The 72,089-nt window shown below is 47.2% G+C and overlaps 1 protein-coding gene across 1 annotated transcript; it reads left to right on the top strand.

Annotated features, from left to right (window-relative positions):
• Positions 1-19,149: 19,149 nt before the first annotated feature.
• On the top strand, positions 19,150-41,697 carry Fam240b (family with sequence similarity 240 member B). Its single transcript, XM_026380556.1, has 3 exons — positions 19,150-19,229; positions 33,026-33,170; positions 41,604-41,697. The coding sequence occupies exons 2-3, from the start codon at positions 33,028-33,030 to the stop codon at positions 41,695-41,697; spliced, it is 237 nt and encodes a 78-aa protein (XP_026236341.1). The 5' UTR covers positions 19,150-19,229; positions 33,026-33,027.
• The last annotated feature ends 30,392 nt before the right edge of the window (positions 41,698-72,089 follow it).

The following is a 72,089-nucleotide window of genomic DNA, read 5'->3' as shown; positions in this document are numbered from 1 at the left end:
TAGGAGGAAGGGAGGAGAGAAAGGGGGGTAAGAGAGGAGAAGGAAGACCCCCAGCCATAGGATTCAGAATATCCCCCATAGGGTTGATTTGGGTTCACTTGGTAACCAGCCAGATTCCCTAGTAACTTGTCTTCAATCTCTAAAGTTTTTAAAAATGCAATTTAACGGAGCAACCTGCACCCTCCAAGTTCCAGGCCTAGCACCTGTGCTTCCACATGCCTATGATGGCCTGTCACGACCTGACAAACTCCTGCCATGGTCACATGTCACAGTTACTTCCGGGAAGACCCTACCCCCGCGGAGCCTTCACTAGTGAATGGATTGTTCTTATCTGTGCAGTTCTTACTTACCATGATGATTGTCCCTGAGACTTCCTCACTTGGGAATGTTGGCATCAACTCTCTGAGCGACACACTCACGTGTCATTCTAGTACAGTTAGAGTGCCAGGCGCCCAGGCTCCCCTGTGTGTAGGACTCAGCCTCAGAGACCCAGGTCGTCACCATCCACACACACAGTGGTCTCCTTCTCTGTCACCTGGGGAGATGGCGCCACTCAGGGGCACACGGGTTTCCCTGCACTTTGATTGACAACGGAGGCCCCCAGGCTGTATGAAAGAGCAGCTTGGGTGCCACATACAGCCCTGTGGTCCCATGTGTCTTGGACCCTGTAGGACAGGATGATCTCAGAGGATCTCTCAGATGCCGGCTTCTGTGCTTCTGAGAGTGACGTGTCACACGTCAGGCAGAAACACTGGAAGTGAAAATCAGCACAGAATCCACGGGATTGGAAACATGACCATCAGTTGTAGGATGCGGACCAGGGATAGAAGTTCATTCATCGTCTCCATGAATGTGGCAGCCCTCCGGGCAGTCCCTCCCCCAGAGAAGAAGACATGGGTAGCATTAGAAAGGAGGCAGAGACCTCCCTACTCCAGCTCCAGTCAGGGCCAAGAACCCACAGGACAGGCAGCCCCCTAGTGGGCTGGTCAGCAGGGTTCTCCCACCAAAGCCCACCCGCCTGCCCTACCCGGGAAGAGCAGGGGAGGCCTTCGATGTGCACCTCGTCAATCCCTCGCTCCTCCCCTCCTGCCGACAGGACCCAAGCCTTCTCCTACAGGGGTGGCCCTTGGGGTTGACCAGCTGAACTTCACACTCACTAGCCCCTGCTGTTATTTTCCCTCAAACTATAGTAAAGAAATCAGAAAAGGAGAAGCCATTCTTGGCAGCCCGGTTCTCCCCAACAGCAAGAAGCAGCCAGATTTCAGGAACCAAGAGATGGTGGTTTGGCCCTAAGAAATGTGTGAACAAACTGCAAGTCTTCCACCTCTCAGCAAGATCCAGGCATGGGACTGATGGGCCCCAGGATTCCTGAAGTCAGCCACCCTGTTAACAGCTGCTCTAGAACCCCGGGGCAGTGAGGCTGTCCTCAAAGCAGTCCATCCCCCTCAGCTGGCGGGGCGTGGACGGTATCCAAACACAAAGCATTTCAGTGTGCATCAAGAGCAACTGTGCTCCTAAGACCCTTGTCCCACTGGTCACTCTTGAGAGGTGTGGGAGGTCAGTGTAGACGGTGCCCTGGAGAAGATGACTGGCGCTTCCTGGTTCTTGCCACATGTCAAGACTTCATGCACCCAGATGCTGCCTGGCTTCTTACTCAGGGCCTTGCCAAGGTTCATTTATTTGAAACCAACGTCTAGTGTATCATGGACTAAGAGGTCCCAGGCTGTAGGGTGTGCATTAGAATCTTCAAGAAGCTTTTTCAGGCTGTTCTCTGGTCTTAGGTGCTTCTCACAAAGGGAAGTTGACCTCAAGCACCAGATACTAACCAGCCCCACCAGGGAGGGCTCTCCGGATCCAGTTGGAGCCAGTCAGAACCAGCCTGCTCAAGAATGGGTAGCCTTCAGCACCAGGAGCCACACCCAGGGAATGCCCCAGCAGCTCTGAGTGGACTGGGACCCCAACAGGGATTGTGGTGTGAACTGATAAGTACAGTCAATAAAAATGTAAGTTATAAGTTATAGATTAGTAAAAAATGTAGATTATAGATATAAGATTTTGATAAGTGAGATAGACAGGCCTAAGACTCCATTTTGCTGCCTTCTATTAAAAAAACTTTTACAAGAGCTGTTTCTGAGAAACTGAAATGAAAGCTGTTTTCTTATCATATACTGTTTTCTGTACTTTGTACCCAACAAAATGAACTCAACCCAGGATATGGTGGTCTTGGTGACCCAGGACTTTGAAGTAGATTCTTGCCCCCACTAGCCACCTGCTCGAACTCAGGATACGGTTGTCTAACACCTGCTCAAACCCACGATGCGATTATCTGAGCTGCTGTGCTAGTTGCTGCCTTAGCTTCTATGACTGGCTTGCTTGCATGACACTAAGGAAAGCTGTGGTTTTCATCTCTAAGTCCCCAGGATACAGGCCAGGAAGTTGCTGCTCTCCCAGAGATTCAGTCTCTGTGGGTGGGTGACAGTCCCTGGCCAGGTAAATAGAGCTCTCTTTGATTTGAATTCAGACTTAGAGTGTTTTTTAAAGAGGCTCCTTACAATATTTTGGGGGCTCGTCCAGGAGGGAAGAGATATTTCTCTTCTCATAAATGAGAGAATGCTCAGAAACACCCAGGAGACCCAGTGGGCCGGACACAACCTGGGGAAGGCCTCTGGGGAGCGCTCCTCAGCCCCGGGTCCTCTCCTCCTCAGCTCCTGCCAAACCTGCAAACTGCCTATTTGAGAGCACTTGCTTTTGCACCTGCGACTTAGTTTTCCAGGGAAAGGTAAGCTTGAAACTTGAAACCTGGTTTGTGTGGATCCACAGTCTAGGAAATCAGGGACATCTGGACCCAGAATATACCTCCTGGTCCAGGGTAGTGTTGAGACACCGCTCACTGGCCCATCTGAGGTTGAAACCCCCATCCAACTCTTGGTCAATTAGGTTTATTTGTGGTTCTTGTCTGTTGTGGGTCTCACTGTTGGTCTCAGTCTCATTATGGGTCAAAATCAGGGCACTTCATGTTCATTTTATAAACCCCTTAAATGTTTTCGGTCTCACCTTAAAGAGTTTTCAAAGAGAACAACTAATTAGAAAACATCATGCAATGCTTCCTCTCTCAGAAAACTTTGTGAATTAGACCGGCCAGACTTTAAAGTCGGATGGCCCCCAGAAGGGACCACAGACCGCTCTACCACCTATGAAGTTCGCAGAGTCATCTCCGGGTGGCCTGGCCATCTAGATCAGTTGTCCTATGTACACGTTTGGATTAAAATCCAAAAGGGAACTCCTTTGCTGACAAAACAACTAAAGAGATGGTTTTAAAACCAATGGGACTTTTCAGATCTTGCCTGTGTGGCTGCCGAACCCTTTGTTACATACTTCCCCCACGTATACAGGGGGAAAAATTCCAGGGGCAGAAACCAGTTCTCCAGCGCACCAGCCACCTATTATAGCGCAGCTCACCAGCATTGCCACCCTGCCACCCCTGTGCAGATCCCACAGTATCCTATCAGACTGGAAGCTAAGAAAGGCAGAGCCATTCACATCCACAGCTGGCAGGAAGCTGGTATCCTGATCCCCTGTCAATCAGCCCAAAACACGCCATTGCTGCCTGTCCAGAAACCTGAGACAAAAATCTACGGACCTGGTACAGGACCCTAAAGAAGTCAACAAGAGAGTGGAAACGATTTATCCCGCAGTGCCAAATCCCTACACTCTCCTCAGTTCATTGCCTCCTTCTCACCCAGTGTACACTGCCCTGGAGCTCAAAGACGACTTCTTCAGCTTGCCATTGGCCAAGGTAAGCTGACCAATTTTTACTTCTAAATATTCAGATCCAGAAGGGAGAATTTCAGGACAACTGACCTGGGCACAGTTGCCACAGGGATTTAAAAACTCTCCAGTTGGAGAGTTTGATGAGGCCCTAAGCTGGGACCTCGCAGCCTACAGGCAGCAACACACTGAGACTGTACTTTTACAATATGTGGATGGTGATCTGATAACAACCAAAAACCATAACTAAATGTGAACAGGCCCCCAGGGACTTGTTAAAAACCTTAAAAAGTTTGGGGTACCGGGTGTCAACATAAAAGGCCCAATTATGCACCTTGACAGCCACCTACTTGGGCTACAACCTAGAAAAAGGAAAAAGGACTCTGTCACAGGACAGAATTAAAGCAATCGTGCAGATGCCTCGCCCTAAGACTAAGCGTCAGATGTGAGAGTTCCTCAGGGCCATTGGGTATTGCCGCCTTTGGATCCTTGGTTTTGCAGAACTAGCCAAGCCCCTGTACGTTAGCACAGGGGAAAAGAGGACTCTTTGACTTGGGCAGAGAAAGAACCAGAGGCATTTGACAAACTGAAGCAAGCCCTAGTCTCTGCACCTGCATTGGCCCTCCCAGATGTTCTAAAACCATTCCAACTGTTTGTCTATGATGTCAGGGGAATAACAAAAGGGGTGCTTACTCAGACTTTGGGGCCATGGATATGTCCGGCTACATAACATCCAAAAGACTGACTTATTTTGCGGCTGGATGGCCAAACTGGCTCCGAGCCATCGCTGCCCCAGCAATCCTGGTTAAGGAGGTACATAAGCTTACGTTGGGGCAAGACTTACAGGTGGTGGCCCCACGTGCTGTGGAGACCTTACTCCGGAGCCCTCCAGAGTGCTGGCTCTCCAAGGCTCATATTATCCAACAGCAGGCCCTTCTTCGAGACCACCGCAGAATAAAATTCCTAAAAACCTCAGCTTTAAACCCAGCCACCCTTCTTTCTGACAATGATCCCTCCAAGCTGCTGCACAGCTGCCAGGAAATCTTGGAGTCTCTTCAGAATGTCCAGCCGGACCTGATGGACACACTTTGGCTGGAGCCAGACGAGACACTCTACTCTGATGGCAGCAGCTACGTCCAAAATGGCATCAGGTGTGCAGGGGCAACTATAATCACTTTAAATGAAATTATCTGGGCTCAACCTCTGGGACTTAAAACTTCTGCACACAAAAAAAGCAGAACTAATTGCACTTACCCAGGCTCCCAGACCCGGCAAAGGAAAGACTGTTAATATCTCTACCGGCAGTAGATAGGCTTTTGCAGACTGTTAATATCTGCACTGGCAGTAGAGACGCTTTTGCTACTGTTCATGTACATGGAGCTCTCTGTAAAGAGAGAAGGCTATTAACTTCAGAACAGAAAGATATCAAACATGCTGAAGGAGATATTAGCTTTGCTAAAAGCCCTCTGGTTACCAGAAAAAGTGGCTATCATACATTACAGAGGCCACCAGAACACACAGACACCAAAATGAAAAGTAAACCTCACTTCAGTAAATCCTAGACAATGTGGTTATCAATATTTGCTGATATATGTGGACACTTATTCAGGAGATAGTTCCCCGATTCGGCCTCCCAGTAGCCTTGGGGTCTGATATGGCCCAGCTTTCATAGCTAAGATAACTCAAAATTTATCTAAAGTTTTTAGAATTAAATGGGACTTATATATAGGCCTTTGATTGAAAGACAAGTTAAAAAGATAAATGGAACTCTAAAAGACACCCTTACTAATTGCACTTGGAGACTGGCATAGCCTGGACGGGCCTCCTTTTTCCCTTTGTTCTAAGACCACCCTTGCTGTTCCCAGACCAAAAGATAAAAAACTAGCTGAAGTAAGTAACCACTCACTTCTTAGGTCCTTACAGACTCGCCAGCCAGCCTCCCACCGGCTCAGGCTTTAACTAAGACAGTCCAGCAGCCGGTTGCAGGAGAGACCTTCACTCACCCATTCCAGCCTAGAGCCATCATCCATCCACCATGGAGCCTTGCTAGCACAGACCCTTCCCAGTCATCCTGATCACCCCTTCTGCTGTAGAAGTCACCGGATAGCAACACTGGATTCACCACTCCCCGATCAAGAAGACAGCTCCGACAGAAGATCCACCTGAAGACACCCGACGATCAACAATATTTTTTTCTTTCTGTTCTGTTTCACTTTCAGACATGCACGCTGCACACAGCTGTACTCGGAAACTCTTGAAGCCAGAAAAAGACAGGAAGTCTGCTTCTAAAGATTAAACTGCTGGTCCTTGAAAATATGATATGACATGGTAAACTTAGATAAAACTAAACTTCAATAAACCAATGATTTGATTAAGTCTCATAAAACCAGTGGGGAATGTTGTGGTGCAAACTGATACATACAATCAATAAGAATGTAAGTTAGTTATGGGTTATATTAGTAAAAAATACAGGTTATAGATATAAGATTTTGATAAGTGAGATAAGAGAATGATAAAGCAAGAACTGTCCCAGGCAGGCCTAAGGCTCCATTTTGCTGCCTTCTATATAACACTGTTACAAGAGCGGTTTCTGAGAAACTGAAATGAAAGCTGTTTTCTTATCATATATTGTTTTCTGTACTTTGTACCCCACAGAATGTACCCAACCCCAGATAGGGTGGTCTTGGTGACCCAGGACTTTGAAGTAGATTCTCGACCCCACTAAACTCCTGCTCGAAGTCAGAATGTGGTTGTCCAACACCTGCTCAGACCCAAGATGAGTTGTTGTGCGAGTTGCCATCTTAGCCTCTATGACTGGCTTGCTTGCATGACACTAAGGAAAGCCCCTGAGCTGTGGTTTTCGTCTCTAAGTTCCCAGGATACAGGTCAGGAAATTGCTGCTTTCCCCAGAGCTTCGGTCTCTACAGGTAGGTGACAGTCCCTGGCCAGGTAAATAAAGCTCTCTTTGATTTAAATTCAGACTTATCGAGAGTTTTCTGAAGCGGCTCCCCATAACACAGGGACACCCTTTTGAGGCAGGTAGAAGAAATCAAGAAGAGGGGTAGAAAGGAGACAACAGAAGGACCAGGAAAATACACCTTGCACCTGAAAGCCTCGCGCTGAATCCCCAGAACTTCACTCCCACGCCAGTGTCTCTCCCAGGCCTGTCACTCCCAATTTTCTGGGAAATCTACAAGGTACTGGCAATTCACCCACTTATCAAAATTACCCTGTGCACTCTGAAGTAGCCCACTAACACAGGTACCTTGAGAACAAAGAGAGAGAAGGAAGATACGAAACCCATAATTCAGAGCACTGTCTCAGAAACCTACCACACGGGACCCTTTCCCAAGGTGACCTCTTGATCAGGTGACGAAGAAGACGCCAAAGTAAAGATCCTGAGAATTGCCAGAGCGCCATGGGCCATTTGGTATCACCAGGCTGGTGACATCCCCACGCACACCCCTCAACTAGTTTCCTCTAAAAGAAGGGCCTGAGGACCCCGGTGCCTCTCTCTGGCTTTCTAGTTCTTGTTTTCCAAAGTAAACCTCTGTGCCTCGCCCCCCGACATGCCTAGAAGTTCTCTCCTACAGCCATCGTCAAGGACCCCACCATCCTGAGTGGAGGTCCCTTGCTCCAAAACTCCTGGGGCCACCTCCAGTGACTCTTTAAGCCCCGTGTCATCTAACACACACACAATCAGATCAAGCGAGTGACAATCCCTGGCCGGGCAAATAAAGCTCAGAATATACATATTGGAGTGTATATATACTATTTATTTTTTCTCTTCTATGCTATGTATAAAGGTACCCCAGTGCAGCAGAAATAGCTACTCATTTATATTATAGACAGAATAAATATCTATGTCACACACACACACACACACACACACACACACACAGTCACATTGTTTGCGGACTTATTTAAATGTTACATATTCCTCTCGATATTTTCAAATATCTTTTCCTGTATGTGCATATATATCACATTTATTTATTTAAATGGGCTAATATTGTCTGAGGAGACCATTCACTACTCACCCTAGCAGTAGGATCATGAGATCTGGAAATCTCACAGAGCTGCCGGCCCAGGTTCTCCTGCGTGGCCTGTGGATACAGAACTCGGTAACCTCCTCCTTGCACACAGACACCCCACAGCCACACACATGCCAGGCCCGAGCTGCCTCCATGCACGGCCAAGGCCTCGTTATGTGTGCTGAAGTGCCCCATTATGGCAGGTACAGCTACTTACCTCTAATGTGAACATCTATAATAGATACATACATATCCCTATGTTTAGATATTCATTTAAATGCTGTATATTCTTTTGTAGGTACTTGTAAATATTTATATTCTGTGTGTGTGTGTGTGTGTGTGTGTGTGTGTGTGTGTTCATGGGTGTGTAAGTCGGGCTTACAGGCAGAGATGACCATTCAGGAATCAGCTCAGATCTGAGGATCCAAGTCTCAGAGTTGCTGGCTCAGGACCCCTGCCCACAGGATAGCTCCAGGGCTCTCTGGAGTCTGGTGCCTTGAGCACATTCACTTCACAACCTCCACAGAGTTGCTTGTCCGACTCTGCCCCACCCTAAAAGCAAAGCCCCAATTTGGCCACAATGACCTTGACCGGCAACCCCTTCCTGTCAGGCCAATCCCACGGGCTGAAGCCTTTAAACCAGACCGTAGGCTCCAGGAACTTTACCCCAGGTGTTTCCAATCCAGGTTTTCTACTCTCTCTGTCCCCAGATACAGCCAACCGGAGAGGCTTGCTCAGGCTGTGTAGCCTTGGACGGCCGGGGCGGGGTCCACTCCCTGGGACCCCATCAGCCCCCCAGTGCTCTCCACCGGGCTCAGGGGCTCAGGCCTAGCTGATTTTCACCTCATCCACCCCCACAGCCCTGTTCTCCACCTGGGGTGGCCCCCTTGCATGTTCAAAAGAAGGGTTGTCATCCAGATTGACACACCAAGGACCAGAGTCCAGCTGCTCACATGAGGACGAGGGCACCTGAGCTGGGTTTGTCACAAAAGTATTGCTCTGCTGATGGTGACACCTGGACACTCTTCACTGCACCAATCGGGAGGGGCTGAGCTTGCCAATCGGCCCCCGATGGGAAGATGAGTTTGTGTGTGTGTGTGTGTGTGTGTGTGTGTGTGTGTGTGTTTCTTGGGCCATGTTTAATTTGGACATTCATATCGATACATTCATGTACTAATTGATATATCAGTATTTTTTATGTGTTATCTATTTATAAATCTATATTTGTATTCATATATGTGTGTGAATATAAATACATATAAGCATATTTATGTTTTCTATGCCTGAGTGAAGCACCCCGGTCTGATAAATATAGCTACATATTAATATGAATAAATTTCTACATTTTGCACATATACATATTCATATGTCTAATTATTTTTAAATATGCTATGTATTTAAAAATATACACTAATGATGCTATGTATTGAACTATATATCTATAACATATATAGTATGTATAGTGTGTATATATGTATATATGTACATTTTTACATATATATGCACAAATATATAGTGTGCATATATGTGTACACATACATATATGTGTACACATATACATATGTGTCTATACATGTACATATATAGTGTGTATGTGTGTGTATATGCATACATACGTGTCTGTGTGTACACACACACACATACACACACACACACCCATAGCTGGGCTGTTAAGGCTGAGGTGACCGTTCAGGACTCAGCCTGGCATTGAGCCCCAGCCCTGTCTGGAAGTCTCCAACAGCAATTGGCCCAGGGCCCTCCTCCTGACCCATGGCCTGGGGCCTCCCTGCAGCCCCCTACCACCACTCCCCCAGCCCAAGAGCCTCACCTGCCTACAGCCAACGTCCATCCACCTGGGGACACAGGGCCCAACCTTTTGCCTCCACCTGCCTTTGTCGACCACTCGCTCTGGAGGCCAGAAAGGGTTAGAATCCCCCTTCCTTTTCAAGTCCACCCTGGCCAGGCCGGTTCTCCTAGAGGTTCTGATTCTGGTTGTCTGGAAAGGGGCCCAAGAATGGGAATTTTCCATGCTCCCGAGTTTCTGTGCAGCCAGGGCCGCGCCTCTGGTCTACTCTGCAGCTCACGGACGTGGGTCTGAGGTGAGAGGCCCTCAGGCTGTGACTAGCATCAGTTTTCTAACCTGGGCGGTGCTGGGACCCGAGGCTGTCTTGAGGGTCCTGTGCAATGACCACATGTTCACAGCTGAACTCAGTGCCTGTCTTTCCTCTAGGAAGCATTCAGTAAATGCTTAATAATCAAAATCTCCTATTTAGGACACTAGTCATTTTTTCAGGTGTGAATATCCCTCCATTCATCTGAACAGTGTTAGGTCAGGCTGTTTGACCTTCCTGGAGACAGGGCGTTCCTGGACGTGAGCTGTTCTTTGTCAGAGCTGGCCACCCTGACGGCCACAGGAGCAGAGCAGCTCCCTCCCTCTTTAAAACAGAGAGTGGTCCTCAGGTAGGGCCACTCACTGGAATCCTCTTGGAAAGGTTAAAAGCAAACAAGATACAAAATTAGTGAAGCAAAGGCTTCTCGAGGGCTGGAATAAGGAGCTCATCAAATCCTCTGGCTCAAAACAATAACAGACCTGAACAAAACTGTCAGAAAAACAACTCTTTGAGAGATCTGGAAATCAGCCAATAGCGAAGAAGAGACTGGGAAGAATTTCTTTAAGAAAAACTACTGAACCTCCCGGGGAAAGGTCTGTACCAGAGCAGGGCACAGGAGGAGACCTCCCTGCGGAGGGCACGCCATTCACAGTCACCGGCTGCACGATGACATTCTGGGGACTGTGCCACATGGACCCACGGGATGATAATGAAGCTGAAAAATTCCAACCCCCTGGTGATGTTTCGGCCACGTAACATCACAGTACAGCACTTGGATACCTGTAGTGGTGTGTAGTCCACTGCCAGTCGTATAAAAACATGGTGCACACCAATTCACAACAGCCAGACTGCGGAGCCAGCCCAGGGTCCATCCGCAGCTGAACGGATGGAGAAAATGTGGTATATATACACACTGGGGTTTTATTCAGCCCACAGGACGAATAAAATTATGTCATGTGCAGGAAAATGGATGGAACTAGAGATGACTATGTGAAGTGAAATAAGCCATACTCAGAAGGTGAAGGGTCATATGTTTACTCTCACATGTGGAAGACAGAGGAAAATAAAGGAAAAGAAGGATGAGGAGGATTCATGAACGTTAAAGGGAGATCATTCGAGGAAAGGGACCAAGGGGTGGAAGGGGGGAGGGAGGAGGGAAGTGCCGGGGAGTGATATTGGTCAAATTATATTGTTAAACTGTGCACATGTACAAATATGTAACAACAAATCCCATCATTAGGTGCAACTATAGTGTACCAATAAAAATATGAATAAATATGGTATATGCGATTAATATAGAACACTTGCTAATGATAATAAGCAGCTAGGCTACCAGTTTATGTATTTACTATTATATACTTGTGTGTGTGTGGGGAGGGGTGAGTGTGTGTGTGTGTGTGTGTGTGTGTGTGTGTGTGTGTGTGGTGTGGTACTGGGGATTCTGCCCCGGGGAACTACACCTGCTAAATAAATCTTCAACCACTGAGTTACATCCCCACCCCTTTTGATTTTATTTTCAGACAATCTTGCTGAGTAGCCCAGGCTGGACTTGAATTTGCAATCCTCCTGCCTCAGCCTCCTGAGTAGCTGAGATGACAGGCCTGTGCCACTGGGCTAGGCTTCTAATACATACTTTTACCATTATTCTGAGTGAAGTCCTACTCATTAAGAGAAGTTCACTGTCAAACCGTGGGCTGCATTATATGGCCAACAGCTCACACATGTCATGTTCACTGCATCACTCGATGACATCAAGGACAGTGGAGTGATTGACCTATACCACCCAGGCAGGGGTCGGTGTAAGCAACCTCCACAGTGTCCATCCAGAGACCGAATCTCTAACAACGCAGCCCTGGGCCCTCATGCCCATGATCAAGCAAAGCGTGACTATATCTCAAGTGGTGCTCAGAAAAGCCACAGAGTTTATTGGGCACAGCAGAAATCTTGGCTGCACATGAACACACAAGAGCAACAGGTCGGTTAGACCAAGACTGCAGCTCCGGTGGGGGCAAGCAGCAGGAAGGCAGAGTAGGAGGAGAGGTGACAAGGGTGAGATCCAGGGCATGAGCCAAGCATAGCAGACCCTGGTGAGCTCAGACCTATCCCCGGCGGTCTGCAAGACTGTGAGCAGGGACAGGGTGCAGGCACACAGAGGCTGTGCACAAGAGCAGGACACCAGAAAGCATCCACTGCCCGCCTATCCTTGGCTCAATAAGAGGCCATGAGGATGCACAAAAGGCACAGGAGAAGACGCGGCAAAAATCAAAGCAGACTCCCTGAATTTCAACCGCACAGACCCGTCTGCAGACCTTGGACGATTTGGCTCCAGACCTGAGCAGGATCAGTAACCCAGCACCGGCTGACCACTGAGCTCTGCAGACCCAAGGGTGACCCCTCTGGAATCAGACCTAAAAATAAAACAAGAAGAAAAAAAAAAGCACAACTGAGCAGAGACATCAGCAGAAACAGCCACAGAAAGACCACGGGCGGAGTCCAGGCTGGTCACTAAGCAAACCCCACCTCTCCTGGGGCCACTGCCCCATGTCCCTCCCTCAGCCAGCGTCCCAGCCAGGGTTGACAGGGCCTAACAAGTGCCCTGCAGGGCAAGGAGGGCGGAGTCAGGCCACGCCCTGCAGCTCTTTTCCTTGCCCCTCCCCACGACACCAAGAGGGGCCTGAGGCCGCCTCCCCTCCCAGCCTCTTCCTTCCCTACAAAGCTCTCCTTTCAGACACAGGAAATCTGATTTGCGGTTCCCTGCTTCCTGAGATTCCCCCTTCAGTGCATCCACAGCCGATTCTGTGGTATGTGCTGGACTTGGAACAAACTGTTTTTCCTACTGAAGGGCAGGCAGGAGCCCTCCCGGATTCCTTGGTCTCTGGGGCCAATAACAGGCCTCTGCTAACTGGGTGCAGGCGCAGCACAGCCCCGTACCAGTGCATATGTGTCATCATTATCACCCGTTTTCAGAAGCCATATGTCACCATCGCTTCCCTGACGCTGCCCCAGGTGCCATCTGTTTGCAAGACTGCTTCCACAACTCCCTCTGTAAGGGTCTGGCAAAAAGTCAGAGGGAGAGACCACCCAAGAGACTGACTCCATGCAATTGGCAAAAGGGGATATTTATTGGGGATCCATTCCAGCGCGCTGGGACTCTGTGCTCACTCAAGAAGGGAGAGCAGCCCAGAGCCCAGAGCAAAGGTCAAGCAGAGCTTAAGTACACTTTTTGGAGAGGGCGGTGGGCTTTGCATACATCAGAACAAATCATCATGAGGCGCGGGAAAATTGAACAACAACTCTGAGACGTGATTGGCACATTCATTGGCGGGAACAGGTCGGGCGGGGGTGATTGGTCATTCCTAAGCGGGTAACACATTCAAACTGATTGGTTCGGGCCCTGTGACAAACTGCACAGGGCCCTAGGCTAAATGGCCAGTAGGGTGTTGTCTTAACTATCTCAGGAATCTGGGTGTAACAGAGGAACTCAATAATACCTAATCTTTTACATTTTAATTCAAGCCTTCCAGCTTAGAAACTTTACCCTTTCACCTCCGGGTTGGCAACGAATGGACGCACCCTGAGGTCAACAAGTCCAGGAACATCCGACTTTGGTTCCTGCAGGTTTGAGACTCCTACTTCCTGGTTCATATCCCATACTGAGCAAAAACGCCAGCCAGCTGCCCTTGCCCTTGTAAAGAACTTCACCTTTCTCTTCAGAACCCTAGTCGACTTTGCTCTGCCCTTGGAACTCAGGAATTTCACCAGGATATTTTTAGGTGAGTTCATCTTATTTTTTGTTTTTTTTTTTTTTCACTAACAGTGGTTGGCCTTTCTTAGGTTGGGGAAATTTCCTAATAGATGCTGAACCATTGCTTTCTCTCCATCTGTTCCTTTCTCACTTTCTGACTCCCCTCCTTCACATACAGTCTTAAAGGTCGACTCATGGTTTCCTTTCTGTGACTCAACCTTTAAGACTCCTTGGTCCTCATCTGTAACCATGCTCATTCTTGGTGTATGGACTGATGTGAGGTTTCAGAAATCCTGCTTTTGTAAATCCCAGCCTTTTTTCTACAATTACAGCCCCTTGAGAGTTCTGATTATTATTATTATTTTTTGCACATTTTTCTTTCAGGCTATAGTTGCTAGCTGCCTGTTCCCTGCACAGGTAACTAGCTTCACATTTCTTTCTTTTTTAAAAAATTTTTTATAGTAAGGATTGAACCCAGGGGTGCTGAACCACGGAGCCACATCCCCAACCCTTTTTATTTTATATTTTGAGGCAGGGACTCACTAAATTGCTCAGGGCCTTGCTAAATTGATGCAGCTGGCCTAGAACCTGTGATCCTCAGCCTCCCGAGCTGCTGGGATTACAGATGTGTGCCACCATGCCCCAAAGCTTCACAATTTCTATATCAAAATTGATATCAGGGTCAGTAGTGAGTTGGAAAGGAATGGTTGGGATTTGTATTTCAGATGCATTATAGCAATGTGCCCACAGCTCTCCCTGGCCTGGGGAACCAATGAGATAAGTGAGGGGTGGTCGGAAGTCAGGACAGTTTTCAGCACAGTCATTAAATGGGGTCCCACAAGCTTCCTCTCACACGTTACTGGGCCCAGCTGAATGGGCTGTTCTTTCTTTGGTAGTCCATTCCACTATGCCTACTGTTATGGTTTGGACTTGAGGTGTCCCCCAAGAGATCAAGAACATTCAGAGGAGAAATGAGACCCTTGACCCAATCCATGAATTCATCCTTGGTGGGGATTCACTGATTGACTGGAGTAGGTGGGTTTGCGGGGGGGGGGGGCTTTCCAGGACATGTATTTTATCTGGTGAGTAGGGTCTCTCTGCTGCCTGACCATCAGTGAGGTGCTTCCCGCCACCACACTCCTCCTCCATCACATTCATCCTCACCTGGAATGGAGCCAGCTGTCTATGGATGGAGACCTCCGAAACCATGAGCCTCAAATAAACTTTTCCTTCTCCAAAATTGTTCGGGTCCGTCTGTGAGTCACGGCAGCAGAAAAGCTAACTCAAACACCTACAAACATGGAGCTATCTGTGCCTCAGCATGTAGAAAAAGTGCAGCCACAGCCCATTCTATGGCATGTGCTGGACTTAGAACAAACTGTTTTTCCTACTGAAGGCAGGGAAGAGCCCTCCCGGATTCCATGGTCTCTGGGGCCAATAACAGGCCTCTGCTAACTGGGTGCAGGCGCATCACAGCCCCATACCAGTACACAGAGATGAATGTGTATACACTACCTACTGTTCTTGCAAATGCAGCCAGAAGTGTTCTTGATGCTTTTGCTCAATAATGTGCGTTCATAGCAAATGCTATTGTAGAAATAAATATTATACAACCCCAAACCAGGTTCATCCATGTTTTATACTAGAGAAATAATAAGGGAACCTCCACATACACTTTTCAAAAATCTCTATCTTGCAGTGAGAAATTAATAATAAAGGATGTTCGGTAATAGGAATCATGGGGTTCCTGGGAATTACCTAATATCCTTGTAACTTTCCTGTAAAGGTCAAATGCTTCTAAAATAAAATATTTATCAAATAAAAAAGAACATGAAATAAAAACTTCAAAAAAATCTACCTTGGGCTGCTGCCCAGCGTGGCCCAGGTTTGGGGGTGAGCTGATATTAATCTCATCGCTCAGCCAACACAGGGAACGGGCAGCCTTGGTCCCCGTGGCGCCACTTCAAGCCACATTCAAGATTTTACACTCGGATGGAAACTGATGATACAATTTAGAAGATCCAAAGGTTCAAAATTTGCCATCAAAATTGCTTTGGGTCAATTAAAATAAGACTCTAATCCTGCCATCAGAGCCACTTCCTCCAAATGCATGTGAGTCTGGGGGTCTTTCTGGCAGATTAGGGTCACTGTAGGTTCTGAAGCCAGCAGTTCTGAGATGGCACTGAAGCGCTCCAGGCCACTCCTCGGGGAACTGCGGTGAGTGTGGGGGGTAGAGGAAGTTGGTACAAAAAACAGGATCCCTGTTTCTGAAACCCCTTGCAAGGGGGCCTCCCAGGCAACCCGCAGCCTCGCAGTTTGTAGTGGGGAGCCCCTTGGTGGGAGGCACGGGCTAGAGCAGGAAGAGCCATGGAAGGTGGGGCGGGTCCTAGTAATCTCAGGAGGTCCCCAATTTAACACGGTGGTCTTGGACTTTTGGACTACTGATTCATGCAGGAGTTGGCAAACTTTTTCTGTAAAGTCTTCACCAAATTCTGCCTAATGTCTAAATGAATGGCCATGCTGTATTTGAAAAAGAACTTATTTACAAACACAGGCAGTGTTAGAATGAAAGCCAGGCATTCAAAGACTTGTACACAAATTTTCATTCACAATAGCCAAAGATAGAAACACTTCAAGTGTCCCTCAACTGACAGATAAATAAAAGGTCGTTACATACACACCATGAAATATTATGCCACCATAAAAAAGGAGTGAAGTTCTAATACATGTTACAATATAGATGAAACTTACAAAGCATTTTGCTAAATGAATAAATCCAGAAACAAAAGGGCACCTATTTTATGATTCCATTGATAAGAAATAGCCAGATTCCATTTATAAGAAATATCCAGATGGCAGATTCAAAATTGCCAGGAACTAAGGGGAGGAGGAATGGGGATCAACTGCTTAATGAGCATGAGGTTTCCTTTAGGGACAATAGAATTAGATAGCGGTGATGATCACTCAAGATTGTGACTACATCGAATGCCACTGAAACGTATACTTCATTGGATAAAATGGTGAACTTTATGTTTATGAGTATTTTACGATGATGAAATTCAGTGCTGAATGAATTTTTTAGAAAAGGGCAGTGGGCTAGATTTGTCCTGAACTCTGTAGCTGCTGACCCCTGATCTGCAATGTGTGGCCAGGGTTATTTCTGTGCCTCAGAAAGTTGGATAAGAATTTTTTTTTAGAAAAGTTAATACTCATAAAAAGTGTAAAGTCGTGCTTAGAAGGTACTATATATCCCATGGTGTTGCTATTGTTGATAAACCTCTTAGAGTCTTGGAGCCCTTTAAGGATTTGAGCAAAGCTATAAAACTTCTTTTCTGGAACAACAACAACAAAAAAATCACACATGCACCCTATGAAAGTTCCCCCAAGGTCACAGGCCAGGCAGGGCAGAGCCCCTAGACTCCTCTGTCACCCGGGTGCCTCCCACTGCCACCATCAACAGAGAGCAGAGGCTGAGAATGAAAATAAGTCCCCTGAGACTCGACCTGGGAGGATGACTGTCAGGAGAAACTGGAGGAACTGGAAGAAAAGGTGCGTGCGGGGCCCTCAGGAGAGGGCAGAGGCTCCCAGAGCCAGCTCAGCCCAGCCAAGAGTCCACCCCCATCTTCTGCCCACTCACGGTCACCAGATGCATCCAGGCCCCAGCAGACCGGGCTGCAGGACTGACACCCTGGGCCTTGGGTGTCACTGGCGTGCCATGGACATTGGAAGCAGCAGGGGACAGGGAGATGTTATCCAGGGGGGTTCCCTCGGTCACCCAGACTGTGTGACTGCTTTCTTGTCTTCCGTAGTCTTGAGGCTCCAGCATTTGGGGCCCTGTCCCTGGGGACAGCAAAGGACTCCCTGTAAGCCCTGCTTCAGTATGCAAACCACCCAGCCCTGAGCCCACCTCCACACCTGCTCCTTCGTCAAGCTCACACACCCCTCCCCTAAATCTGCCCAGGGCAGGTACCAGACAGCTAGAGACACCCCCATAGCCCAGAGACCTCCAAATTGGTCCAACTAACCAATCCTAAGCTCATGCAACACAACACTCCTTCCCTGTTCATTGTTTTCACATGAAAAATCCCAACATGGATCGTGCTGTCTCTTTGATCTATTATGTTCTCATTATTAGGTTTACTATATACTTATATTTTTTTCTTTTCTTTTCTTTTTTTTTTTTTGGTACTGGGGAATTGAACCCAGGGGCACTTAACAACTGAGTCACATCCCCAGTTCTTTTTTTATTTTTTATTCTGAGCAGGGTCTCCCTAAGTTGCTTAGGGCCTTGCTAAATTGCTGAGGCTGGCCTCGAACTCATGATCCTCCTGTCTCATCTCCCCAGCTGCTGGGATTACAGGTGTGTACCACCACACCCGGCAGTTTCAGTACATTTTCTTAAGCAGAAAGACATATAGATATAGAAACAGGCGGATGAATAGAGATATATGATCGATAAATGGGTAGATAGATATAACTCACCACTATGGTTTTAAATATATTCCTTGGAAACATTTTTAATTGAATTTTTCTCATTAAATTGTTTTTTATACATAGGTGGTATACTGCAAAAAGTTTTCAGAACTAACTCTTCTTTCTTCTTATGGAAAAAAAATACTCATCTGTAAATTTGGTTCTGCTATTACATCAGGCATCTAGATTATAGTAAATGGGATAATTAAAATACCTTCACAGATTCAACATTAAATATTACCACTTCAGCAAGATAAAATCTGAACATCAATATTAGACGAGGCTGTCATGTGTAATATAAGTTATAAATTTATAACCCGCTGAACCAAGTAATGGGTTTGCAATTAGTAGCCTCGTCAAAAGATTTGATGAAAACCGGAGCTATTTCTGGGCCCAGATGAGTGAGTATTCTAAATGTTTTTCCCGAGGACAACATGTGCTCCTCCATAATGAGATAAGAGCCACTCTAAAATGAGAAGTCGATCTCACTTGGATGCATTTTATTGGAAAACACTCACCAGGGGTCAATTCCTGCTCCCAGCTGAGCAGGCCGTGATATGTCATCACCAGATTCTGTTCAAGGATTAATGGATCCCAAGAACAAGAAGCCTCTAAGTCTTCCTGTAACATTACACCCAAGTAAGACTCATCCCACCGTTCCAGTCCTCTTTACACACCAAGGGGCAGAGGCTGGGTTTGCACAGTCACAGAGGAATGAGGCGCATGGGTAATCCAGTCCATGTTCCAAACCATCTCCCCCGTCCGGGCCAAGGCACAGCGCTCATGACCCTGCCAGAACAGAAGCCCGTCCACCCTGGGGAGGGTGGGGTGGCAGGAGATGGAATTTGTTTAGAGCCATCTCTCACCACAAGGGAAGGCTACAATGTCCCTGGAAAGATATTATCTGATTCTGCTACTAATTTGGCTCAAATGACCTTGAAGGGCTGAAGGATTTCTGTAACCCCTTCCAGTCTCTATATAAGGAGCTACAGCATGAGACTTCAGGACTGCGTCTGTGGCCTTCTCAAACCAGAGCCGGGACACTTGCCCTCCTCCGCACCTCGCAGGAGATCAGTCACCTGCAAATTCGTCTTTGAGGTACGGTGTGTTGAGCTTGTATATTGTCAGGTGTGAAAACATCTCACGTTTGGGGTTAGAAATTGAAATGGACACGGCCCCTTATACATGTGGCCTTTGGGGGCCCCTGGAACTCACTTTTCTCCTATCCTGGAACCAGTTGGGAGTGACTTAAATGAACCAAAAGATTTTTTTTCCATCTTTGATTGTTTCCATCTTTTTCTAAATGTCAGTGGTGCTGAATTTCAAGTTGAAGAATGTGAAAGAGTCAGAAATCTGGGTCCATCTCAGTGAGAAGGTTCTGAGATTAATCAAAATAAGGAATATACCATGCAGATTGATGACTCCCAAGAAACATGCATTAGAGGTACTGGACCCCATGATAAGCCAGGAAGCTGGTGTTCAGGAGGATTAATCTTTAACTTGGGGTCCCTATCAAGTGAGTAGCCTGAGACGTTGGAAATTAAATGGCAGAATTTGCTTTTGTTTTGGTTTATACAACTGGTGATTCTGCAGTCCCTTGTTACACAGATTAAAATGCCTGAGCCTCACAAAGTCAAGTTTCAACAAATGTTATTTGGCTAAGTGGATAGTCATTTAAAATTTATTTAAGAGTGAATTCTAGTAGTCTTCAAGCGTAAGTTAATCAGTCAAGTAAATCGCCATTGGAATAAAGACTTTTCCAAATTGGTAATGATCTACTGCAAATAGGACTAATTATCCCAAGAGATAGAATCTAGAAAAAAATACTTTCGCTGTAGGGGATGCAAAGAAATTGACTCTTTTATCCCCTGCAGTCCTGATGGCTAAAGGCATATCTAATTATTGATATTTACCTTTCACAAATATACAAGGCAACCAGACATCCTCATCTGGATGGGAAGAAAGTGAAACTCAAAGCCCCTGTAATTTAGAAGGTACCGATGCTTCCCTAGAATTTAGTGATTTCCTGACTGTCAGAGCCAGAGGGACCCGGATGAGCCTCAATTCACAAGGAGACTAAAGCAAAGTAGCTTCCAAAATCTACAAAAAAAGAAAAATTCCAAGCAAACTGAATAAAATAAAAAGCATTTAAACTTGTACTTAAGAAAAAACTGTACATTATTAATAATATGGTAACTATCCACCAAATACCACTCAAAGAAAATAGGAGAAATAGAAATTATAGTTTAGCCAGGTGGAATACCTATCTGCTGTCAGAACTTTGAACATTTCTTTTTACATACCTCAAACTGCATGTCTTTCCTGCTAGCATAAGAATGCAATTGAACTGGTTAAAGGTGAAATTCATGTGTTCAAGTGATGAAGGGTTTTCATGGTTGAAGCATCATTGCATTGAGACACATCTTGATGGCCTCTCTATAAGCACCGTCGTGATGTGATTCATTTATTTATTAATTTGACAAATACGCTTCAAGCAGCAGCAGCTGTCCAGGGTCTGTCTTGAGTGACAGGTTCAGGTTCACCCTCCATAGCACATGACCTTCCTCTATGCTGTATCTTTCCACTAAGAGGAAGATCCATGCACTGGTCTTTTCGGCCTTGGAAGAAACTGAAAGTGCCTCTGTAAAAGGGGTCCCCCCAAGTCCAGGATCGACTTTAGCACTCACATAACTGCACGTGCAGGCCTGCAGAGGGCCATGCGGAACTGTGAAGAAAACAGTTCATGACTCTGCCCTGCAATTATCCATCCAGAAGGTAATGCTTCAGACTTGAGCATGTGAACAAAACGTGATTCCCTCTGAAGGTGTCTAATAGACCACAACAGGAGTTAGTTGCCCATCGTTATGGGAACGATTAAATAAAGTAGGGCATATCTGTAAGTAGATGATAACGCAGCCACGAAAAACAACGTGTGCTCCTAAGAACAAAGCAAAATTCAGAACAGAACACATAGTTCAGCCCTGCTTCCAAAACATAGAATTCATATATACACATAGGTATGCACTCATATGCTTTCATTAAAATGGACATATTAACAAGACGTCATTCCCAGGGGATATTATTGGGAAGTCCTGCTGGCAGCAATGTAAAGAGAACATTTCTTTAAAATTTTTCGTTTTATATACTTCAGTGTTTTTTTTAAGATTTTACTATGGGCATATTTACCTCTTTTAAAATACAATCTTGAAGGAGCATCTTTGCTAATATTATAAAACTTTCTAATCCTTTAACCAAATTATTCTGGAGATTTTTTTTTAATTCTGGAGATTTTATTTTTACAAGAAAGATGGAATAAATTATGGCACGCAATGATATTCGTAGCATCCTCAGGTCCGTGGACCATCACGACACAAAGAAAAAAAAAGGAGGGGTCTACCCTAAAACACAAAAGCTGCTTGTCTGTCTCCAGCTCTAGTCTCCAGCTCTTGACCCTTGTCAATCACCTCGCCCAAGGGCGGGGCGCTGCTCTGGGCAGCTCGCGTTTGCTCCGCCCCCTGCAGCCTCCTCCTGGATCTGCCTCTGCAGCCTCTAGGGTGTCTGAGGGTCTCGCTGTATGTCCTTCAGCTAATCCAACTGCGGGTGGGACTGGGGGCCTCTGCCTGCATGCCACTCTCAGAAGTGCGACTGAGACTGTGTTCCAGGTCCTCTCTTACTAAAACTAAAGCTTCTGGAATCCAGTGAGGTGGGGTCATAACCTGGCCTGCACCCACTCTTTTAGAGATAAAAGTCCATTTTCTATTCAGATTTTTTAAAAAGATGGCCTTGATTAGGAACAGCCACAACCATGGGGCTGGCAGACTGAAGCCAGGGAGAGGAGAAGCAATATTTCAGCCAAACTTAGAATTATTGGCCTACTTCCCTTTTAAGAAGTATCAAAGGATATAAAATGTTGTGGTGAAATGATTCTTTGGAGAAGTTTAACTGAGCGGGTGAGGGGTGTCAGCATGGGGAATGACAAATTCCTGGCTCAACAGACAGACTGAGGAAAGGCTGTGGGTTAAGCCAGGTCCTCGCCCCAGGGCAGTGGAGAGTCTAGTTGAGGGATAAGACTAGGGTGGAAGCCACAGAGAGCCAGCCCTGGCTCCTGGTCCAGCTCAGCCCTGGGCAGGAGCTCTCTGCTTCCATGACAAACCCAGAGGCATCTTTGTCTTGAACACACAAAGCCCCGTCAGGCCAGGGTTCTGACTGATGTTCAGCACAATGCTCTGAAATATCTTGAATTCATTAGCAACATTTTAAAATAAGGAGATTACACTTTTTGGGAAAATAAAATCAGGATTTTTATCTTCTTTTGAAAAACTCGAATATCAGGTAACACTGGGACCAAACCCCGCTGAGTGGCCATGTCTCCTTTGGAGAGAGCCACACATTCTAGAATTTGCCATAGAACCCTCAAGCTTCTGAGTTTGTGGCCTTTGATATGTGGATGATCAATGTATAAATATATATAAACACACACACTCAAGATTTGATTAAGCATGTATTCTGTTGGGTGCTAAACATTCCCCAGAGCAGCTTTTTCAATTAAAAGCTGATTAAACAACTGCATTGTATTGTGAAAGAATGGTTCCATTTGACACATGAGGAAGATGGACATTCACGAAACTCGGCCAGATGGACGTAGAAGTCTCCTAACTCCCAGTCCAGGCCTCTTTTTCACGACAGGTAGGGCCAGACTGCACAGGGCCAGTGGCTTTGGGACACGGTATCTCTGTGTGCATTGAAAACATTCCTCAGCTAGAGAACAGCCCATAACTCACAGCTGTCCGTGATGTCAGGAAGATGCATGTGCTTCTTAGAGCATTTTTTTAAATATACTTTTTATTTTGAAATAATTTCACATTTAAGGAAAGTTATAAAGACAGCATGGAGTGTGCCCACCTATCTATCACCCAGATTCCTCCAATGTTCATACCTGGCAGAGCCACAGAACATTTGTCAAAACTATGAATTGAAGACTGGTGCAAGTGACAAAGTTCACTGTGGACTTTATTCAGATTCCCCACTTCTCCCACGAATGCACTTTAAACTGTTCTAGGGTTCGGTCCAGAAGACCAGGCTGCACTTACCTGCAGTGTGTGGGGCTAGGGAGGGTCATATCTGCTTCCTCTTCTCCATCTGTGACAGGTCTGCAGTGTCTCCTTATCTTTCATGACCTGGTCTAGACTATACTATTCTATTCTGTTCTATTCTATTCTATTCTATTCTATTCTATTCTATTCTATTCTATTCTATTCTGTGCTGGGCTGGAGCCCAGGCGCTCATGCCTGCTAGGTAAGCCCTCTACCACTGAGCTACACCCCAGCCCCAGCCTTGACCCTTTAATAAGGGGTGATCAGGAATTTCATAGAATGTACCAGAATTTGAGCTTGACTGTAATTTTCTCAGGAAGAGACTGAGCTTTCTGGAGTTCAGGGAAGTGCACCACAGAGGTGACATATGTTTCTCTAGTATGGGGTGATATCGGGGCTTGTGATGTGGATGATACTTACTACTGGTGACCTCCTGGTTAAGGTGGGCTTCGTTTCTGCTCTGGAATCCAAGTCATCCCTGTCTCCCGGGGAGGGGAGAAGGGGCGGGTGTGGAAGGTGGTCCAGTTGCGGGTGAACACTGCCCAGGCATCAGTGAACTTTCAGAGGTGTAGTTCCAGGGCTCTGCAAAGGTCATGCTTCATGCACTGAGTTTGCCTTTCATTGGTGAATTCTGCCTGCAGAATTCCTTCCACATTTTCTCATTGGAATTATGAAGTCAATAGTTCTTTTCCTTTCATTTATTGATCACAGTCATTTAGATCAATTTGGATTCATGTTTTGGGTTGTGACTAATACCATGTAACTCGTGTTGCTGCTCCAGTTGTGGTTGTTGGGAACTCTTTCAGGCTTCTCCCCTGTCCTTTGGCAATGCCCTTCACCCATTTCTTAAGCCTCTCATTCTTCTTAGCAAAGTAAACTGCTCAGTACCAGGGGTTTTAAAAGGTAGAGTATATCCACCGAGTAGTTACAGAAAGTGGCTTCTGCCTACGAGGTTGGACAGCAAGTGGGGAAGGAAAGGAAAATAGCAGGATTTTTTGTTCTCTTGTAAAGAAATAAAAGTAATTTTTTATTGTTTTAACATTTACTTGGAAACAATTTTAAGATGACAGTTACAAGAATAATTCAAGGAACTCCCATTTACCGCAAGCCCCAGTGCCCTTGTCTCCCCCTGTTGGCTTGATCATCTGCCTTCTCCACCTCCGTGTTCTTTCTGAGCCGTTTGAGAACGAGGGGACACATCATGACCCCTCACTCCCCTCTAAACACTCCAGTATGTCACTCTCTGGTAAAACCCCAAACACAGTCACCCTCTGGTAAAATCGCAGCACAGTGGTCAACTTGAAGAAATCAAGCATTGGTACAATCCTGCCAATGTCCACATGCCAGTCTCATCCAATTCATTCATGTGGATACGTGTAACATTTTGAAATTCCCTTTCTGACCAGAACAACCCACTGTTCTGATGTTGGCGATCTTCCCGGCCCTCCTCCCTGTCATGGCACCCGTATCTCTGCTGAGCAGAGACTCTCGAGACCTGGATGGGTCCCAGCAGTCCTCTCGCAGAGCGTCCTGGGGTAATCAGAATCTGTGATGACAGACGCTCATGGGTCTTGTTTTTCCAGGGGTTGGTGAACTCTCCCCTAAATGAATGAGGAAAGTGGCTCAAACCGTGGGAGGTGGTGGCAGGAGCTTGGGCATCGGGCAGCACAGGTTCAGACGGCGCCGGCATTGACTGGTTCCATGATTTATCAAGCAGTTAAACTTTCTATGCCTGGATTTTTGTCTGCTAGCTGGGGGATCATACAACCCACTTCCCCGAGCTACCGATATCATTAAATGAGATGATTTTTAGGATCAAATTAGCAATTGCAGAGCTTGATCTGTCCTTCACTGTGAGTCACTTCTGAGTGATGTCAGCACCCGATGTCCAGGCAGACTGGGGACTGTGAACTGAGCAGGCCTGGGCAAGATTCCTGGGACAAGGGGAACGTCACTTACTTCCCAGAGTTCCTTTTTGTCCCCGAATACAGGAATAATAAAGCCTATCCAGTGTATTGAAAAGTTAAATGAGACAATATTTGGAATTTTACTCAATGCAGATGGATAATAGGATTACAGATGACGGTGATGGGCCAGATATTATGTGAAGCCTTTGCTTGCTACATTAGCTCATTTAATTCTCAGAACAATGCATTTTTCACATAAAGAAATTAAGCTTCAGGAAGGTTCAGTAATTTTTCCTCAAGGTCATAAGGCCCCAAAGTCATAGTGACTTCCCTAAAAATCGTTGGTGTCCCTCTTTCATGACCAGTGTCTCCTGTGATAGAGAGCTTTTTGTCCCTGTGACAAAATGCTTGAAAAGTAAAGACTGATTTTGACTCACGGTTTCAGAGGGGTCTGTCCATGGTCAGAGGGATCCATCCATGGTCAGAGGGCTCTGTTGCTGTGGCCTGCGGTGAGGTGGCACATCAGGGAGGAATGGTCTGGAGGAGAAATATGCTCACACCCTGGCACTCTGCAGAGAGAGAACAGAGAGAGAGAAAGAGAGAGGAAGGGCCTGGGGTCAAGATATAGTCCCCAAGGGCATGTCCCCAAGGATCCATTAGGTCCCACATCCTACAGTTCCCACCACCTCCCAAGAGTTCATTCAGCTATAAAGCCATCAATGGATGGATTCAATGATGAGGTCAGAGCCCTGGTGACCAATCACCTCCCAAAGCCCCACCTCTGAACACGGCTGAATTCGCCTATATCATTCTGAGACTTTGGTGGACATTCCAGACCCAAACATGACACACCCCAGTATTCAGGTGAACCCCAGAGAAAACAAGGAACTGAATTATTATGGACACGTTCAGTATAAGCATTTTTACCCTCATAAGTCTTCTTTTAGCTAAAAATTCCTGCTACCCAAAACTCACATTGCCCCAGGTAATTTTATTTCCCTTGAGCTTCTTCATAAGACCTAATACAAAGTCAGCCAAATCTGAGATGGCTTTGAAGGATATTAATTATATTAACTGGAAAACTGTAGAGTGGGAATCAAGACTTAAGTGCAAATCGCCTGGCTAAAGTTGGAGGGGAGGAGAAAAGAAAAGTGTTCTTGCAAGTTGCTAAACTGAGAGGCACTTCCACGTCACGCCTCACCTTCCATGGGTGCAGATGAAGGAAGAAAGAAGAGGGAGAGATTTATTCCCCGGAGCCTGGAACCGGGAGGTGGGATGGGAAGAGAAACCCTGTGTGTGGTCTTAACACCACCATCAACTGTAGCCTCTGGGCAACTGGACCCAGCAACTTCTGACCCAAACATATTGCCACCATGTGAGGAAAAGTGCACCAAGAGGAAACGGAGGACCAGGGAGCCCCTGGCACCTACAGAGGCAGAATCTCCAGCCTTTGTGCATGATGGGGAGGAGCTAGCGTTAGGACCCTAGGTTTTGTTTATTCGATTCTTATAAAACTGGTACCTGTGAGTACCTTGGGCAGAAAGTACTGAAGAGGAGAAAAGACATTTGTTTTAATGCAATAACACAAAATATTCTTGGAGAAAAAAAAAAAAAAACAACAAAGAACCCTTAATCCAGTTTTGCCCTGGTAAAGAATTGGTAACCTGACCTTGGAACATCGGGTGCAGGTACAGAGAGAGCAGCTCTTGGAGCTTAGGTTTTCGGTCAGAGCAGATTTAACGAGAGCACCTGTTTCTTGTATTACCCAGCAATTCCCAGGAGCTGCCCTCTGCCTCTCTGGCTGGCCAGATTTGCACTTGAGCAGGGTTTGAATCCCAGTCCATCACAGTCGACAGGTGACATTGAGCGATGACATGCCTCTCCACTCTCCCTGTAAAAGGAGGATAAGAATAGGGTCGTGAGATGGGAAGGTGAGATGGAAAGCACTTTGAAGAAGGGAGGTTTTCCCTAAGTATTCAACAAAGAGCATAAAAGTAACCCTGCAGCCCACCAGCCGGTAGGTAACAGAGTGGAGGCAGGTTGTACCTGAAGCCCTGGTGGGACAGGCCTGCTCCTTCCCGACTCCCCTCCGCTCCCTGTCATTGCTCCAAGGCTGCATTTCAGTGGCCGATACCAATGCATTTATCCTTCTGTTTATCTTAAGAGAAAGCATTCTCTTTACCCAAGAGTTTATAAAAATTGGAGAAACAAAACAAATGCAGCAAACCCGATACATTTGAGTGAGTCTGGGAAAGCAGACAGTACCCCTAAGTGTTTATTATGAAAATAAACAGAATAACTCACGGATGTAAACTTCTGACGGCTACAGTCAAATGTGCTGCTCTTGATTTTGAAGCTATTAGGGACAGAGAACAACACCGCTATCTGGGTGTCAGGCAAAAGACAGATTCTCTATTCTTAGCCAATCTCAGGATTGGAGGGAAAGAAAAAGATCCAAGCGTTCACCGGAGGAATTCTTCCCTCCCATCCACAGACACCGCAGGATCCGAAAGTCGCAAACTGAAACTTAGGAGGGGTGAGTGTAAAGATCTGAAGCTGGGTATATAAAAAAATCTATCGCACAGAACAGAATGGAGACACCTGAGTTTGAAACGATCCTCATGTTAAAAAAAAAAAAAATAGGAGCTTAATCTTGCAATTCTTTGACAGTGGCTCAGGAGGGTTCAGATTCCCCACCGGCTGACAAGCCTCCGTTCTTTAGAGTTTCTTATTTCTGTGATTATAAAAACACGACTGATCCATCCCACAGGAGCTCACAGCAGCTGTCCCTCTTTCTTGATCCCACAGAGAGCGCAACTGGAGAAAGCAATGCCTTTTAGCGCTCACGTGAGCCCCAACAGGGGCAGCACCGGGGACCTGCGGTGCGGAGTTGATTTTCTCTGCCTGGATCAGGCTCTGGTACAGAGAAAGCAATTTTCAGAGCTCAGATTTTCCATCAATACCCCCAGAAAAAAACTGGATGCCCTTTATTCCTCTTTCCTACCTTATTTTGATATTTTCCTAAAATTCCCATCAATTCTGTTTCTTGAGGGTCCAAAGCAGCAGATACCAGCTACCACCATGCTGCTCATAAAGGCAAGCAACAGATGTAAAGGGGAGGGAGAAAAGCACAGTGTGCCCGAATCACATTGTATTTCCTCTTGTAGAACTTGTCATAATCCTGAAGGTTGAAGTTCAAGTTTCCCAGTAGTTTCCACCAAAACCAGCAACTGGGCTGTAATATCACCGGAGGATTGAGCCTGGTCATTAACAAAGTGGCAACTGTGCATTTTAGCAATACAGTCGCTTCTTCAATGTTCAGCCTCCCTCGGTGACTGTGACCACAGGGCCTCACCACGAAGAGCCCAGGAACAACGTCCTAAGTGGTACAGGGGCGAGTCTCACCACCAAGAGCTTTGCTAAAGGCGTCTCTGTCTGCTATCCAGCGCTGGACCTTGGACAATTTGGGAAAGCTCTTAGACCCATGACCTCAGGCTCTCTAATTCTGACAGCCCAGCAACAGAGATAAATAAACCTTAAATATGGGCTGAGTCAGTCAGAAGCGAGGCGTTTGACATGGTGTATAAACTGAAGACAGGGAGAGGACATTAGGTGGTGGTCCAAGTCAGCATTGTCAGTGCTTGCCAGGGGCCAGGCAACAGACCCTGAGCTCCCTGGGGACAAGCACACAGCCTTTGGGCAGGTCATGTCTGAGCCACTTTCCTCCAGGTTATCACTCTTAATCTCCATTTCATAGATAATAAAACTGAGGCCCAGAGTGAGCAAAGGACTTGTTACTCAATGCCACAGAAGTGACAAAGTCCGCCGCCCTCCTCCTCAGCTGCCTCACCAATCTGGCTGCCAGGGTGCAGCCTGCAGGTCTAGGAGTGGGGCAGGAGGGCAGGGAGGACAGCTGTGCCTGCATGTCCCCCCATAGGCCAGGTGACGGGGGTTGGGGGAGGGAAGAGTCCCACTTCCAACAGTGGGTCTGGCCAAGTCCTTGGGACTTCCTCAGTCTGCTCAGGTGCAGAGGAGGAAAGAAGCTGCTGGAATGAGGTAGGAAGGCTGCAAAGCAAAGCAGAGTAGTTCAGGGATCCCCGCAGAGAACGCAGAAGGAGGAGGTTTCCAGAAAGTCTCAAGGCCAAAGCTGAAGTTAAAGAATGCACCCCGAAGGGGAGCAGGCAGGCAGGCAGCCCTCAGCCTGCATCAGGGAAAAGCCATCTTCTCTCTGGCCGGCACCATGTCAGGCTCCTGTGAAAACCACAGTGCACTGAGGCTCCCTGTGGCTCAGGCCCAGTGGCTTGGTTGGCCTGGCCCCTGAGGGCATGTGAGTTCAGGACTCCTCCCTATGTCCTCCCAAGGTCACAGCCACTGCACCCAGCTCCTCAGGAAACACAGCCCCCAGCCCCTTCCCCAGCTGCCTATTGCCCAAAAGAGAACCAGCCAGCCCAGCACACTGCCCATCCCTCAGAGCCCTCGGCCTGGCCTCCTTTGGGTTCCTTCCGATCCCATTTACTCCCTGGGTTTGTGTGGACTGCACTCTGCCTCGGCTAGTGATGCTGCACCGGCAGGGCCTGCTGGGATAGATCCTCTCCATTCGCCCAGCCCCACCTTCCGCCAACAGAGCAGACCTGAGGACACAGTCACATGCACTTGTGGCCTGCGCTCCTGCCAGGGCCTCTCATCCTCCTCCATGACTCTCTTCAGTTTAAAATGTTAAATGCTGAGAAAAGGAAGACATTTCCATGAGGACTTATTGGGCCAAACCATCTTTTCTGGGAATGCCAGATACTTAATCTGAACTTGAGATTTTTAGGAGCATTTTCATCATGCACGAGAGGGGTGTTATTTTTGCCTACTTAAAGGGCAAGTTGTGCATCTAACAATCTCCTCTCGGTTCAAAGCAAGCACTATTTTCTTTTCTGTCATTTGAAACGCCATAAAATGAGGAGATTAGTTCCTCCTGGAGCTCCAGCCGAACGCACAAGGAGATCTAGCTGCTGCAGAAGGGCAAGCAATGAACACCCCAGTTCTGTGAAAATATGAAATCCGATTTATTTTCACTAATAGCTTTCCTTCTGATGTCCAGTAAGGAGGAATTTATTAGAGTTCTTTGCACCGAATCCTTTAGCCTAGGAAAGAAGACAAGTGATAGATGTGGCCCTGGAGGACAGGAGGATGTCTTGGTCAGGCTGGAGACAGCTGGAGTTCAGAGAGGTCCCGGGGCACAGCCCCTGCCTAGAAAGACACACAAGGCCCTGGAATTGGGCTCTTCTGCTTCCCAGGAAGTACAGAACCCCGTCCCATCTCTGACCTCCCCTCAGTCGCTGAGATGCCTCCAAAGGGGCCATCACCATCCCAGGCCCGTCTTTTTTGAAAATAATAATTTAGAAAGGGATCCTTTAAGTTGGTTAGGAATACTGAAGCCCTATCAAATGCTTCAAGGCATTTAACACAGAATACATTGAAATAAGCTTCTCCAAGAAACTCGACCTCACTAAGTCACAAACACCTCCTCGTCGGTCAGTCCCAGGAAAGACCTCTGAGCGCTTGAGAGAGGGCAGCAGAGCCAAGCCTCCTCTCTCCGGGGACATCTCCGTATGCTGGGGGCTGGCTCTGCCTTTTGACCAGTGCCCCACTCTTTTGACCAGTGACCTCGGCAGAGGCATTAATTGCCTCTGAAAATCAGCTTCTTCTTGTGCAAAGTGAGACATTAGTTCATTTGTTTTTGCCATCCCACAAGGTAGATAGATTTCAAAATATCATGTTGTACAAGGTAAGTACATACAATTTTACTGGTCAATTAAAAATAGTTTGGGGGCGGGGGTGGAGGCACACAGCTGTAATCCCTCAGGAGGCTGAGGCCAGAGGACCGAAAGTTCAAAGTCAGCCTAGGCAATTTAGAGTGGACCTAAACAACTTAGCAAGCCCCTATCTCTAAATTAAAAATGTAAAAAGGGCTTGTGATGTGGCTTAGTAGTTAAGCATCCCTGGGTTCAATCCCCAGTACCAAAAAAAAAAAAAAAATGGTTTTTACCTTTTAAATAAAATTTTAAAAAGATCAAATTGTGATATGTGCAATACAAATACGGTGTAATGAATTGCACTGCCATGTATAATTATAATGCACCAATTAGGAAAAACTTCTGAAAGATTGAATGCCTATTTTTTTAAAAAAGAAAGCAAAAATTTCAGGGAATGGGGGAAAAAGTGGGGGAAATGGAGAATGGCTGTGTTACAAGTGGGAATTACCCAGAGAGCTGCCCCGGTGATGGGCACCTGGGAAGTGCACTCTCTGGCTCCCCTGGTCTCTTTCCCTCATCCAGGCAGTCCCAGGTCACCACACCCATCCACGTGCTCCTGGGCAGCTCTGACCAGCTAAGCCACTAAGATCCAGAAAACTGGCAACTTTCAGGTACCAAGTGAACACCTTGAAGTAGGTAACACGTGCATTCTGGTGAGATGCTCAGCAAGTTTGCTGAGGACGTAGCCATTTGCAAAAGCAGTAGCCATTCCTTGTGCTGAGGATCAGAAGGGCAAAGAGCATCCTCCATGTAGATGAGCAGACCTAGGTGCAAAGTCCACCCAGCACATCCACTTTCAGTGATGAGGTCACAGGCAAGTCTCTCTCAGTTTCCTCATCTGAACAATGAGTGGAGAGTCCCCCATTTCAACAGGTGGCAGTGAGGATCAAAGGAACAGTGTGTGTAGGATGCCTGTCACACATAAACAAACATACTTGTAAAGACTCAATAAATGGTAGGGGCCATTGTCATCGTGTGAGGAAGAATGGGAAAAAATATAAAATTTGGCTGGGCCTGTAGCTCAGTGGTAGAGCATTTGTCTCGCAGGTATGAGACCTGGGTTTGATCCTCAGCACCACACAAAAATAAATAAATAAACAAACAAATAAATAAATAAGATACTGTGTCCATCTACAACTAAAAATAATTTTTTAAAAAAATATAACATTTACTGACTGCCTACTATTTGTTCGACTTTGTGTTCGGGTTTTCTGTTTGTTTTTGCTTTTATAATTGGGAATTGAACCCAGGGTGCTCTACCACTGAGTTACATCCCCAGCCCTTTTTTATTTTTTATTTTGAGACAGGGTCTTGCTGAATTGCTTAGGGTCTTGCTAAGTTGCTGAGACTGGCCTTGAACTTGCTATCCTCTTGCCTCAGCCTCTTGAGTCACTACTGCTGGCCAGAGTTTTTGATTATCTACTCATTTTATACACATGTACATGCACACACACACAAACACACACACACACACAACCAAATAAATATTGAAGGATATTTTAATAAAGTTTAAATCATGACTCTCGCCCAAGTATAGAATGAATACATGCCAAAGATTTTATTTTACTTACAAATAATGAGAAAACTAGTAAGATATTACAATTGATATTCAAAGGAAATTTTTTACAACACACACACACACACACACAGACAATACTCAAATGAATTTACAAGTGGATGAAATATTGATTGATATCCATAGGTGAATCACTTGCATCCCACTGGACAAAGTTTATTTGAATTTCTGTGTTCAAAGGATCGTTTACATTACTATAATTTTTCTATAGTTCACAGAATTGCAACATTGCTCCAAGGCTCTGGAAGGGGTGGGCCCTTATAGAATCAGGGCGTCTGGCAGGGTTACCAGACATTGCTCATTTCAAAAAAAAAAAAAAATTCCCAGCATTTTCCGATGTGACTGTTATTATCCTCATTTGCAGCTGAGAAAATAGATTCACAGTCTGAGCGTGTGATGTGTCTACCGGTACAGGCAAAAAAAAAGCGTAACCGGCAGCCGCCGACTTCAGGCTCATCCAAAATTAAAGTGGCGTTATTGAAAGGGCTGGGTTGACTTTGCGCTTCTGCTTCAGGGATGAACAATCAATACGTGCGCCGGGAAGTCTTCTGCTGTGAAACCTGCAGAGAGCTCAAGAGCTTCTGGGAAAAGGAAATTAGCAAACAGACTTGCTACCGAGAACTGGAGGAGCATCGCCAGGGACGGAGCGCCCTGAGAAAGTACGTGGCCTGTCTCCCCATTGCTGTTTTACAACAGGTTTCCCCAGAAGTCCACCAGGTGTGAAGAGCGGGGACTGCATTAGCTCATCACCCGCTGTCCCAGGGTGGCAGGAGGCCAGGTGTGTGACACAGTCAGCACCGCAGGAGGAAGTGACAACAGGCTTGCAAGGAAGAAGTTTCTTAGGCTCACGGGTCCCAGAATGTGTCTGTCCGGGTTAGGGTCAAGTGGCAGAGTCAGTAACTAGTGGGAAAGTCCAAGCCAGAGCCTCCTGGGTGTGGGAGGGGGCCGGTGGGAAATGCACAGTGGATTCCTTGGAATGATTCTGCTGGACTTGGGCTGTAGCAGTGGTTTCTAGCTGGTCCTCGGCTCCAGGGGGCTCCAGGGTGGGGGAAATTCTGCCTGCTGTGTGGGGGCTGAGTAAGGGGCCTCAGGAAAAGTTGGTCTGGAGATTGGCTGAGCCTTTTGCTATCTTGAAAGCCAGTTCTGGGAGGGTCAATCTCTCCCCAGCCAGCAAACCTCTTAAGATGCCAAAACATCACATAACCCAGAAACTAAAACCCAAGGTTAATGCAATCACTTCTCTTGCCAGTATCCACACCAGGACTTCTCAGGTGTGTCTGTCCCGTTTGCCACTGGGATTGTAGCACTATGACACCTAGGACCAGGGGATTCTTTCCTGGGTAGGGCTGTCTGTGCTCTGTACCATGCTCCCTGGGTGCCTGGCCCTGAAGCATTCCATGTCAGCAGAATCAGAGGGTCCTTGGAGGGCAGAATGTCCCTGTGGAGAGACATTGGCTCACAGAAGTGAATAAGCCTTTTGAAAACGCAAACAAAATGAAGTCCTGTCATTCACATCTCCATGAACTGAGGGAAAAAGCTCTCCTCACCACTGCACCGTTGCAGCGCCCAGCACCCAAGGTCACACTAAATGTCAGGGCATGTTGACAGATATATGTGTGTGTGCAAAGCCAGTCTCATAAAAAGACCCCACATCCAGGACGGTAAGAGTGTTAAGATGTTAAGGTGTGTGTGGGGGGGACAGGTACGTGGCCCTTCCCCATGAGCAGGTGGACGTTCTTCTAGACAAAGAGTCTGCCTGGCCACAGGGGTACCCTCTCCACAGGTGTGGGGAAACGTGTGTGTGTGTGTGTGTGTGTGTGTGTGTGTGTGTGTGTGTATGAATACAAGGCCAGCCACCTGCTCTCAGGTGTGCAGTGACATGGAGCAGCTCTGTCCAGGTGGGAAGAGCCCACTCACCAGTGGGATGGTAGTTGTATGTCTTGCTGGACAGTAGGGTTCATGATTTCTGCATCTGTCCAGTGTGGGCTGAGCTGAAAATATGCACAATTCAGACAGGTTAAACTTTTTGGGGGGAGGGGCGGGGGTACTGAGGTTTGAACCCAGGGGTGCTTAACCACTGAGCCTCATTCCCAGCCCTTTTTATTTATTTACTTACTTTTGGTTTTTGAGACAGGGCCTCACTGAGTTGCTTAGGGCCTCGATAAGTTACTGAGGCTGGCTTTGAACTCACAATCCTCCTGCCTTAGCCTCCCAAGCCACTAGGATTAGAGGAGTGTGCCTCCATACCTGGCTATCAACATCAAGTTTTAAAAACAGTTTTTAAGCTTTCCATACCCAGAGACAAGCTTTCCCACCAGTCCAGCCTGGTTGCTGGTTGCCTGTCAGGCAAAATCAGGCCTTCCTAGGAGGGTCACATGCTAGTGCACCCAGGGAAGTGAGGACATCTCTCTCCCGTGGTCCTGGACCACTAGTCCCTGGGAGCCAGACCCCTCTCTGAGCCCTGTACTGTAACTTCCTTTCCAGAAGCCCTGTTGTGCTGGATTAAAGGCAAATTCTCTGATATGATTTGATTTTTTTAAGGAAATCAAGATATATATAAATAATATGCTTGTATAGGATACAGATTAGAAGAAAATATGCTTAGATACTATAAGAGGTTATTTTTAGTTGGAGGGATGGCAGGATGCACACTCCTATGTTCCTCAAGGTTTCCATAGTGACACCATGCCATGGTATATTTAGGAGAATAAGTCATTTGTTTAAAAGACAACCAATGGCCAGTGGTCCATAGAACAAACGTGTTATTTCTCCAGGCTCCCGGAGGAAAGCACCCACTTCCAAAGTCTGGAGTAGTTTTCTCTTCCTTCTGTGACTAAAGAACAAATAAATCTTCACCATGTGCCCATCATGCAACATGAATCATCGCCTCCCCAAATGAATGTTTAAAGATGTGGATGTCCCTTCTGCATAGCTCAGAACAGGAGGGTCATGAGAGCGGGGGAAAGGACTTTTCTATGGTCCATTCATGGGCTCACTTTCCAGAGCTACGCTTTTATCAACTGTAAAAGTTTTTAAAAGAGGGGAAAAACCTAAAGCCTTCTTAATCCGGTAGCCAACAAATGAAAACCTACTTTGCTAAAACAAAAAAAACCAAAACACCACACACGTATCCCACATTTACCAGATTGCCCCAGAAGAGTCTAGATACTTTGAAATTGAAACCAGAAAGGCAGAACGTTTGTTTAAATCCCCACTGATCTGAGCAGACGGTTTGAGCACTGTCCTAACAGAACCACCGTGTCCTGGGGTGTGCTGGCCGAGGGAGGGCACACCCCAGTGCCTCGCCTCCCCAGCCCTGTGGGCTCTGCCTCCTGAACTCCAGGACAGTCAGTGCCTGCTCTCCCTCCCCCTCCCCCCCCACACACACTTTTTTAAAAATTCTACCTTCCATCTACAAAAGGCAAAACCACCACTGTAAGATCAAGAGATGTTCAACGTGAAGGGTGGAAACAAAAGCCTCCACATTTCCCAGCAGCCCCTTATGAAAAGCAGATAAACTCAGTGATGTCTGTGTCCCTCTCGCTATGCTCGGCTAACCTGGCGAGATCTTGTGCCAAAGCTTAGCACATGCCTGCTGGTTCCTTGACCCAGAGGTGGGAGCCAGAGCTGGAGATCCATCTCCCCTGGTGATCGGTGTATCTGGCAGAGGCCCTGGGGGTGGGGTCCCAAGGTGAAGGAGGTGGCCCCGGAACTGGAACCAACACCACCCTTAGTTCCATCGAGTCTAGCAACACAGCGTGGATGTGTCATTCTCCTGGAGAAATTGGAACTGTTTGCAAACCACCCCCTGGGGACAGAGGGAGAATGGTCAGGCTTCAGTAGGTCACTCAGACCCCCTGGTGGGCCGGGGGTGGGCCGGCTACACAGCCATCCCTCCCATCTAACTTTTTCTTTCATTCCCTTTTATTTTTAAAAGCATCTGTTTAGATGATAAATCTGACAACATGTAAAGCTACATGACTGGCCTGTAGCTATCACTGAGAAACTGCACAGCCATTCAGTGAAACGTCTTAATGCAAGAAGGGAAGTCTTCAGAATTTAGCGGAACTCAGTGTGGGATAGTGATCAGACCTGGTGAGACTGAAAAGGGGACACATCAAGCCCGTCCTGAGCCCATTCCCACCCTCTGCTCTGCAGCCCAGTGATCAGCTCCATCCATCAGGATGCTTATCACTGCCAACCACAAAACCCCCTGCTCTTCACGTGCTGGCCAAACCAGACCGCCATTTCAAACTTTTCACAAGAATTAGCCTATAAGCCAGGCACGGTGGCACATGCCTGTAATCCCAGCAGCTCAGGAGGCTGAGACAGGTGGATCATGAGTTCAAAGCCAGCCTCAGCAACTTAGCTAGGCACCAAGCAACTCAGTGAGATGCTGTCTCTAAATAAAAAATAAAAAAGGGCTGAGGATGTGGCTCAGCAGTCAAAGGCCCTTGGGTTCAATCCCTGCTACCAAAAAAAAAAAAAAAAAGAAGGATTAGTCTACAAAGGATAAGCAGAGAGGACGTTTTTAGGTAGATTTGTCACCCAGAACGAGAATAGAAAATGTGGTTGGTACGTGGAGTTGCTCAGATGAGCATGTGGAAGCTTTTTGGCCTGTGTTGATTGACTGAGCTCTGCCCTGTGACCTGGGTAGTGACATAGAAACACACAGAATCAAGCTCAGAACCCCCTCTCCCCACCATGGAAAACAACTATAAAGACCCGGTCCCTCCTGGAATGCAGGAGGAGGAGCAAAATCACCATCCGACATTTCATAGTAAACAAAAGCACAGGAGAGAAGACTGGAGTAATGAGATCTGAACTAGGAGATCAAGGAATCCGACAATTATAAATTCCTCCAGGGCAGGGATTGCTGTTTTCATTTCTCTTCTTCGCATATTACGGCCACAGTTCTGGTCCCCCTCTGAGCTCCTTTGCGGGGTACAGTTGGCTGATCCTCCAGCTGCCACCTCCCCACATCCGTCATGGGTCAGAGGGAGCTGAGGCCACACTGCCCCCCGGCAGCCCCCAGCCAGCGACTGAGCATGGCAGGTGCTCTTCCCACACAAGTCGGGGCGGGGTTTACTCAGAGACTCTCCGTCAGCCCAGCCCGAGCTTTCTCAGAAGTGGGCTGTGCCACGGGGCTCTTCCTACCCCACCATTTCTGCTCCCTTTCCCTCTTCCACAGAGGTCAGACCAGCGCTGGAGGCTGCTGGCCCTTCCTAACCACTCTGTTCCTCCCACCTTGTTTTTCCTAAATCTGCTTTTTAGAGGATCCCAAATAACACAGATGTCTCATGCCTGGTAAATGACAGAAAAAGTTCAATGATGGGCCCAGTTGATCCTTACTGGTGCCTAGTAAGGACATTACAATTATGGCGAAGACCTTCACAAGCATCATCATGCCTTCTAGTTAAGGCCCATACTTATCAAGGAGAATCGGTGTTTCTAGATAGGAGCCACAACTCCTGCACAACTCGGAAGGATCCAGAACAGCAAATAATAATAAGATTTGGCCTCCCTTTGAAAAATGAGGCATTTCTAGGCTGAAGGTAAAAACGCCCCTCGTGAGGGTTAGTGCCTGTTTTCTCACTCCACTCACGTATCTCAATCTACACACTAATTTTTAAGCATTATCTTCCTCACGGTGACCGCCCCCATTGCAAAGTAAAAGCTCCATTTATATTCACCAGTTTACTGAGAACCCAAAATTAAGCAGAAGCAACACAGTGATGAAAGATATTGACCAAAAAGGAGCAGCAATCAGTCTAAATATTCATAAACTAGGATTTAAAGGTCATTTGGGAAGACGGGAACCTGAATCCTTCACTGTTTGGCAATAAATAGTGGCAGGGCTGCTATAAAAAGTGGATAAATGTGTTATGAATCCCAGATTCCTAAGCCGCGTCCTAGAAGAAATGCATCAGACCAAATGTGTTGATTCAGGTCCTCTAAGAAGCAGAGGCCAAGGCGAGATTAGATGTGCGTAAGATTTATTGGGGGAAGCACCTATGGAAGAAAAATGGGAAGAAGCGGGGGTGTGCTGATCCCTTCTTAGCAACTGGCTCTGGGGAGAAGCACACGTGAATCCACGCACACGTCTGCTATAAATCTCACCGTTACCGAGGCCCTATAGCACACGACTTGCAAATAACAGGAAAATGCAGTATGATCTTTACCAGAAATTCTATATAGCCCACTGATTCTCCCAGCATGCTCTTGGAAGTTTTTTGGCAACCTCTTGTATCTATAGCCCACCATGCAATGCAAGCATTATTTGACAAAATCCAACAACAAAGAAGTGTCCGATGGCTATCCAGTTCCGCCAAGTGCACGTCATTGCTCATAATCAATTTTTTTAATTCTGAAAGAACATTTCCTCAATTGTTTTGTATTCCAAACGTGATAGCTATAGACGTGCCACTCTTCTAACTTTAGTCGGCATGATTCAAATTTCCCCCATGGCTCTCTTAAATGTAGACCAGGGGTCAGCAAATACTTTTTCAAAAGTACCAGGGAATACATATTTTTGGTTTAATAAGTCTCACGGTCTGTGCTGTAGTGACTCAGCTCTGCCATGGTAGTGAGAAAGCAATGATGACCACGTGTCAACTAAACAGGTCCACACACATACGGGGCCATCCTCCAATAAAACTTCATTTACAAAAACTGTCTAAGTTGGGCCAGAGGGCCAAATCGTTGTCCTGCAATGAACAAAAAAGTAAATTAAATCTGTGTTTAATAGTGTTTGACAGCTGTGTGGTGCAAATGTTCCTACCACTGGTCAAGTTACCAGTGCCATCCATGAAGATGAGTTCAGAAGTGACACTTGGCCATAGCACCCTGTGGTACAGTCCTTTACCACACAGATGCCCCAGGCCTCAATAACCCGCAGAGCACAGAGCACTGGGAAACGTGATAAATAGTTAGGAAGCCATGAATTCTGTCATCATCTTTTCTTTTGATATAATTTAATTAACTATAAGTTTCTATAATTTATTTTTAATAATGTCTGTATTTAATAATCAACTCAAAAATCTAATAATTAATAATTGGCCCTCACAGACTACGTATTAAAAGCCAGCTCCAGCACACCACTGGGAGGAAGGCTGAGAAGGTAGCAAGAGTCTTCGGACTCTGAGGCAGGCCTGACCTCCATGCAGGACAAAGGGAAGGATGGAGGGTTGGGGGACAGCAATGCACGCCGCATAAACTTGGGCCAGACTATTGGGGAGACCTTGAGCCAAAGTCACCTGTGAAAGAAGTTCTGCTCCTTCAGGAATGGACATGCAATCAGAGCTCAGCTGGGCTCCGTCACTGGCCAGGAGCAGCCCACAAGAAGTTTGGCCTTGGCATCTGACTTGGAGCAGATCCACATTCGTCTGCAGGAGTGCTCCAATAGCCGCCCGTCAGTTGTCCACCACGTCCGAGTGAAGAGTTTTCATGACCACCTGACCCAGTAAAAGTCAAAGCTCCTTTTGTGAAATAACGAATCCACATTATATTAAGAAGTCCATCAAGTTCAATGCCACACCCAGGCAGCAAACCTTGTTGGTCAGCGGTAAAAGATCCCAGGCGACAAAAGTCAATGTAGATGGAAGAGGATTTTTTTTATAGAACCTTTTAGAGTTTGTAAAGCTGGATATTCTTCAGATTGGAGAAGCTGATTAGAAATTAAAATACAGGATGACGAGTTCATAACCACAGTGAAGAAATATAATTATAAAAATTACTAATAGGTGGACATCTGAATAGAAGGTCCTAGAAGCTCGACAGGTTGTTTCTCAGGCCATCTTCCCACTGTGGGAGCAGCAGTCCCAGGCTCTGCACCCCTCTTCAAGCAGGCAAGCTCTATTGTAATGTCACTGACTTTTATTTAAAGTTAACGTAGGAGGAAGATGGTGGCCGAGGTCCTGGAACATTCCCCTGTGTCCCTCATTCTTCTGTCCACATTTCAAAGTCCTTGGTTGCTAAGGTGCTTCAGCCACGGGCACCACTAAACAACAGGCTGACTCCAGATTCCTTCCATTCTTTCCTGGGCCCATAATTGAGCAGAGACTTAAATAAGTTTTCCTGGAGCCAATTTGGTGCCTAGAGCCTTCATAATATTTATCCTTTCTAAGTTATGATATTTCACCCATGGGAATCTCTCTCAGGAAAACAGACTGGAATATGGAAAGAACATAAGTATTGCATTCATTGTAGAGTTACTCGTCAGAGTGAAATATTAAGGTGAATCTAATTTTTCTTTGTTCTTTTTTCTGCATTTGGCTTTTCCTTTATTAAGTATATATTACCTAATCCCCTACACCTACAGATTCTTCCCATTTTCTTCCAGGCTGATAATTAAGCAAAGTTTAACACCATCACCATGGTGGTTAGGATTTTAATGCATGCTTTTGGGGGTACAGGAAATGTATTCCCACCCCAGCAGATTCAAAGTCCATTTTTTTAAACATAGATGTATAATAATGTTGCAGCACCCATTTTTTTTTAATTCTATTCTTGCTCCATTCAGTTGTCTCTGCCCCTTACCACAAACCAATCAGCCACATCAGTGTCTATTTCTGGACTCTATTGTGTGCCAGCCCCCCAGCCTGTTCCTTTGCCAAGGCCACACTATAATGATTCCAGCTTTGTGTTAGCCAGGTAGTGATTTTGAGACAATATAAATTAAGTATTAAGACTTAAGTTGTATTAACTCATAGTAAGTATTAAGACAATAGAAATTATTATTGGGGTTTTTGTTGATGTTTTGTTTGCTTTCTTTTAAGATGGGGTCTTGCTATATGGCCCAGGCTGGCCTCCAGTTCCTAGGTTAGAGTGATCCTCCAGCCTCAGCCTCCGAGAAGCTGGGACTACAGGCACACGGCTTTCCGGACAATTTGCAACCAGCTTGTCAAGTGCTACAGAAATGCCCTACTTGGACTGTGATAGGAATTGTGTTAAGTCTAATATCAATTTGGGAAGAATTAGATTTGGGGGGGAAACTACCTATTTTCCTATTCCTATAAAAGGAAACCCTCTGCAGGGACAGGAGCTTTAGAGACAAATGTGCTGATGACCTCGTGTGCTGTGTCCCCTCCCAGGCTCCGGGAAGAATGGAAGCAGAGGCTGGAGCAGAGGCTGAGGATGCTGGACCGTCCTGACGAGAAGGAAAAGCAGGCTGGCCCTGTGCACTGAGGGCGTCCGCCTCGCCCGCTTCAAAGACAGCCAGCCACCAGGGGCCTTTTTCTGGGAGAAAAAGCTAACCCCCAAGTCATGTTGCCTTACTGTTTGCTTGCCCATCTATGAAGGGAATTGCCTGGGAAGCCTACTCCCGCACCAATGGGAGTTATTATCCAGCTCAGTCCTCTCTCTGCACAGAGCACAGGGGGCAAATAGCATAATGAGCTCAGGTTATTTAAAACGCTCTTGGAATTAGCACACACCTCACCCCCAGGTTTCAAAGATCCACGTAGCATAAGCTAGTTCCCCGTTCTCTTCTCCTTTTGAAATCTGAATGTTTTCTCTGAACTTCCAGAAAGTAAAGATCTCGGTGGAAACCTGGCTTCCCCATTCCTCCTGGAATGGGAAAGTCAAAAAATAAACAACAACAACAACAAAGAGCTTTGCTGTTTCCCCCCTGATTTATATATACAAAGATGCAACCGCCTGCAGAAATAAAGCTATCGTTATTTAACAGTATGGTTTGAAAATGAAACTAATTTTTCCTCTTCATGTGAATTTGGGCTTTGTTTTTCATAAACATGTTTTATCAGAAACATGTAGGGACGGGGCTGTGGCTCAGTAGTAGAGCACTTGCCTAGTATGCGTGAGGCACTGGGTTTGATCCCCCTCACCACATAAAAATAAACAAATAAAATAAAGGTATTGTGTCCATCTACAAATAAAAAAAAAATTTTTTTTTAAAGAACATATAGGAAGCCAGGTGCAGTGGTGCCTGTAACTCTGGCAGCTAAGGAGGCTGAGGCAGGAGGATCCACAAGTTCAAGGCCAGCCACAGCAACTTACAAAGACTTTCTGAAAATAAAAAGAGGCTGGGGCTAGGGATGTAACTCAGTGGTTAAACAGACTGAGTTAATTCTCCAGTGGAAGGAAGGAGGAAGGAAGGAAGGAAGGAGGGAGGGAAGGAAGGAAGGAGGGAGGGAAGGAAGGAAGGAGGGAGGGAAGGAAGGAAGGAAGGGAGGGAGGGAGGGAGGAACAGTGCTAAATGAACAGTGGATCCATGCCCTCACCACTGGCCCTGAGGTTACCTGCCCTGGCCTTGAACACCCCCTAGGCCAGTTCTCTTGGTACAGCAAGCGTCAGCGTCAGCACGTTCTGGAAGTGGAAGCCACCCCCCAGTAGCCTCCAGGCAGGTGCCCGTCTATAGTGGTGTGGAAGAGAGCTCCTCTGCCCCGGAATTCCTACTGCAAGACAGAAGCAGAGGGATAGAGTGGGAAGCCCGGGCCTCCAAGGAACACAGGTGGCCAGAGAGCTAGAAGGTGTGGTGAGGGGACAGTTTCCACAGTGCTGGAAAGACATGTCAGGCCTCCCAGATGACATGTGCTGTTAGGACGTGCTTCCTCCAGAAAACTAAAGAGCTCACCATGGCTGAGAGAGCCCCAGAGAGCAAGAAGGCTTGCAGAGAGATTCCCACCACCCCCACCACAGGAATAAATTCCAAGATGACCCCCCCCACCTCTGAAGGTCAGGGAAACCTTCCAAGAATCTGGTTCTTAAGCTGAGCCTTAGACTGTAGTAATAATCCCTTCACTACGTAGATGCACATCCAAACCTCACGCTGTACACCTTGAACACAGGCAAGTAAGTCTGAGTGAGAATCATCCAGGAAAACAGAGCAGGAGGCGTCTTGGAAAAGGGGAGCAGCAGGAGGCAGAACCGAGGGGCAGAGACCCACGGGCCCCTGAAGAGATGAAGATCAGGGAAATGTGTTCGTGTGACACAGAGAATGAGGCAGGTGCTTATCTGTAGGAGAGTGGAGAAGGGAACAAGGACCTCTGAACCAGGCTAAAGACTCCGGACTTATCCACAGGATAACAAAGAGCCATTGGCATGTTTTAGGTAGAGGAATGAACTGACTAGATTTACACTGTTAATTTTTCCCAGTTTTCACATATGCAAACACATTTGTACATTTAATTATATGGAAATTCACTAATAGGATCATATCATGTGTGTGAGTCAGCCATCACAGAACAAAATAAATCAACTTCAACAGAGAAAAGATTTATTTTGGCTCCCAGTTTTGGACATTTCAGTCTATTTCTGTGGTCTCCACGGGGGGAGAGAGGACACGAACAAAGAGAACACCTTGGTCATGCAGGTTGGTTGGATGGAGAGGAGTGGGGCACAGTGCACTTAAAATTTTATTTTAACTAACCCTTATCTAACAAAGGTTAAGTTTAAAAAAAGAAGAAGAACAACAACGACAACGACAACAACAACAACAACAACATGAGCCCATAGACAGCACAGTGGTATGCATCTGTAATCCCAGCAGCTCAGGAGGATGGCAAGTTCAAAGCCAACCTCGGGAACTTAGCCAGGCCCTAAGCAACTTGGCAAGACCCTGTCTCAAAATAAAAGATTTAAAAAACGGCTGGGGATGTGGCTCAGTGGTAAAGTACCCTCCAGGTCCAATCCCTAGTAAAAAAAAACACAGCTCCACTACGTACCAGTGTCTCCCGGCCCAGGTGCCCCACGCACTGAGCCCTGGTTTTCTCATCTGTACCAGTGAGCATGCCCACATCTGTTGCTGAGGTAGTTGAGATTCAATGAGCAGGTGTAACACTTCCTAGAGCAGAGCCTGGCACACAGAGAGCCCTCTGCACCTGAGCGCTCGACCTCCCCCAACCCCCTCTCTGCTTCCTCCTGGCCATCAACAGCCTGAGCCCATGGAAAATGCATGGCTGTGCTACCCAAGCCTGCTTATCAGTCCAAATCACCTGGAAAACTATTTTAAATCCATAGATTCCTGGGCACCTCTCTGAAAGGTTCTAATGCTGTTGGTCTGACGGGGTGGGGGGGTGGGATTAGAAATTGTATTTTTCTCAAAATGCCCAGGAGACCCCCCCCCACCCGGTGATCAGCCAAGGTGCTCAGCCTTGGTTCCCCCAAGGGCATAGAATGGAGTTAAGAGGAGCTATTGAATCTGAGTCTGTGAGGCCAAGCCTTTCAGAGGAACTTGAGGGGCCTTTGGGGGTTGCAGACCAGGGGAGGCCTGGTGGTCTCCCAGGGAGGGTCATCTGTGTAAAGGTGAAAATCAGCCTCCGTGTGCTCAACAGGGACGTGGCAGCTTGGGGTTAAGTGGGAAGGTATTGCAACGCCACAGCGAGGGGCTTGGGCTGCATTGCAAGGGCAATGGAGGGTCGTCCAAGGTTCCTAAGCAGGAGAGCAACTTGCTAAGAACTCGTCTCAGTAACTTAGTCAACCAACCCTGGCCACAGCATGGAGAATGCACGCCACAGGTGTCAGGGATGGTCTTTGCTGAATCTCTGATTATCCAAACATCCTGAGACCCTCCACTCTTTGGAGTTGAGCAGAAATTCAACAAAGAGTGTGGTCTGAGTGCTAAGATGCGGGACCACATTAGGGCAATTTTGCCTTGTGCCGTGACTCAAGATAAACACCTTGAAACTTCCAGCTTTTTATTTCAAACTTAATTAGCACTTTTCCTTTAATAATAACCTTGTTGGAAACACAGGCTGAAGAATGGCAAAAGCTTAAAATTACAGCAACCTAAAGGTGAGCTCAACTGCTCCAAAAAGCTTTCGTGAATTTTAAATTGCGGCATGATGGATGCTTGACAGAGCGGCAGCAAAGGTCCTTTTGTCTTTTGGACAGCTAAAAAACAACTCCGTGTCAGTGACAGGAAATTAAAGCAGAACGCGCTCCTTTTCACAAAGCAATTTAATGGCAAGACTGAAAAGGGTTTCTCAACTTCCAGACCACCGTGCAAGGCCCCAGGCCGGCCTGGGTGCACCTGTGTCCAGAGGCAGAGACACAATGGCACCTGGCGGCTTTGCTACTGGAGACCGCCTCCCTCTTCTATGGAGAGAGGAGGAGGGACGGGAGAGAGACACTGGGCAGGAAAGCTTTACTGTTCTAGGCCTACAGACGGGATGGGCAGAGCCCAGAGGTGGTCCACCTCCCCCTACACCATGAGCATCAGAATCTGCTGAAGTGCAGGCCTCCCAGATGACCAGGCCAGGACAGGAGAGGGGACTTCAGGAAAGAGGAACCCAGGGCAATTCCCTAGCAGTCGCTGGTGCAATCTCGTCCTTGAATAGACAGATTCTAAGAACAGGTCTAGGACTGAGGAATCCTACATGAGCTCAGACTATAATGAGTTTTCTCTGAAAATAATAAATAACTTGACTTTTTCTGATTACAAACATACACACTTGTGGTAAAAAATTAAAAGGGTATTAAAATTTTCCATAACACTTTCAATTCAGAAATTAACACTGCTAATATTGGGGAAATTATCTAAAATCTCTTTACTTGTTCATATTCAAAAAGATAGATAAGCAATTTTTTCAAAATGAGAAAATTCTTGGAACCTTTTTCTCCACTCAGTAATATACTGTAGACAGTATAAATGAACAAATACAGACCTGCATCATTTCTTGTTGGTTGCAATAGTATTTAGAAGTGAGTGATTTATTTAATTATTATTCCTCTCTTAATAAATCCCATTTTTATACAATTCCCTTTTACATGAAAATAAAACTTTAATAAAAGTTCAGATTCATTACAGATGAATTACCTGAGCATGTTCCTCTTTATTAGAATTTACAAATGATTCCTGGCGAAGGATTATTTTATGGCACACATGGTCACATGGAAAGATTGTGCAAACCTCTTAAGAATATTTCATAACTCATTAAACAATTCTCTTTGGACTGACTTTCTGGTTTTTCTCTACTATAAGCAACATTGCAATAAACATCTCACATACACACTCGCACATGCACATATTTGCACACACATTTTTTGCACGCTTGTTCACTTACCTGCTTAGGTTCAGCCAGCAGCTCTAAGAAGTGGAACAGCTGTATTGAAGGGGAAGGCACAGGGTAGGTTGCTCCCAGCTCCCAGCAAACCATCCTCATTGAGTATATCTGCCCAGCGTCCAGCCCCCTCTTGCTCTCATAACAGACTGTGATGGACAGACAGGAGGGGACACCCCCCTCCTCACTTTCCATGTGATGAAGGGAGGGCTCCGCCCACTCTAAGCATATGGCACAAGCCTGGCTGATCAAAGAAGTGGCACATCCTGTTGGTGCCAGAGAGTGACTGAGAGGTAGGCTCATGACCCAGTTGTGTCCAGGAAGAGGCAGGGCCTGGGGCTGGCCTGGACTCCAGGGGAGCAGCTGATGGAGCCTCCATCCTGCCCTCACCATGGAGAGTAGTACCAAGAAGGAAGCCATCGCATGGGAAGGCCGAGCTCAGGCAGGCAGAGACCTTTAGTCCCTGGACCCAGACAGATGTGAGACCAACTCCGTCTACTAGATCCTTCCATTTCAACTTTGGGGGGGGGGGGAAATGTTCTTTTTCTCTTGTAATTAAAATGTCCTGAATAATGTTGGGGTGAGAGGGCTTTTCTGGGACCAGCCCCAACACACAGAGCCCTGACTGCACCTAGTGATCCTGCCCAGCCGCTGGCCCTGTGACTGCTCCTGGACAGCAACTTGACAGCACCCGGGGGACACAGGCTCAGAGACGACACGGAGCCAGGCCTGTGCAGAGCAGGACCCCCACAGCACCCTGCCCCTGTGCATCCTGAGACCCCCCACCCCACACCTGGCACCCTGCCTCCCGTCTCTTTGTGTCCTGAGTACTAATAACCCCAGTTTTAAAAAGCAAGCAGGGAAGCTCTCTTGGACAAAGAAATGAGAAGCGCTGAGATGCAGAAACATAAACAGCTCCATTTTCTTAATTTTCTGCTGAATTCCTCCGAATCTTTTACCGCTAGTGTCATGGGAACTCTCCAAGGCCCCTGCAGGCTGAGTCTGCGGAGCACAGGCATTCTGGGGTCGGCCACCAGGCAGGATGCCAGGCGAAGTCCTGGGCTGTCTGCCTAGCTGGAGACTGCAGGCAGGTCACGTAGCCTCTCTGAGCCTCCTTCCCTGTCTCTGGACAGTGGGCAGACGGCCTGTGCAAAGTGCCCGAGGACACCTGAAACACAAAGAGCCATCACCACTTCATCACTGACCCCTAACCCGCATGGCCCACGATTGCCTCACCTGAAGACGCAGCTGCCCTCCCGACCCAGGGAGCTCAAGACCCCTGCACTCTGGTGAAGCCGGCTGAGAGGAGGTGACAGCAGAGGGTGTGGCTCAAGTAATTGAACCAAAGGTGGCAGCAGGGATCCAAGGTCACCTTGACCCCTGGCCTCCACATGGAGGTTCTTCATGTGTGGACTGTGCTCGGGCACATCTGCCCAGATGGGGGATGTGCCCAGTGGTCCCTACCTGCCGGGACCACTCTCCCCTCCTGATGCTTACCCAGAGCTGTGGTTTAGGATAATTTTCTTTTTTTCCTCTTCTCTTTGGTGCCCTTCAGAATTCAGTCTCAGAATGTTGACATTCAAAGTGGGGTTTTTAATTAGACCGGCACACAGTATAGGATCCTGGGGGTGTGGGACATTCCCACCCTGGCATGCTATCTTGGGGCTGGTGGGAGAAAAGGCAGGTGGGCAAGGGGGTGCTGTTTACATCTGCACCGCTGTTCACAGGGACAGTCCCATCATGTTAATGTCCATTCTTGGCCAGGCACCCCTGCCCGGAGCTTCAGCCAAGGGTCCATATTTTAAACATGATTTATTTGGGGCTTGTACCAAATATGGGACAGTTCCTCTTAGGTGAAATCCTCATGTCTTTGGATACTCCTTGATGCCCCAGGTGTGACCCACAGTGCAATAAACACATGGATGGATCTTTAATAGCCATGTCCATTCCAGGACTGTGTCCAGGGAGGGCTCCCGGTGCTTGGTCCTGACTGGTAAGGAGTGCTCCGAGATTTTTCTCACCACTAGTATTTCCTACATGTGGTATTCGGACCAGTGGTGGTAAAAATATCTGTTAAAATGTCCAGTAGCTGTGTTACAAAACATTGGTAAAAGTCAACTGAGATAGAAAAGGTATTTTTGAAACACATTTAATTAAATTTTTTAAGTGAGTATATTTTCTATAATATGAAGCAAATAACAAGACGGATGGTACATGGATATGCCAAAACTTGTGTCCATGATATTGCAGAAGCAAAGGTTGGGGTCCTGCTCACAGCATGGGGAGGGGGACAGGTTCCCCCTTGCTCTGGCCTGTTTACCTGACAAAGTGTCCCAGTCCCTCGAGAACACAAAGCAAGCGCTGGGCAGTTGCACCTTTATTTCAGTACTTTAAATATTCAGATGGTAACCTACACCACAGCGAGGGGAAAGTTCAGAGTGTAAAGAGGGATTCAGGGCAGAGAAGCCTCCCTCCCTCCCTCCACAGCCAGACCGTTGGCCCCCAGGGTTAGGTTAACACCTGAGACCTGACTTTTAGGACGTGGCCATAAACGGACCTGGAGAATACAGCCAGGACCTCAGAGGGCCTTGGTGACCCTCAGGACCAAGATGCTCCTCGAGGTCTGGTTGAAGCTCAACCTTTCCGTTGGCCTCACACCAGAAGCGTCCAAGTCACCAGGACACGGTGCCCTTCTTCATCCTGTCAGGACTTTTCTGGAACATGAACTAGAATGCAAGGACTCTCCCAGTGGGGGAGCACCACCACTGAGCAAGGTGGCCGGCGGGAAGTGCAGGGTGGACGCTCACTGCGAGAAGCCTACAGACCAGGATGCAGAGTTACTGATATTAACCTCCTCCCCCTTCCCCGGGTTGGCATCTTCTGATACGCTGTTCCCACCCTCTGTTACCCTGTGCTGTGCAGGAGGATGAGACAGACGCCCTTTGTCCCCGTGAACTCTCTGCTCAGCCATCCGCAGCACAGCCAAGGGCCCCAAACGCAGCACGTGGCGGGGACCTGACCACCTTCACTTGGGCAGCCTAAAGACGGTGCCGAGTGGACACGTGGGGGACACAGGCGTGTCACTTCAATCCCGTGCTTGCTCTCTCCCTGCCAAGTCCTATGATGGGGAGGACCCTGCCAAGTAGTCCAGTTTGGATGTTAAAAACCCAGTTAAAAAGTAGGTCAAAGAGGTTAACAAGAGTTCCTTCTTTAGCCCAGTATGTCTTGGTCACGTTTCTCTTCCAAGAATTTCCCTGAGATCAACTTAACATTTAGTGATCAGCAGTCACCAGCTACCTGGCCCCTTCCTGGTGTGGAGCAGAGAGGTGGAAGAGTGGTCAGCAAAGGCACAGAAACCTACCAATCCAGCGTCCAAGTGCTGCTTGCTGGGACTGTCACCAGGTCTCAAATACGAATAACCAGTTGTTCTTTGCAGAGCCAGGGATTAGGTGCATGAGTTTGGGAGTCAGTCAGTTCTGGGAGCTAATCTCAGAGCTGTCACTCACTGGCACATGATCTGGCCTCTGTAAGCACCAGTTTCCTTGCTGCTGTGCATTAGACCTTGAGTGTCCCCCAAAGGTCTGTGTGTCAAGCGCTTGGTCTCCTTCCAGCTGGGAACTGGTGGAACCTTTGAGAGGTGGGGCCTAGTGGGAGGTCTTTAGGTCCCAGGGGTTATGGGACCCCAACCTCTTCCTCTTTCCCTCTTTGCCCCCTGGCTTGAGATATAAGTGGTTTTACTCTGCCATAAGCTGACATCATGAAGTGCTGCCTCCCCAGAGGCCCAAAGCAATGGGACCAATCTATCATGGACTGAAAACCAAAATAAACCTTTTCTCTTCATAAGTTAGTTATCTCCGGAATTCTATTATAGTAGCAGAAAACTGACAAACATGCTCATCTTCAATATGGGGTGATAAACTCTACTTTGGAAGAATCACATGAAAAAAAATGTGCATGATCTTTAATACTGGAGCCCTGGTTCTTCTGGGTACATTATATGGGAAAAGGAAAATACAAACCTTGGAGTGAAGGGGACATTTTGTCACATATAACAGAGAAGACTTGGGTCCAGAGTGTTCTGAAAATCATAAAGACAGGGTTGGGGAACCCTTACTAGTGCGCGTCCAGGGCTTCCAAGGAGAAGAGGTGTTCCAGGGGTGGAGCAGAAGGGCCCTCATGAGTGTGTTAACGGGGGGTTGAGCTGGTGGTGGGGGGTCCTCTCCAGCTCTGCCTCCTGTGAATGACACATCAGGAGGAGTTGGTCTCTGCAGACAACAGCGCTATGTGGAGTCCCTCCCTTTGTCTCTTCAAGAACTGATGCTGGGTTTAATGTTTTCAGAGAAGAGTGTGGGCACCAGTTGCTCAGCACAGGGCAGGGACCATCGTGGGTAACGACCCGTGTATGGAACGTGCGGACACCAAAGGTTGAAAACACAGCTTTCAGACCCTGAGAAAGCGAGGCTCCAACCACTTAGGTAACAAGCTGTTTCAGTGGCATGACAGTAAGCAGGAGGCCAACTCACACATCGACGAGTCTCCTAAGACATGTCTGCCTCTAGTGACAAAAGACAGGATGACATGAAGCTAAGAGACACCAACCCCACCTGGGGCATGTGGCCCCACATGAATCTTAGGACCCCAGGGCCCACCAGGACATCTCTTTCCCTGTCGTGAACACAGCCCTTGAAACTGCAGTACAATTCCTTTTTTTATGTTGACCACCCAGAGTGACCACCAGACACCATAGGTTAAAGGACAGGATCCCCAACAAAACTGGGTTACATCAGATGCCAGCCGTACATCTGGGGATCTCCAGGCCACCAACTGGTTCTAAGTCCAGGAGGTTCCCCTGACACCTCAGAGTTTTGATAATTCACTACCATGACTCACAGAAGTCAGGAAAGCAGACACAGGTTCTATTATAATGGGATCAGATGAGGACCGACCAGATAAAGCACAGGCAGGGGACAGGAGGGTCCTGACACAGAGCTACATACCCTCCCTGGAGCCTCAGGGAGCTGCCGCTGCCCGTCCATCAACAGGACCACCCACGAGGGGCTCCACCAAGCTTCAGAGTGCAGAACTTCCAGTGGGCTTCCATATGTACCTGTGGCTGGTGAACCACCAGCCACGCCATTGGGCTCACTTCCCAGACCTCCTCCCTGTGGAGGCCAGGCTGGTTCAAGGACCCACCCTCCAGGCCAGGGCTGGTCTTTCCAGTAACCAGCCCCCACCCCAGTCGCCTTGTTAGGATAAACTGTGATCCAAGAGGCTCCTGGATGACCGAGACACTCCTGTGACTCCGGAAATCCCAAAGCTTTGCAGTATTGGAACCAGGGACAGTGGCCACTCACTGTGGATCATACGGCAGACAGTTGATTCTGGGACATCCTGTAAGGGAAGAGGGAAAAGGATCTTGACCTTTCCAAGGCCAAGCTTTTGTCTGAGAGCCACCATAAGGGAATATTGACACAAGTCCAGCTATGAAATGGGACTTTAAGTAGACCCAGAACTCAAATTCAAAATGGTCTTTATTAACTAAAATAATGGCAGATGTAAAGTGCCCTGCGACCCCACAGTCCAGGGGCTCATGGGAAAGACCCCCGCAGTTCACAGTCTCCTGAACTGACTGAGTGACACTGTAGCGTTCAGAGCACTGGATACTCTGAGTGGGTGCTGCAGAATCACTGGCCGGGCTCCCCCCAGAGCCGAATTTGGAAGATGCTGGTGCAGTTGGGTGTGGAGGGGGCAACAAGGCTGGTCTCCTCCCTCTGGGTCCTTCTCCCCACCCCAGGTTCCCCACCAGCCTTCTATTATCAAAATAGGCTCTTTCCCTAGTCGCCCGCCATATTGGTTTTCGCACAGTCTCATTTATATCCTACTGTGTTTTCTTGGGGACCCATCAAGATCATCCTGTTCCACTTTTGTAGATTAACAAGTTTTCCTCAGGACATAATTACCCTGGAATCTGAGGGTGAGTCATCATGGCAAATGGTCTTTCTCATTTTCATCCACTTTTAAATGGATTGTGACCAGCCATTTCCAGGGAGTTCGGGTTCTGAACTTGCCCCAGAATTTGGCCTGAACCCTTTCTTTACTCCGGAGGCTGTATCCGCGGGCACAGTTAAAAGGCTGTCATTCAATCCATCCCGTGTTGAGGCCTGTGGGACTAACTGCAGGCGTCCTCTGCGTGCGCAGTGTGGGTGGTGTGCCCTGCATGTTGTTTGCCTTCACACTCCTTTCACCAGTGAAGCGTGTGTAAAAAATGGGCTTAGTTCAGAGCAAGGCTGGGAGGGTCTTGGGCGTTACAGATGGAGACGGAGAGGAGAGGAGCTCGTAGATCCAATGCCATGCCTGCCTCAGGCGGATCTCAACTGTGTATTTTTTTTTCCCCAAGAGCATTAAATGAAAAGGCAGCTGTCCCAGACGCTCCAGCCTGTGACCACACACAACGTCAGCTCCCACCAGTTGGCACCCAGTGTCTGCCATACATGGCGACCTTTCAGAAGCTGTCTGAGGACCGTCCACCAGAGTTGGACACACTGAGGGCTCACCAGTCATGCGCACCCAACCCCATTTTATCTGCCACCAACACCATGGACAGCTTATCTGGGATCCTGTCACAAAGCCACACTGGCTTCTTTGGGAGCAGCCATTTATAAGAAGAAGAGATTTTTGGTGTCAGCTGCTCAGTGGAGCGGCCTGCGGGCTGCACGAGGCAGACTGGGTGGGTGGGTGCTGCATCTGTTTTCTCCAGGGAGTGGCCCTGGGTCCTCACACGCCTGGTGAGAGTCATGCCTCTAAAAACAGTGCTGTGAGAGTGACACATGCGAACCTGTGTTTACAGCAGCGTGATTCACAACAGTCACATTATGGGAACAGCCCAGGGCCTGTCAACAGGTGAATGGGAAAAGAAACAGGAGAGAAAAGAAACATGGAGTTCTATTCGGCCATAAAGAAGAAAGAAATTGTGTCCTTTGCTGGAAAATGAATGGAATGGGAGAAAATCACATTAAGTGAAATCAGCCAGACTCAGAAAATCCAGGGTCATATGTTTTCTCTCACATGTGAAAGTTAGAGAGGAAAAAAGGAGGCGGGGGGAACATGTGTGCGTGCAAGCCATGTGGAGAGTCCCAGGAAAACAGAAGGGACACCAGCAGAGGAGAGAGAGCTGGCCTGGGAAGGAGGGGGAGGGCGAGGCTAGGAAGTGAAACTGACCAAGTTCTGTGCATAACAAGCCCCACTGTTCCCTCTGACTACAGTGCACTAATTAAAAAACAGAAAAGGAGAAAACAAAAAGTGTCAGGGACTGTCACTAAAGGCCCTACCAAAAAGCAGAGTGGACCTCAGTGAACCCTGAGCTAACACCCCATGCTCCAGACCCCCACACAGGCAGCTACGGATCTCATGAGCTCACAGACCCAACCTGTCCATAACAAGACTCCGCCTCTCCAGTCCCTTCTCCCTGTGCCGCCAGCCCAGTCACTGGCCACCCCATCCGTCGGACACTTGGACAGGGGCCTGCTCTCGCCCACCCATCACCCAGATGTCAGCAGGTTCAGCCCTTGGCCCTCTGAACTTCCTCAGTCCATCCTCTTCTATCTCAAGGTCACCATCCTGGTCCAAGTGGCAACTTCTCTCTCCCAGTGAACTTGGATGCCTTCCTAACTGGTCAGCCACTGCCCCTTCCTCTCCAGCCGGTCTCTGAGAGCCTTCCAATCACTCCCCCTGGTCTCGGGACCAAGATCAGTTTCCGGGTGCTGTGTGGCCTGTCCTCTGCCCTCGACTCCCATGGACCTCAATTGATACGCTCTGACTTGCCCTTCAGATCTCAGCTCCAAAGTCCCTTCTTCAGAGGCCTTCCAAGACCATGGCTGGGGGCCTGTCCCCCTGCCCTCGGCCTCACACCCTCAGCAGGAGTCATGTGATTGCTGATGGTATCTTGTCACCATCCCTCACTGCATGTTCCCAGAGGGCAGCACCCATGGCCCGGAGGGGTGTAAGGTCCAGGGTGGGCCTTGGCACATCTTAGTTCAATAAATAAGTGTAAAAATGAAGAAATGCAAACCTGCCCCCGGTGAGGACCATCCTGACATTGTCACAGAAAACTCTGCGGTGCCACACTGTCTTGAACCCGTGACAGCGCACCATCTCGGCTCTGCTCTTGGAACACCAAAGCCAGCAGTGTGTCCTTCTCTTTCTTGTCTCAAGCTGAAGAGCAATTTCCCCACAGCGAAGAGTTAAACATCCGAGGAAACCACCTGTCGGCTTTTCAATTGGAGGTTTCCCTTTGATTCTCTTCATCCAAGTTTGGAATCTCTGGAACCCAGAACTGGACTTCCCGAGCAGTTTGTAATTTCTGTCTACTAATGTCGTTTCCTTTGCCTCAGACCCTCAACTCGGTCCTGCCCCGCTACATCTGCAGAGCAGCCACCTACCCCCTCCTGACTGTGGGGGCTGATGGTGGGGTCTGGAGAAGTGTCCCTGGAGCCTGAGACGTGCCTGCATCCCCTGACTTCACGGAAAGCTCGTCAGGCCTGATTCCAGAAAACCCCGCTCTGGGGCCTGGCCAGGGTGACTTGGGATTTCATGGGCCCAGGACTCTGGCACACCCTGTCACAGCAAGAACGGCTCATATTCGCGTGTCCCTTCCCACTTTGGGCACTGCCTTGACATCAGGCATGACCAGCAGAAGCAGCAGCGAGGGTGTCACAGGCGAGGGCCAAACGCACTGGCATCAAAAGCCCTCGCGGGGGCTGGGTCGGGTGTGACACCTGATGTTGGCACCACTTTGCTCCATGTGACAGTCCCCACTGTATTTTTTAGAGGCCACTCTCTCAAGGCCTGCGTGCAGAGCTATAAATAAGAATCTTGCAGTCACTGGGAACCACAGGCAAAGCCACGAGTAGTGAAAAGAGATGTGGCCTGTGGTGGTCAGGCCCTGGGACACTTGACACCGGGTCATCCACTCTGTGGGTCTTCAGTGTGTGTTGACTGTCCAGCTGCTCCAAAGTCTGGGAGGTGGCACCACGTGATAGTAAAAAACTGTCTGGGGACATGCAGACCCTTCACGTCCCAGCCCATGAGCCACGTCCCAGGCTCCGCCTCCAACATCTGGAATGTCCTGTGCAGACACCACCTTGGAGCTGAAGCTGCAGGTTTTCCAGATTTTCTGCAGAGTTCCACTTAATCCTGGGGTGTGGGGGGATTTAGGATGGATGCCCTCTGCCTCCCCAGGCTTGCCCCCAGGGGATTCCTCCAAATCCTGCCGTCCGCCCTGCTCAGGGAGAAAGTGGTGAAGAACAACACACTAATCTCCCGGATCAAAGGGAGGATCAAATGCAAAAACTCCCTCTGCGGGAGCAGAGCGTGCTGAGAGGACTCCTCAGCCTCTGGCCCAGGCCGTGTGGAAAGAAAGACGGCGCCGCAGTGAGGTCACCAGCCAAAACCTCCTCACACCTGTCCCTTCCCACCGCCACGGCGCCCAGCCTCGGCCCCACTGAGCCAAAGGTTCCACTGACCAAAATCGTCCTGCACCCCACATGTCCCGTCTCCCGGTAGGCTTCCCTGCTTCTGCATCTACAAATCTGCTTTTCGTCACCTCCACCGCATTTTCCCTTCCGCGCCTCCCTCCGTGACCCCTGCCTCCTCTCCTTTGGCCCAGCTCATCTGTTTCCATGTCAGCGACCACAGATCCCCTGGGGCAGAACACGCGGGTAGCTCTGCTTCTTTCTCACAGAGACGCAAACAAGCGCGCTCCCCCAAACGCTTGTAACCCACCTCCTCCGAGATTTTCCAAAATCCTCTCGTTTAAAAATAAGAAACCTTCCCCAGGCCCCGTCATCTTACCTCAGTAGTCTCCCCCTCCTAGGGGTTCTGAAAGGACTCCCAACTGTTCTACAGGGAACAAAGTATTTGATTGTTGTTTTCTTTGTATTTTTTCATAAATTTCTGACATTATCCTCATCACAGTTATTACTTGGCATTGATTTCCATTCTGATCCTTACTTATGAAATCCTCTCTCCCGACGTAAGCACTTCTGCGCTTGCATTTCCTTCAATTAGTGTTTGATTGTCTGATCTTAAGTTTGTCAGTGTGCAGATCATTTCCACTGGTTTCTGTGTTTCACACTCGGTACCTGCTCCCTTTTCCCTTCATGGGCCTTTAGCATGGTGACCTCACTTGAGGACACAGTGTGTGCGTGAGGGCATCAAGATCACTGTGGTCAGGGGTCAGAATCCTCCCAGAGGCACAGGGTAACTCTGATTGTCCGTGCATATGTCCTGTCCTTGAACTGTGCCTGACTTTTCAGGTAAAATCGATGCCCTCGACATCCACACACATGGTCACACACGTGCACAGGCACATAGTGGCTGTGGAGAAACGGTAATGACTGGTTGAGTGAAGCTCTCAGGAGCTGCTAGTCCACTCTTGGGTTCTTCCGTGGTCCAGCCCTTCTAGTCTCAACCATTCCTGCGGTTAAGATTTTTCATGATCATGCATTTGAAAGGATTCACTTAGCAAACTCAAGGCTGAAATCATAGAACCAGTGAAAAGGGGGTGAAAGGAGCACAGAGCGATGCTCGCTGAGTTGGAAGGCACCATGCAACTTTCTTCAATCTGGCTACAAAGTCTGGCCTTTGGCTGGGAATTAAATTAGCCTCATTAGGCTGGGCATTAAGCAGGAGGAAGACTGCTGTGCTTGGCTATGGTCACTCATGGTACGTATGAGTCTCTGTCTTGCAGCAACAACAGCAGGGGCCGAAGGTGCTCTCTGAGCCCTGGTGGTGGCTATGAGGATGCTGTCCTATCTCAGTCCTTTCATCACTCAGTGACTACAAACCTGACTTCCTGGTGATTCAGAAGCATAAATCAGAAGAGGACTCAACATCTAGTTCAGAAAGACAAAAGTAATATAACAAGACCAAAATACAACCAGCCAGAGGCCAAGAAATGTCCATCAGGATGGGCAGCCTTCTCTCCCTGTTCTTCCAGGCACAGGCGGGTTGTTGAAGGCCTCTGTTGCCATGTGCCATTCACCACGGTGGAAAATTCCCTCAGCCAAAGGAGGAAGGTTCCGGGGAGCACAGGGGCCCCCTGAGGCCATCACCCAGGGAGCTCCGAGTGTCACAGGTGACAGCAGATCCATCTGCAGGGAGGGCCAGGGAGCAGCTGGCTGGACCCAGCCAGGACAAGAGGTGGGCTCTCTGTTTACATGACAAACGGTGACCTCTGCAGAAGACAGACTCACATTCCCTCAAGGTTTTCTATTTGTACCAGATGAACTCAACGTCAGATAGGAAAGGGCAGATTTCCGAGGGCGGCTAATACCAGTCCCGTTGGCTATGTAAACAGGGACAGAAGGCATGAGAGCCAGAGCGCCGTTCTTCCTTGGGCCCTGCACACGCCCGCCGAGCTGCTGCTCCTGGTGTTAATAAAATATTGACTGCGTCACCCCACGAACACGAAGGCTCAGAGCAAAGAGGCATTTTTCCAAAAGAGTCTGGCTTCTACCTACTTCATTTCCTGAGGTCCTCCCAGGGAAGCCCCCAGTGATCTGAACAGCAGGTAGGATTTGGAAGCCTTTTCCAGGGCTCTGATTTCACTGAAATCTTTATTTTTTAACAAATCCTTTAGCTGTTTATATGGAGGTGTCCCTGCCGTGGCTTTTCGTCATGTCTATCGAGCTTTGAAAACTACCTGGCATGTAGTTGGGAATACACCGTTCCCCTACAGAGGGGGGTGCTCAAGAATTCCTCATCCCGGGGCTGGGGCTATGGCTCAGGGTAGAGCTCTGGCCTGGCACATGGGAGGCCCTGGGCTTGATCCTCAGCAGCACATAAAAATCTATACACAAAGTACTCTGTCCGAATGCAAGTACATAAATAAATAGTAAAAAGAATTCCTCATCCCCTGGGAAAACCAAGAAAATGAGCATGAGAGGACTCAGCCCTCACCAAAAGCCACCTCAGAAAGTCTGGGCGTTCTGCTGACCACTCCCAGCAGGGGATGCCCTGATTCCTCTATCAAACCAAGCGTAGGAGACATCACAGAAAGTGGACTTTCGACCTTCTCCCACCGAGCGTTTCTTCCATTTTCCCAGTTAGACATATCCCCCCCCCACCTCACCTGTTTACCATCTGTGGCACGTTCCAAGGCCTGGCTCCTGCTTCTCTCAGGCTCCCTTCTGGGCCTTTGGGATGATGCTTTCAGAGTTATCCACTTCAGCTGGGGTCCCGTGTCCGCTCCTGTGACGGCAACTGCATGCTGAGGAGGTGGGCTCCCTCCCACAGGCTGAGCTCACCTTTCCCAGGTGTGCTTCCAACAGGTATGTGGAAGACCTCAGGTGCTGCTTAGGACCACAACCCACCTGAGGACAAAAATAGGTGACGATAGGAGTCTCACAATGACTCATATGTAAGGACGGTAAGACCTGGGCTTATTTTTTTCCGACTTATTAGGTGCTTACTTTGGTTTTGCTTGCTGATTACCCATCTTAGCAATCTTAGTTATAGATCAGGACGGTGGCAGATAATGGAGGTGGTTAAACTCTCGCACAAGAAGCCCAGCCGCTTTTTTACAGGGTGTAGACTATCTGATGCAAAAAAGAAGCCCAGGCTCTTATCTCTCTCTTTCCCATTTTTATTGTTTTGGGCTCTTTAATGAAAAAGGTTTCGTTCCTCTCCAAGTCTAGCTCATCCATAATTTAATAATAGTCAAGTCAGAGCTGTCTTAATTGAGAAAACCTCTTTTCTATTTAGATTTCTAATTGCTCCGCAGAATTCCAGTTCTGCATAATTTGAGACTGCTTTTTAAGAGCCCACCAATACCCAACTGTAAGGGTTCTCTAATCACTAATAGTGGGGCACTAAATGTCAACTGTTCATCTAGTAATTTATGTTCTTTACTTCACAGATTTCCTTAATTGCTTTTAACATAAATCTGAGAAAGAGTGATTAAAGTATTGCAGTCTCGGGAAGATTTAGCATTAGTCTGCAAACTCTTCTGAGAGAATGTTAAGTGCTCAATTCTCAAGAAGGAGGCCACGGGTTAGACACAGTGCCCTGTGTCCTGGAGGAGAGTCTGATGGATGAAACTGCGGCCCAGGTGGGACAAGCCGTCTCAGAAGTGCCCCTCTGACTCCTTGGAATGAGTGTTCCCCAGCAAGCACCAGGTCACTTCCTCAGCCTTTCCGGTGGGTTATGCCAATGATAATGTTCTATCCCTTTCTGCTTTACTTTTCATTTTGTTTTGCGGTGCTGGGGATGGAACCCAAGGCCTCACATATTCTAGGCAAGCACTCTTCCACGGAGCTATACCCCTTATCCTTCTTCTTTGATTTAGAGATAACATCTGCCAAACTTGCCCAGGCTGGCCTCCAACGTGGGATCCTCCTGCCTCAGCCTCCAGAATTACTGGGATTACAGGTGTGTGACACTCTGCTTGTTTTTTTCTGCCTTAATTTTAAAGACACTAAACATTCCAAGAATGAATACGTTCTCAGTTTCTCCTGGGACTTTTGCCAGAAAGTACTGTAAATGTTGAAAACATCTCCTGAGAACAGAAGAGACAGTATCTTTGGACTCTAACGTAGTTAACGACGACTGTGTTGTGAAGACTTCTTTTCTGAGAACATGTTTTCCTGCCCTGATCTTGTTGTCTGTCCTCTTGTAGGATCATACACGAAATAGTAGGATCATGGGCTGGGGATGTGGCTCAAGCGGTAGCGCGCTCACCTAGCGTGTGTGCGGCCCGGGTTCGATCCTCAGCACCACATACAAACGAAGATGTTGTGTCCGCCAAGAACTAAGAAAAAATAAATAAATGTTAAAATTCTCTCTGTCCCCCCTCTCTCTCACTCTCTCCAATCTGCTCATCTCTGGCAATGGCCTCTGAAGCCTCTCCATGGACTGCGGCCCCTCCTGTCCATTTCCCCACACTGCAGCCCTTACGGTGGCCCCAGTGATCCCCGTATCCACACTCTGGTAGAATCTCCTCTTGCATGTGAGTTGCACCATGTGACCTGCTTCTATGAACAGAGTGTGGTGAAAGTGGTGAGCTGTCCCACTCACATGAGGCTGCGGGAAGTCTGCTCCGTCTCTTCTCTTTCCCTGCCCAGCTCCTCCCCTTGCCTTCCATGCGAGGGGTGGATGGATCCAGTTCCCATGTCATGAGCAGCCCTGTGGATAGGTCCAGGGACAACAGATGTCTCCATCCACAGCCACGTGAGAGCTTAGATGTGGCCCTCTTCTAGCCAAGCCCTGAGATGCCTGCAGCATCTGGCTGCCCTTCGGGAGACCCGAGACAGGGAGTCAGCCACGTCATGACTAGATTTTGACCCACCTAACTGTGAGGAAATGCTGTGAGTTGCTTTATGGCACTGTGTCTGGGGTCATTTGTTATGCAGCAAGAGACAACCGATACAGCTTCCAGCCATCCTCTGCTGTACACCCATTCTTAAGACTGAAGCCCTTGACACCTAGGGATCCTTCTGACCTGACAGCTCTGACCTCTGCTCCGCTCTTGGCAGGAGGTTCTCCTGCTTTTAGGGTCCCAGGGTCTCACATTTTTCAGGTCCTTGAGGAAGCTCTACTTCCTCTGCACGCAGGACATTTGCACAGGCCCCCTTCGGGCGTCCTGTGACTCAGAGCAGAAGTTTCTCTGCCCGTGGGAAGCCTTCCCTGAGCCCGTGGTCCAGGCTGAGCTCCACGTGGCCGCTCTTGTGGTGACACCCGTTTCTTGACTTTACAGTGTGGGGCTGATGACTTCAGTGTGCAACTGCACACTTGTGTTGGGGCCTGTTTCACCAGGCCTAGCTCCCTCCCTAGATGGTAAACGCCAAAGAACAGGGAACACGTGGAGGGGACCGTGACCATCACCGCCGTCTCCCTGAACCTGGCCCGTCAGAACTTCGTGAAACACACCTGGTGAAGTCCCTGCCTTCAGTGGAGACGCTCTCCCCGGTGCCCAGGCCAGGCTCCCACACTCCCTCCAGAGGCATTCCAAGGACTAAGGTGAGATCAGAGCAGTGTGAGCCTTGGCAAAAGAGCTGCGTTTTATTCCAAGTGCACCGAGGGCCTTCTCTGGGTCTGCACCCGGCTGGGGGTGGGAATCCAGGTGAGGCCAACAGACCCAGGCCCTCCCTTCACAGAGGTTAGGGACTGGAGGGAGGGAAAGAGGCCAATCAAGTTGTCACACTCATCAAAACAGGGCAGCTCTTTGCCATGATGGCAGCGACAAGGAGCTATGAGGACGTGTTGTGCAGGAGATGAGCTAATGCAGGGACATGAGATGGAGACCCCTCTCCTAGGTGACCCTAGTCCCAGAACAAAGCAGTGAGCTGCACCTTTCACGAGGCTCAGGATGCAGGTGCTCACATCTCAGGACCAGCTGCAGCTTCAGGACCACACCTCCCTCTCCTCACTCCTCCCTCTCCAGCATCCACATCTCCCGCTGGGATGATTAACCTGCTGTGTCACAGGCAGGGCTCGGTCCTCTTCCATGAACTCACCTAGTGTTCTTAAAAGAAGACAAAGAGAGAAAAGCACGGACAGTCATGCCCTGCATGATGACACTGCAGTCAAGGATGGACCGAGCAAGTGACGGTGACCCTGTCAGATTACAAAGGAATGAAAATCCTGATTGCCCAGGAACACCTTAGCTGTCACTAGATGATCACTTGTTTGTGGGGAAGCTGTGTAAACAAACCCCTGTGCTGTAGTCACAGGAAAATACAGCTCACACCATCAGGCACAGTGCATGACACTTAATGATAACGCATGTCACCAGTTTATGTGTTTACCATGCTACGCTTTTATCAATATATTAGAATGCACTCCTTCTACTTATTTAAAAAAAACAAAAAAGAGTTTACTGAAAAATTCAGGGTTGTGTCCCTGGCAGCAGCTTCCTGTCTCTGGTGCTGACTGTCCTCTTCACTGCCTCATCTTCTGTTATCTTGTGTCTTTCTGTTTGTCGTGGCCCCGGGGCCTTGGGCTGGATCTCAGGTAGCTTCCATGTCCGGCCGACTGGACCCTCCAGGATCAAGTAAGCACTCACTGTGGGCACAAGAGGGGACCGCCGGAGGATGTGGTTCTCAGAACTGCTCCTGGCATGAAGCCAGCCTGACCGGACAGTGGGACAAGACGCAGCCTTCACTGCACAGCCTGCAAGGGGCACATCGGATGGGCCCCAGGGGGTCACTTTCTCAAAGCTAATAATCCAAAACCCAGTTGTGGGAAAACTTTCCACCCATTTTATAAAACTGGACAGACAAAATCTGCCAAAAATAATAATAATAATAATAATAATCAACAACAAAAAAGTCTTTAGGTACTTGTCCTATTAAATGACTATAGTGCAGTAAAAATGGCTTCTCTTCTGCTGATAAGAAAAGTAGAAAAATGTTTCTCATTCAAAGGTAATAAGTACAGAAGTCGAGCCACTGTAATGTTAAAGTGTGTGTGTGCACCTGTGTGTGTGTGTGTGTGCGTGTGCGTGTGTGTGTGTGCGTGTGTGTGTGCTTTAAGTACCACCTAAAAGGGGAAACAACACAGCTTCTCTTGGATGAGCTACCATGACCTCCCGCCTGGACAGCAGCCTCCCCCAGAAACGCTGAGCCTCTGGTTTCCAGCCTCCAGGGAGGTCTGGAGACTGCAGCAGGAGAAGCCCCCGTGTGAGGAAGCAGAGCCACAGAGCGGGCAGGAGGGGAAGGGGGCGTGACAGCAAGGACAGCAATCGCTAAGGAGCCGGGCTGCGCCAGAGTGACAGCGGCCGGGGAGGACGGGTCCCCTTGCTCAGGCAGCGCCCACGTGGGTCCTCCCAGGAGCTGCCCATCCTGCACCCGCCCAGCGCCAGCTTCTGCGGCGGCTCCTCCCAGGGCAGCGCCAGTCCCCTGAGGACCAGCCCTGAGGACCGGCGGCCACCTCCCCGTGGCGGCCTGGGCCAGGAGCACCCGCAGGAGTGCGCAGAACCTCGGATTCGGAAGGTAAAGCAGCTCCCTGGGCTTCCCCACCGGCCGGCGGCGAGCGGCTCCCGGGGCGCGGGGCGGGCGCACAGCGCCACCTGGCGGAGCCGCCCACCCCACCCCCGCCCTGCGTCGCCCGGGTCCCTGGCTTCTCGCTCCTTCTCCATCTGTCCCAAGACACCAGGGGAATCCTAATCCTTTTTTCAGTGTTTGGATAAACCTCATTTATCTTCTAATAAAATGGCACCTGACTTCCGAGATCCACCCTGTTTCCAGCACGCGCAGGCGGCACACCGACACCTTCCTGTGGCTGCGTGCAAGGTCACCTCGTCCCAGGCAGTGTTCCCCACCAGGAGGGTGAGACCTCCTGTCCAGGTAAGAAGATCCACCCCAAAAGACCGCAAAGAGGGCCACGTTGTCCCCAAACCACCCTCATCCCCAGGTCAGAAATACATGTTAAAGTTAGAGGAGACGCTTTGGGACAAAAGTCTAAGGTGCACCCTAAGGCCACTCCAAAAGGGGCTGCATTTCCAGGTGTGCCTCGCAGGGTGGACCACACTGTCCTGTGTTGCCCTCTCCTTCCTCTGACCCTAGGCACTTTGACACCTGTCTGAAGCCTCATGTCTAACTGGACAAGCAGAAGCTTTGTTACCAGCCAGACTCTCCTCTGCAGAGTTAGCAGGTTCAGGATATTGGGGGTCACTTCTGGAGATTCCTCAAATCCACTACTCGAATTCAGATTGAGAATCATCTTCCATGAAACAGCATGACCACCACATAATTGTCAATGGTGACGTGACACACAAATGTCATTAAATTAGCAAGTCCAATTAAATTCACAAAGTTCTTTTATATCGTAGTAAAATGTAGTCATCCATCAGTGTTCAAATGGGAATGCTTCCAGGATTCCCAAGGACACCAAAATCCATGGATGCTCCAGTCCCTTACATAAAATATTTGCATATAACCTACACATATCAAACAATATATTTTAAATAATCGATTCTACCTAAAACAGTGCAAATACTATGCACATAGCTGTTATGCTGTCCTCTTTAGAAAAAAAATGACAAGAAAAAACAGTCTGCATTTGTTTAGTGCAGGCACCGCCATGTCCATCACAGGCCTAACTGACCACACAAGCCACAAATAAAACGCAGGAGAGAGACAGAGATCTGTGGAATGGCGGGAAGCTGGGGCAGGACATGCCTTCCCCTCACTCCCTTCCATGTATGCAGGGGAGTGCCTGCCTGGTTTGTCTGAAATCCAAGCTTTGCTTTTTTAAACTTTGTGGAATTTTTTTTCATATACTTTCCACCTCCAGTTGGTTGAATCTGCGGATGCAAAAACTGCAGGCTCTGCCAAGACCAGAGGGATGACTGTGTGTGTAACATAGAACTCACCACTCTCACCATTGCTGAGTGTATGTTTTAGTGGCATTACACACAGGCACTGATATGCAACCACCACCATCATCAATATCCCGACCTTTTTAACTATCCAAATGAACTCTGTCCCCATTGAACACCAGCTCCTCCTTTCCCCTCCCCTATTGTTAGGAGCCACAGCAAAAATATTGATACAGGCACCTTTGGATTTTATGACTGCCAGCCAGCAATTCACATTCATATGGTAATTGGACTCATGCTGTCTAGCTGGGCCCATTTTCAGGACTCAGGTTACTCATGTCACTCTTGTAATGGGAGAGTTCCCATTGGTTGGGAAAGGATGGTAGGAGGGTGTTCCGGGGGAAGGGGAAACCCCCCCGGCTCAGGTAGAACACACACGTGGTGGACCCACCTGTTAGGGGACGCACACGGCCTCTCTCTAAATAAAACTTTGTCTCAGTTTGACTGGCTTGTGTTTTTGTGCCCAACCGGGTTGCAAGATTGCAAGCCCGCGTGCACTGATAGCTCAGCAGGGAATCGCTCAGCAGGGGTGCCGCAGGCAGTGCTCGGCAGCAGGAGCGGGACTCAGCCGGCCCGGGGCCGGGCAGTTTGCGGCATTTTGGTGGCCCTGTACCGGGAACGCCCAAAATTTAAAGGTGAGTAATATCGCTCGCCCCTAAGGAAAGGCGACAGAATGGGTATTTCTGTTTTGATTTATTCTGCTCTTATTTCAGGCTCTCTAGCCTTACAATTTTTTCAGACGAGTTGGGATAAATGGTTAACTCAAGGTTTGAAGTTATTCGGCCCTGAGAGAGAGAAAATTGACATAATCATTTTCCTCCTCTCCGTTTCTGTTTCATTCTGTTTTGGCTTTCTTCTATCCTATCTTATTGGGTTACGTTACCTTTATAGTAGATTAGAATCTAGTAAAAAACAAACCGAAAAACTGTTAAGTAAATTGTTAGAGGTCCAGGCCATGGCAGAAAACATATTAGGTCAAGCAAAACAAAAGGTCTCTCAAGCTAGTCAGATAGAAGAAAATTTGAACAAGGCAAGCTCAGGGAAAAAACGGTCGTCAGATAGGGAGGCTGCTACTAACTCCGTTCCACCACCAGAGGGCATAGTTCAACCAACAGCTTTACCTGCCTCCATAGATGATGAACGGAATCCTGAGGCGGGACCCCAAAAACTAGCATGCCCTGTAGTTGAGCAGGGAGAAGAAAAAGAACGAGTTTACCGTGCCTTAGATTTCAAAATAATAAAGCAATTAAAGGAAGCTGTAGCAGCCTACGGCCCGGCCGCTCCCTTCACAGTCAGTATGGTCGAATCTATTACCGGCTGGAACTTAACACCAGCAGATTGGGCTAACGTGTGTAATTCTGTGCTAAATAGAGGACAGTATTTATTATGGAAAATTGCCAATGAGGAATTTTGCAAGGAGACAGCTAGGCGAAATGCAGAAGCAGGTTACCCTGAACGAGACCTGAAAATGTTACTGGGAAAAGAGGAATTTCAAGAGCAAATGCAACAGCTCAGATATGATCCTGGCGTATACGCTCAGGTCGCTATAAATGCAATTAAGGCATGGAAAACTTTAAAGGGACAAGGGGATTTTCAAGGTCAACTATCTAAGATAATACAAGGAGTTAATGAGCCCTACGCTGACTTTGTAGCTAGACTTATTGAAGCAGCCTCTGAGACATTTGAAAATACAGAACAGGCAATGCCATTTATAAAACAGCTGGCTTACGATCAAGCAAATCGTTGCTGCAAAGAGGTCATTAGACCATGGAAACAGGAAGATTTAAACACATATATTAAATTATGTAGAGACATTAATGAACAAGGACAAGTCATGGCAGCTGAAGTAAAACAGGCTTTAAGTACCAAGCCAAAAACATGCTATAATTGCAATCAAGAAGGGCATTTTAAAAGAAATTGCCCCATAGGAGGAGGGTTTAACAAAGCTAGGTATCAAAAGAGTAGAATCCCGGGTATTTGCCCACGATGCCATAGAGGGAGACATTGGGCTAATGAATGCCATTCTCAAACCACCATAGAGGGTATTCCGTTATCAAAAAATGGACAAAGACCAAGTGTCTACCCACGATATCGTGGAGAAAGGCATCAGGCCCCGTTGTCAAAAAACGAATTGGAGGGCCCAATGCCCCGGGGCCCAAAACCACAAATATACGGGGCAATGGAGGAACCCAGCAGCACCATCAAGGTGGTGCCCAGGACGCATTATCCATCAGATCCCTCATCAGACAGACTAGAGGGAGCGCAGGGTTGGACATCTGCGCCTCCGCCAGAGCAGTACTAACTCCAGAGATGGGAGTTCAAATCATTCCCACAGGAGTAAAAGGACCTCTTCCCCAGGGAACAGTAGGCTTATTATTAGGACGCAGTTCTTCTACACTTAAAGGACTTATGATAAGTCCTGGGGTAATTGATCCCGATTATGAGGGTGAAATAAAAATCATAGCTAGTTCTCCAAGAGGTATATCAGTAATTTCATCAGGAGATAGAATAGCACAGTTATTAATAATACCAAGCCTACATGATAAATTTTCCAGTTGTAATGTAGAAAGAGGTTCCAAGGGATTAGGCTCCACAGGTGTAGATTGGGCTATGCTATCTTTAAATTTAGATTCTCGCCCTATGCTAAAATTAAATATTCAAGGGCATGATTTTAATGGACTGCTGGACACAGGCGCTGACCTCAGCATCATATCTCGCCAGGAATGGCCTAAACATTGGCCATTACAGCAAGCGACCCAAACGCTTAGAGGCCTAGGAGTGGCAACTAATCCCCATAGAAGTGCAATGGTATTAGATTGGAGGGATCCTGAAGGATGTGAAGGAACTATACAGCCCTATGTATTGGACCATCTCCCCATAAATTTATGGGGACGAGACGTCCTAGATCAATTAGGATTGACATTAACAAATAACGTCAATCCTAACGCGCCCACTACTAGGGCAAAACAAGGCTTTAGAAAAGAAAAGAGATTAAGAAATCAAGAACAAGATATAACAGCACCAATTCAAGTAGATCAAGAAATAGATAAACATGGATTGGGTTTTCAAAAAGGGCCACTGAGACAATCAAAATTACTTGGAAATCAGAAAGACCAGTGTGGGTTCCTCAGTGGCCCCTAACTAAAGAAAAGATACAAGTAGCCCATGATCTGGTCAAACAGCAATTAGCGGAAGGACATATACAACCTTCCGTATCTCCCCATAATACTCCCATTTTTGTTATTAAAAAGAAATCTGGTAAATGGAGATTATTACAAGATTTAAGAGCCATTAATAATGAGATGGTTATTATGGGACCTGCTCAATCAGGGATTCCCCAACTGTCTGCTTTACCAAAAACGTGGCATGTTCTAGCTATAGATATTAAAGATTGTTTCTTCTCAATTCCAATTCACCCCGAGGATAGTCCACATTTTGCATTTACTATCCCTGCACTGAATCATGAAGGTCCTGATCAGAGATATGAATGGAAAGTACTCCCTCAAGGGATGGCTAACAGCCCAACTTTGTGCCAAATTTATGTTGATAAAGCAATCCAGCCACTTAGAAATCAAAACCCTGAACTACAGATATTTCACTATATGGATGATGTGTTAATGGCACATAAAGATAAAAACACATTGCTAGAATGTTATGCCACGCTTACAAACTTATTAAAAAATTATAATCTAGAGATAGCAATAGATAAAGTACAATTAAATCTTCCAATTAATTATTTAGGAGTTCTATTATCCTCAACCATGGTCCGTCCACCAAAAATTCAAATACGAGTAGATCAACTCAAATCACTTAATGACTTTCAAAAGTTATTGGGAGATATAAATTGGATAAGGCCTTATCTAGGCATACCAACAGGAGAATTAGGACCTTTATTTGATATTTTAAAAGGTCCATCAGATCCAAATTCACCCCGCATGTTAACGCCTGAAGCTAGAAAGGCATTAAAAATCATTGAAACATATATGGAAAATATGCATTTGGATAGAATTGATATAAGTTTGCCTTTATTATTTATTGTATTACCGACAAAAAATATTCCTACAGGGGTATTTTGGCAAGAAGGTCCATTATTATGGATACATTTATCTTATTCTCCTAATACTATTCTTACTAGATATCCTGAGGCTGTAGGGCAATTAATACTCAAAGGAATAAAAGCAGCAAAAGGAGTGTTTGGGATTTCTCCCAATAAAATTATTACTCCATATACTATGGATCAAATTGATGAGTTAGCTAATGAGTTAAATACTTGGGCAATAATCATGTGTAAATCTAGTGTTGCATTTGATAATCACTTGCCATCTAATCCTTTGTTGTCCTTTTGGTCTAAGCATCCTGTAGTTTTTCCAAAAATGACAAGAAAAACCCCTATCATAAATGCTCCAAATATATTCACTGATGGGTCAAACAATGGTACAGCAGCAGTAGTTACTCCTGATCAAACTTTTACATTTTTAGTACCCAAACAATCAGCTCAAAAGGTAGAGCTCAATGCAGTATTGCAAGCTTTTATGATGTTCAAAGATTCTACATTTAATTTATTTTCTGATAGTCAGTATGTAGTTAATGCTATCGTATCTCTTGAAGATGCTGGTAGGATTTCTCCTTCCTCTACTGTTTTCTCTTTGTTTTCTGCTATACAAAGTCTAATCTGGGATAGAAAGGATCCATTCTTTATAGGACATATCAGAGCACATACAGGATTGCCTGGAGCCCTTAGTTTGGGTAATGAACTAGCAGATAAATCTACACATGACATACATATTTTCTCCACAATAGAAGAAGCTATAAATTTTCATAAAAGGTTCCATGTCAATGCTAATACTTTACAAAAACGTTTTAAAATAACTAAAGAACAAGCCAGACATATAATAAAACAATGTCAAAATTGTGTGACATTTTTGCCACAAGTTAATCTTGGAGTCAATCCTAGAGGACTGATACCTAACCATATTTGGCAGATGGACGTCACACACTTGCCAGAATTTGGAAAATTAAAATATTTACATGTTACAGTTGATACTTCTTCTGGATTTTTGATGGGCTCCCTTCATCCCGGAGAAAAAACTAAAGATGTTATAGCTCATTGCTTACAAAATTTTGCCACTGTGGGTGTTCCTAAACAGTTAAAAACCGATAACGGTCCTGGTTACATCTCCAAGTCTTTTAAACAATTTTGCTCATCATTTGGCATTACTCATATAACAGGAATCCCATACAACCCACAGGGACAAGGCATAGTTGAAAGAGCTCATCAAACTATAAAAATGTACTTATTAAAGCAAAGGGAGGGAATTAGTAAGGGGTATATATCCCCCAAAGATAAACTTAAAATAACCCTTTTTACTCTAAACTTTCTAAATTTGGATGCATCAGGACTTAGTGCTACGGAAAGACATATGTATCCGAAAAATGTACATAAGCCTAAGGTACTTTGGAAAGATATTCTAACAGGACAATGGAAAGGTCCGGACCCAGTAATAGTCTGGAGTCGGGGCTCCGTCTGTGTTTTTCCACAGGAGGAACAGCAACCAATTTGGATTCCAGAGAGATTAACTAAAACAATTTCTACAGAAAAAGAAGATGATTTGACTCAAATCCATAACAGCTGATATCCAGAGTTCCAGCCTGGCTATTCTTGCATCTGCGACAGTGATTTACCACGGTGCCTTTTTCAATATCTATTTTATTATTTGCATTTTTCCCACATCATAAAGTTCTATTTTATTTTATTTTATTTTATTTTACCTTATTTTTTAAGCTCATACAAACCTAGGTTAATGTTTTTCTGATCAGTTTTATTTTTTTGACTGTGTTTTATTTATTTATTTATTTTTTAACTGTAAAGTTTTTAAACATTGCAATGGAGATTTCACCTAGCTATAGCTACAAGGCCTTTATTTACTATTGTCTTATATGTTCTATGTTATGTATGCTGTTTTGTGTTGTATGTCTGTATGTGTGTATGTCCATATTTCATTTATAAGGAGCGCTCATGTATATATAGATACAAGTATTCAAAAAAAAAAAATTTAGTCACGTGACTTATATGGTTTAATTTACTTTAGGTAAACAGCTGTTATTAAATTTTGTTTTTAAAGGTGGTTAACAGATATGTTTGTTTACTTTCACCTTTCCTTTTCATTATATTTCATAATTCTGTTCAGGATAATGTCTCTTTAGCAACATGGCCATAATTCCCATCTCCATCCCAGTGCCGGTGAAGACTAAGACCAAACTACAACTTTTATGATAGCTATCACTATAAACTGTATAAATTGATACATCAATCAAAATAACTCAATAAGACTGCTCAATCAAGGACTTAATTTACTTTGGGAGGAAATGGACATATTGATAGACTCCTCCAATTTGAACTGCTCAATCAAGGACTTAATTTACCTTGGGAGGAAATGGACATATTGATAGACTCCTCCACTTTGAACTGCTTACACAACTTGCCTGGACTATGTATCACCTGTATGCATTGTGCTCTATTTGTTGATACAGCGAACTGGTAGTGCTATATCTTAGCCGATGTGTCACCAGTGTTTCCAAAGGAGCCGTCAATTGGCTTGGTGTCGTGGCAATTCTGCGTCTTTCTCCCTTCTGCTAGTGATGGTCTGATTTTGGGGGCCAACAGAGGTGAGGCAAGAACCTCACCCCCCCACTGGCACCAAGGTTAAATTTGGGGGCCAACAGAGGTGAGGCAAGAACCTCACCCCCCCCACTGGTGCATAGGCCTATTACACAGGTATGGCTATATACTGGACCGGTAGTCAGTGACGGGTATGATTCGGTTACAGTGGTATCAACCTAAGCCAGGAGACTGACGCAATAAGGTCAGTTTTCCCATGACGGGTAAGAACCATATGTGAATTGGACATACCTAACAGGCACGGTCCCTAGCCACATTTGCCTGTTGTTTATTTAAACAGAAGGGGGCAGATGTTAGGAGCCACAGCAAAAATATTGATACAGGCACCTTTGGATTTTATGACTGCCAGCCAGCAATTCACATTCATATGGTAATTGGACTCATGCTGTCTAGCTGGGCCCATTTTCAGGACTCAGGTTACTCATGTCACTCTTGTAATGGGAGAGTTCCCATTGGTTGGGAAAGGATGGTAGGAGGGTGTTCCGGGGGAAGGGGAAACCCC

Source organism: Urocitellus parryii, chromosome 13, assembly GCF_045843805.1.
Source record: "Urocitellus parryii isolate mUroPar1 chromosome 13, mUroPar1.hap1, whole genome shotgun sequence".
Lineage (NCBI taxonomy): Eukaryota > Metazoa > Chordata > Mammalia > Rodentia > Sciuridae > Urocitellus > Urocitellus parryii.
This window is presented reverse-complemented; position numbering and strand designations above follow the sequence as displayed.

Excerpts from the sequence above, each read along its gene's own strand:
- Fam240b (XM_026380556.1), top strand. The coding sequence starts at position 33,028 with ATGAACAATCAATACGTGCGCCGGGAAGTCTTCTGCTGTGAAACCTGC. Across the intron at positions 33,171-41,603 it reads GGACGGAGCGCCCTGAGAAA|GCTCCGGGAAGAATGGAAGC; the intron begins GTACGTGGCCTG and ends GTCCCCTCCCAG.